General features: G+C 39.4%; 1 protein-coding gene and 1 long non-coding RNA gene across 4 annotated transcripts; one reads left to right on the top strand and one right to left on the bottom strand.

The window, feature by feature from the left end:
- Positions 1–51,469: 51,469 nt before the first annotated feature.
- KCNV1 (potassium voltage-gated channel modifier subfamily V member 1) lies at positions 51,470–70,526 on the top strand. Of its 2 annotated transcripts, XM_075213977.1 has the most exons (3): positions 51,470–52,787; positions 69,272–69,493; positions 70,231–70,526. In XM_075213977.1, exons 1-3 carry the CDS (start codon positions 51,764–51,766, stop codon positions 70,260–70,262), a joined length of 1,278 nt encoding a protein of 425 aa, XP_075070078.1. In that variant the 5' UTR covers positions 51,470–51,763; the 3' UTR covers positions 70,263–70,526. The 2 variants fall into 2 exon arrangements, with proteins under 2 accessions (XP_075070078.1, XP_075070077.1); XM_075213976.1 differs by having other exon boundaries at positions 69,272–70,526.
- Positions 59,694–65,609, bottom strand: LOC142159246 (uncharacterized). 2 transcript variants are annotated; one of them, XR_012692932.1, is made up of 5 exons: positions 65,489–65,609; positions 63,846–64,124; positions 62,406–62,491; positions 60,728–60,834; positions 59,694–60,368 (listed from the first exon to the last, which is right to left on the bottom strand). It is a non-coding gene; the product is annotated as an uncharacterized LOC142159246 (long non-coding RNA). The 2 variants fall into 2 exon arrangements; XR_012692931.1 differs by lacking the exon at positions 63,846–64,124 and having other exon boundaries at positions 65,489–65,596.
- Positions 70,527–72,089: the final 1,563 nt, after the last annotated feature.

Below are 72,089 nucleotides of genomic sequence, written 5' to 3'. Positions count from 1 at the left end.
ACTACTGCAAGATGAAGGCGTCTGTGGCGGAAAACCGCAACTGACCCACATCATTAAGGCTGATGGTCCAAAGAGCGCACATGGAGGTCCAGAAGCTCCACTCTTTGTCAGGGCCTTCAGAGAGGTAGTCATTTCATCATCAACAGCTATTTCTATAGCGCCACTAATTCCGCAGCGCTGTATAGAGAACTCACTCACATCAGTCCCTGCCCCATTGGAGCTTACAATCTAAATTCCCTAACATACACATACACACACAGACAGAGAGACTAAGGTCAATTTGATAGCAGCCAATTAACCTACTAGTATGTTTTTGGTGTGTGGGAGGAAACCAGAGCACCTGGAGGAAACCCATGCAAACACGGGGAGAACATACAAACTCCACACAGATAAGGCCATGTTCGGGACTCGAACTCATGACCCCAGTTCTGTGAGGCAGAAGTGCTAACTACTAAGCCACGATATGATATCCAGCAGAACGAGTTAATAATATATTTGGCAGAGATTAGTATGTGGCCTGGCTTGATGTAATCCCACCATTGAGTCTTGTTGCTCTATGCAGCTCAAAGGTCAAGGAGGAAAAGCCACATGCCACAACCCTATCTACTGAATGATTATAAAAATTCTTAAGACATTTTTTTTTAAAGTCACTCCCAAAACCCAATATCTCCATAACTAACCAAAGGTATTACCCTTCTGCAGAGACAAGGGCCCTGGTGTTATCTAAAAACAGGATCCCTCTTGATCCTACATTATTATGATTTATTTGAATATTGAATTTCCACTGATTCTGTACTCTGTAGTGTTTGCAGTCTGCTTATAACATCAACTTTTAACAGTGAACCAACTAAAGTAAAAACTAAAGTACTTGGCGTTATTAAATACTAAAAATTAGAGTGAGAGTCCTTTTATAAAGTCCTTCTTTGCTAAATTTCTTCTAGATAAAGTGAAAAAAATCTTCAGTATGTTAAAATATAGAAACAATGTGAATTAGTTCCTTATTACTTACTTCAAGGCAATTTATTCTTGAAATAATCCATGTAATTTAATCCCTAAAAGATGGGAATACATAATATGTATCAATGTATATCATAACACACCACAAGTGTCTAAAAAAAGGGGATCTATTGTGTAGATCTTCAAAGAACTTATAGGGAAATCTTATCTGAACTTCAACACAGTGAAATTATAACTGTAAAGGACAACTCACAAAGAGCTATTAAATGGACTTCCATGGAATAGAATCCTAATAGAAGAAAGGAAGAAAATCTAAAAAAGTCCTCTATATAGGTATTATATGAAAAGGGTTACAATTATAGTTAGAATGAGAGGCTATCAATAAATGTTCTTGAAAGCTGTAGATTGTTTGTATATCTTCTACATCTGATTCCATCTCAAACTTTCCTGAAGATATTAGTTTCATATAAAAAATAGAAACTACAATAGTGAAGTCCAATTTTCACTATTCATACATAGAAACCTCATCTGCTAAGATTACACTCACATGAAACAAAGGGAAGATAACAGCTTTTCTTCCAATATCCTATTTTTATGTCAAACTGTCATTTTCCAAATCTCAAAACAGATAACCCTTCATAGTTCATCACATTCATAAAGAGGAAAAGACTCACATAATGAAACACTGTCTATAAATGTATCGCATATAATAGGTAGCAAATACATTACATTGAGAAAGTTAGATTTTTAGCCAGATAACTTTCTTGTGGACTACAGACTGTTTATATATTTCATGAGTCTGACTCTTTCACCAAAATTTCCTCCAGATGGCAGTCTGGTCCACAAAAAAGAGAGACACTCCAAAAGCGAAAAACAATTTACTGTGCCTGTATAAATAAATCCACTTCAATGGCGCTTAGATCTACCAAAGAAGTGACAAGTTCCCCCTTTTTCTCTTTTCTTTCTTATGTCACAATCACATCAGTTTCCCAGTATCATGGTTGAAAGGTGGTGTTATCTTTTTCACCATGTCTATTCAATTTAAGGATATCACTTACAGCCACATAAAAACAACTACAAATGATAAAATATCTTCCAACTTTCCTACCCTCACATATGTTCAGTCCCGGGTATAAACTGTAAGATGATGTCCACTTATGTCCGAATGTGAAATCTGGAGCAGCTATACCATTGACCAGCGCCGTACCGACGGCGGTGCGGGCGGTGCGACCACCCCGGGCGCAAGCCCAAGGGGGCGCAGCTGCCCGATACCCAAGCAACAATCGATTCCTCAATACCTGGAATAGCTTGGCGCTTCTGCCTGAAGTAGAACGCATGTGCGTTCCACTGACAGGAAGTCCGGCTTTTGAATGCAGAACTTCCTGCTTGTTCCACTGCGGGTAGAAGCGCCAAGCTATTCCAGGAATGCTTTTGGCAAATTTTATATATGACACCGAGGATTTACCTCGTGAGCGCGGTCAGCACTGTGCAATAGAACGGGGATCCCTGCACTGTTAATTAGATTAAGGACACCGCTGGACTCCAATCATACTGCTGGACTCCAATCATACTGCTGGACTATTTGAGGTTGGTTTTTAGTCTGCTATTGGACCATATTTTTCCTCCAATATATAGCCACTTGTTTGGACCAAAAGGACATACTATCTTTACACAAGGTTATTTGCAGCAGCCTCTTATGCCCCGATACAATTGGACCCCCCGGACTTTGTTGTGTGGAATATAAGCACTGGTTGCTATGTTTATGTTTTTGCACTATATTGAATGATCATTCCTTTTATTTATTTATTTGGATGTATTTATAAATGTTATTGTTTTAATCCATGTTACAATCGCAACATCATTACCATTTGAAGTCTTCAATATTTTTATTTACTACAAGATAATTGAGCGCAATTGCTTTACCTTTTTGTTATATATGACACCTACAGGATTATTTCAGTATCTTTTTGATGGCATAGTTAATTTTAACAAAATGGCAATTGGTCTCAGTTTCTAGATTCACTTTTGATTTGACCAAAATATATAGAGCCCAGATAAGCAGAAGTGTGCCGTAAAACATCACAACTGCTGTGGAACAAGTCATGTAGCTTAGGTTGGTTGGTTAAAATAGCAGCAATAACTGCAATATCCCCTGATATAGTCATGTGTGTGACCCCAAAATGAGCTTGATTTCCCCCATAATCACATAAAAGTCAATCTGCTCATTGTGTACATGTTAGTTCTTTGCTCGGCTAGTACCACATGGAGAGGTTTTAGGCTGCCTGAATGTCTAACTTACTAAACTAAAGCTAACATTTGATTTGATGCCAAAAGCACTAGTTAAAGAGAGGTGAATGTAGTGACTTCCCCAAAAGTTGACTATCCTTTGAAATTTGCTGCACTAACTTACCTAGGTACAAAGTATTATCCCTAATTTACAGAGACAATTCCAGATCTTGAACAAGTTTGTCCCTTAAGCAGCAAACATTCTCCAAATTTACAGTACAATTGCTGTTATTCTGCAATGCTAACCACTGTGCCGCCCAGTAATGATAGTCTCTCTCTCTCTCTGTAAAGTGCTAGCCACACCCACACATTAGGTTGGCCACACCCACTTGTCAAATGCCACTCCCACTTAGATGGGGGGGGGGCGCCGGTGCCCTGTCTCGCCCAGGGCACCAAAATGTCTAGTTACGGCACTGCCATTGACACTTTTCAGTCCATGCCTTTGTCAATATTTGCGTATGAGTCTTTGGAGAATCCTATTAAAACATAAGACAGATACATTAACCAGAATTTTTGGGTTTGCATTAATCAGAGGAACAGGTCTATATGATCAACATTCTGCACACTCTTTGTCAGACTTGGGGAAGACCACAACAAGAGCTTTCAGCATAAAAGAATTCAGGGTGCCCCATTCAAATATCAGATTCACCTCTCCAGGTAATACTACTGCCTTCTTTGCTGGTAGCTATATTACAGGATTTAGTGGTTTATTTGTTTGACTATGTTGATATTTGGCGGTCAGACCGAAACAGCACAAGCTATACAGAGGTCTGTCAATTTTGATTTTTACAATGAATAGCAAAGGCGTGTCATGCTAGCAAAACAAATGCCAGCAAACAATTCTGTTTATGACATTTAATTTACAATTATGTTTGCCTAGGCTTATACCTAGGCATAATACGCTATTATTGCATTTGGCACAAACCTGGCACATACTGATGTGCAGTTCGACACATCTCGCAAATCATCGCAGAAGTCTTTGTCAATGGATTGGAGATTAAGCCTCAAGGGATTAATTCTACCCCCACTGGGCTGAGACGCAGCTTTAAAAAAGTGAAGGAATCATTAAAGGTTTGTGTCTGATATTCTTGTAGGTAGAAAGCCCATAAATACAGCAAGAGGACTATCGTGTAAAGTGCTGGGTCAATTCTCAAACAAATGCATCATGGATATTGGAATAGTCATCCCCCCACATATCCACCAGCTGCATACCGCCAATTGCTATTATAGTAATTAATTATTATTATTATAGTGTCACATCTACAGCATCAGGGAACAATTGAAATGGGCTGATAATTCAGAGCACTGGGTTAACACTTATGTACAAATGGTGGTATATATAGATTCCAAATAGCGTTACTCTTGGATTGCTGCAGCGCTATATATCATCCATTGTCATCTTGTAAGTTATGCAAAATTTGACATATTGCTAATTTCTTTGCAGGATAGAAACACATCATGAATCATTGGAGAAGAGGGAGAGAAAAGTATGGTTCACGCAAGGGCCGATGCCCGTCCATATTCAAGTTTGAATGCTGGCAATACATTCCTTGATGAATACGGGAGTAACTCATTTACGGGACATAAAACCTGGCGCATGTAGCATTGTTCTTTTATTGTGATTCACGTGCAGATTTACCTCTTTGCACTACATGCATCTTTACTCCTGATTGACAGGAACGTACAGACGCGCAATTCCTTCATTGCCCTCATTCACCTTATTACCTCTAAACTCTCATGTTTCCTGACATAACTGTCATGTTAACCTTGCATGTTAACCCTTAGTATGGTGCATTACCACATCAACCTGTGCTGTCGCAAGGTGTAATTGCCTGATATTGCATGAAAACAGAAAACCATTAGGAACAAAACTTAATCACATTAGTACACATTTGTTAATAAAAAAAAAACCACACACACATCAAGATTTATTTTAAATAACTAACTTTTTTTGTTGTTTCTATTAGAATGTGGGCAGGTGGTATTTCTTTGGCACCTGGAAAACAAGGAGAAAAATTATTTTAAAGTCACAATATTATAACATTTTGTAAACTTCTTTTCTTTATGGTAGTAGTGTAAGGCTTTATGGTTATGTAGCATAAGGCTGTTCTGGCTGCAAAATGGGATTTATAGGCCTGATTCATTAAGGAAAGTTAAACAAAAGTAAGTAAGGCAAAACCATGTTGCATTGGAGGGAGAGGTAAATTTAAAATGTTATGGAAGATTTATAGTTGGGGTAGGGCATGTCCTAGAATGATCAACTTTAAATTTCAGTGTACAAATAAGCTATGAGGTATTTGTGTGCTACATGAAAAAACAGACAGTATTTTCCTTATGTGTAAAATAATAAACAATTTTGCACCCCTTGCATTGCTACATGGTTTTGTCTAGAAAACTTGAGTAAGAAAACTTTTTAAATTTTTCGCTTAACTTTCCCTAATGAATCAGGCCCTAGGGAGTCTCTTGCTCTTTAAACTGACTCTTGGCAACTGTTACAGTGTGTTCCTGGTATATCCTCTCTTCCAATGTGTTACTGGTAATTCCATCTGTTCCAGTGTGTACCTGGTAATTCCATGGGTCCCATTGTGTTCCTGGTAATTCCATCTGTTTTAATGTGTCCCTGGTAATTCCATCTGTTCCAGTGTGTTCCTGGTAATTCCATCTGTTCCAGTGTGTTCCTGGTAATTCCATCTGTTCCATTGTGCTCCTGGTAATTCCATCTGTTCCAGTGTGTTCCTGGTAATTCCATCTGTTCCAGTGTGTTCCTGGTAATTCCATCTGTTCCAGTGTGCTCCTGGTAATTCCATCTGTTCCAGTGTGTTCCTGGTAATTCCATCTGTTCCAGTGTGTTCCTGCTAATTCCATCTGTTCCATTGTGCTCCTGGTAATTCCATCTGTTCCAGTGTGTTCCTCGTAATTCCGTCTGTTCCAGTGTATGCCTGGTAATTCCATCTGTTCCAGTGTATGCCTGGTAATTCCATCTGTTCCAGTGTGTTCCTGGTAATTCCATCTGTTCCAGTGTATGCCTGGTAATTCCATCTGTTCCATTGTATGCCTGGTAATTCCATCTGTTCCAGTGTGTTCCTGGTAATTCCATCTGTTCCAGTGTGTTCCTGGTAATTCCATCTGTTCCAGTGTATGCCTGGTAATTCCATCTGTTCTAGTGTGTTCCTGGTAATTCCGTCTGTTCCAGTGTATGCCTGGTAATTCCATCTGTTCCATTGTATGCCTGGTAATTCCATCTGTCCCAGTGTGTTCCTGGTAATTCCATCTGTTCCAGTGTGTTCCTGGTAATTCCATCTGTTCCAGTGTGTTCCTGGTAATTCCATACCTAGTAGAATGCCCAGTGCAAAGCAAATGCCTACTGAAGTCATACAATTTCTGTAACTCCTCATATCACCATCTAGCTCTAAGTATAGGTCTGTAATTTCCAGACCAGGAATATGAAATAATCAGAGTAACATTGAGATTGAAGAGGAACCAATTGGGCCTTCATTTAATCCAGAAGATATTACTTTGGAAGTTCCTCTTTTACTCAATGTCAGGATACCGGGATGTTAGAGCCAAAACTCACAGAGTAATCCTAGTACCGAGGGGTTTACAGATCACACAGGCAGGAAGAATAGAAGGACACAATGGTATCTTTATTACAGAATAAAGGATAAACTGCTAAATAGCTTAAATATGCAGAAAATAAGGAAAATAAATAACATGGTAGGTCACCAATTCCCTAAAACCCGCCACAGCATCCCAAAGTCCATATACTATCAACCTCTATTAGGATTTGATATAATAACTTAACTGTGCCAAGCTCTTCAAGTCCCAGACAAAGCTGTAGCTATTAAATGTGGTCCTGATTCAGTTGCCGCAACAATAGCACACCAGTATGTTGAATGTGTACCATTCCTTAGGCCAATCTGTCGTGGTTTATAGTATGCTGGGCCAGTTTGGGTCTCAGGCAGTTGCCAGTATAACCATGCCTAAAGGTCAACCTGTGGTACTGCAATGTCTCCAAATCTCCTGACAAGTTGAAGGGAAATCTCAGACCAAGCTGTTCAGTTGTGGTACAAAAGCACACTGAGTACCATCTAAGCTGTTGGGGTGACTCTGACTACACTGATACGGCAATTCCAGTCAAGCTGTTGGTGATACCCGGTTAAGCTATTATGCACATTCCTGCCAATCTGCTCACGAGGGTTTTGGTCTTGAGGCAGTTGTCGGAGCAATGGTGTCTTCGGCTCTTCTGGATCTTTACATTCACCCAGCCAAGCTGTTAGCCAAGTCTTGCAAAATGGTTGGTGCACTCCTGATTCTTGAGGATCCCGACTGCTCAGCCAACAGACTCTCTACCAGTGTAGTAGAGATCTTCCTACTACTTTAGGCTCCCTAGGCAGACAGATCCATGAGCTACTTCCAATGCAGTGAAGAATCCAGGAACAGAGGTTTATGTACAACTTAGATACAGGATTGCTAATGGTCTTCCTGACCTGAGTTGGCAACAGCCGAAACTCCACAACGAAGCTCTTCTTTTAAACAGTCCAAAATTCCCACAATTTCCACAAAAATCCTCTCCCATTCTCATGGTATAGGATTGACCATGATGTTCCCAGTGGTTGGATGGGGGAATTGATGAGATACAGTACCATATTGTCGTTCCTTCCTGCTGAGTAGGTGTCCACTTGTCTGGTTCAGTCCATGGGGAAACAATAACCCCTTCAGCATGGTGATGAATGGGTTTGCTTAACTTAATGTAGAGAAAACCCCTTCCATTACTTTGTGATGTGGAAGGGGTTCCAGCTAATGCTAGCTTCCTACTTTAGGGAAGGGAGGGGACAGGTAGCTGAGTTGGCAGATATGACAGTCAGCCCCGGATCCTGACATTCCCATCGGTCCCACCTGGTTATATTTAAGAATACAGTATCACGAAGTTACATCACCCTTATACCAACGGAAATATAATTTCCAAATGCTGTTCAAACAGGGTATATAACATACCAGGGGAACAAAATCCATACGTTCCTGGTGCAAAGAAAAAACTTTTTTTGTTTCTTATTCACATTAGTCAATAGCTTTTAAGGAGTGAAACATGTGAGCATTGATCCATACACATGTCCTTGTGGAATGTACACATCTGAAATGGTGTAAAAATCTGTCTGTTCTGTGGGAACTGAAGGGCTCTGCAGACTTCTGCTAAATCAGCAACAATAATATGTACTCTCCACCCATTGAAGTTTATTTTAATATCTTGTTGCACAAAATGAAATGTTGCTTTTTTATTTCTGCTCAAATTCATATGCATTGCTTTGGTAATCCCACATTCTGCATGGGCGATCTGATCTGCCTCCATCATGCCAAGCTATACCCCATCCATGTACATAAACATTCATATAAATGCACTCTGCAATACAACTTCACCTATTTCCTCATTTATTAAAGGTGATGGAGATGCTCAGCCATGTTGCAATATTTTACATGATTAGACAGGGAACTCAACAGCACTAGGATGTACCTGTTCAAAGAGGCCATTCTAGGACTGTATATGGGCATCATGTGACTGACTCACATCCAACTTTCGGACACCAAGTTCCCACCACTGCTTCTGAGTACATACTCTCATTTTACTGTATATGGTAGAGTACACAATAGTATATTGACTGAACAAAAGACATTGAATATAAAACATGTTAGGTGAACACAGACAAAGGACTCACCAGCCTTTTCCTGTTGTAATCTGTTCTGTCCGCTGTGAAACTATTCATCCTGTCCCATTGCACTTCATCAAATGCATTCTACAAATTCCTTCACTGGATCCCCATTCCCTCTGTGGTTCAGTTCAAGTTGCTCGTACTCACCTATAAAACCCTCACCAATGTCTTCCCTCCATAAATCGTTGACCCCGTCATGAGATAAATGACACAACCTTTGTGTTTGAGAACAAAAAAAAGGAAAAAAAGAGGGTATCTAACATGGGGCACTCCAGGATAGATGGTTGGAAAAATGATAAAATAAATACATTTTGTTCATATAACCTAGTGCGGTTATATCTTCTATCCTTTTTTGACAACCTTTGTGTTCCAATTCTGAACTGCGCCTCTCCTCTCCTCTAATCACCATCTCTCACTCCCACCTACAAGATTTCTCCTGTGCAGATCAACACTTTTGGAACTCCCTGAAGCGCTGAACCAAATTCTCCCCAATCTCCAATCTTTTCTTAATTCATTATTGCCTACCCCACCTATCTTCATGTCCTCGCCTTGTTTATTCCATCCAACAGCTCCTCCACGACCTCTCCCTTCACCTGCTCCTCCTGCCATATCCACCTCTGTTCATTGTATCCTACTCTCTCTGATTTCCTCTTTCTTCTAGATTGTAAGTTCCTATTAACAGGAATCTCTCTATCCAATGTCTCTTGTCCCACCTTCTTTGTCTACTTCCAATGTAGCTGCTATGTTTTAGTTTATTTTTGTGTCTTTTAAGTTTATTCAATTAAACTTGTACTTGTCCATTTGTAGTTTTACGATTTGTATCTCCATTCCCCTGTTTTGCTACTGTATTTATGTGTTTATTTGTTTATTTGTACCGAGGGGTGCTGAGAGGGGGGGGAACAATACAAAGTACTGGGCCCAAGTCTGCTTGTGTAGTGGGGGGAGCTACCAACCTGGTGTGGATACATGCACCCAGAGGTGGCCGTGGAAGGATCCCCAAAGAGTTGCTATACTGGGACTTGAAATTCCTCTTGGCTGCTCTAATTTTATGCATGATGACTGTGAGGCACTGCTGTATTTGTGGCGTCTGATAAATAAACAATGATGCAGATGATGAAAGGTGATTGTATTATGTGTTAATGGAGAAGCTCAGAGGTATTAGTCAGTGTAATGTTTTCTTGTTAGCCATTAAAAATAAAATCTATTTTACTTTTGGGGGTAAATTTATCAAGCTCCAGGTTTGAAAAAGTGGAGATGTTGCCTATAGCAACCAATCAGATTCTAGCTGTCATTTATTTAGTTAATTATCCAAAATGATAGCTAAATTCTGGTTGCTATAGGCAACATCTTTACTTTATCATGCCCGCAGCTTGATAAATTTACCCTTTGGTGTTTATATAGGTTTTGCTTCACCATTCCACAGAATGCCATTCTGCACTGTATTTGTAAATTTGCATTTGACATATTTTATAGTCTTTGAATAGAGCTGTGATGAAGATGGTCTATTCATTTTGCTTTTGGGTACATTTGGGGTAGGAATGGAAAATTTCACCAGAAAATTGAGCAAATCTTTGCAGACAAATACAAAAAAATTGTGCAGCCGAAAATTTTGCTCATTATTATACACAAGTATCATCACATATTTTCTGTGGACTAACTATATACATTTTTGCTTACAAAAGTTGCAATATTAAACTACTGACATCCAGTGGTAACAAAAAATATTACAATTATATTTTATTTTCCAATAACTCACATTAATGATCATAGAACAAAAGTAATTATTTGCGTGTTGTGCACCAAGATTAATTTACACATTTTTAAAAAAAGTGGAACCGCAATGCTTCATTGCGAGGGCACCTTTTGTCCAATTTGAGCATTTCAAAGTGCAATGCCAAGTTAGAAGGGGTAGACAGCTGCTATGGGCCCTTCAGATAAGGAGTCCAATTTGGGCTGCTCCAGGATCCGATATATTCAGCTTTATGTAATTGATGAGGTTTTTTTATCATCAATTAATTGATTCAGCAGAGGAAATTGTTATAGTACATTTCTGTGGGATGTTCAGGAGCTGAACATTTTGTAACAAGTGGAAAAAGTCATATTGAAGGATCTGCTTATAATAGCCACACTGACATATTGTTATCATTAGCACACCTGATCAAGCAGAATTAAGGTTTAAGTTCTACATCTCGGTGTCTCAGGCTCGAGTCTACTACTTCATGTTATTTTTTCAACTTCTTATCTCAACTTCTTGTTCTCAACTTCTGTGAACGTATTTTTGCTTTGTCTGCAGACTCCTATGTTCTCCTTTTCATATATTTCAACGTTACATCGATGATGTATCAGTAAATAAATGCAGTTTTATCACTGTATATTACATAAAACCATTAGTAAAAATATTTAAAAGGTTTTGGAATCCTAATCATTATTGTTCCAGTAATTCCTGGGGAACTCTTAATAATGCGGCATACAGACGGCAGTAATAGATGCCATGCCACCCATATACAATATCTTACAAATATAAAACAGTTAAATATTTATGAAGACATTGAAAATTACAGAGTAGTACCAATTAGTATCAGTTCACTAATAACAGGGTTGCTTTGAAGTTCTACTGAAATACCATCTCAGTTCAGCTGCTGATCCCAGAGGGTTGTCATTACTGTTGCCATCTCAGTTCCTCATTTGGTGATCTCTGTGGCCTCCTTGATGGCATCCGTTGCCGCCAAGTCTTCTGTGGACATGGGGAACAAGTATCCTGGCTCTGAGCCCAACCTTGAACTTGATGCCTAACAAATATATTGGAATGCCTCTGCAGCTACTCTGAACTGGTGACTTACCATAAGAGTGCCCATGCAGCAGAAAACCAAAGGGGTTTTCCACTACCACTATAGGAAGGAGATTCAGTTAACATAAATGATGGACAGTTACAGTTGCCAGCAGCTGACCGTCTTATAACTTCTACAATGATTGTCTTCCCTCATTCCAACCGCACCGCTGAAAGCTGCACAGAGATGCCGGTCACCATTAACAGCTTTGATATTAACAGCTGATCATGCTTCAGCCTTACTGTGGCCACACAAACTTTTCCCACCAACAGCTACAACAGGTATTCCGCTACATTGTGTCAGTTGTTCCTCACGCCTCTTAGATTGTAAGCTCATTTGGGCAGGACCACCTTTGCCTTCCTTTTCTTGTCATTATATGTCATTTGTTTGTATCAAAATCCCCTAAATATACAGTGCTGTGTATTATGTTGGTGCTTTATAAATAAAAATAACGATAGCAATAATAATAGTAGAGAAAATCAAGCCAGAACAGAATTGAAACTATTTTGCACTACATTGATTTTATGAATTTTGCTTATGTCCATTTCTAGAACAAACCAGGATATGAAAAGGTTACACTGCATCATTAAACTCACCATCTGTGACATACAATTCCTGGAATGAATCTCTAGAACCTGGCTGTTCATGGTCTTCACCATTGCTGCTCCCTTTACCTTAGACCCTGAAGGCAATCACCTATTTTTCGCTCTTAGGCACATAGTAATAAAAGCTTGTTCTGACCCTAGCACTGGATATAAATAACACTCCAATTAAATTATACTGCTAGGGCCCGATTCATTAAGGAAAGTAGAGCAAAGAAATTTGTAACTTTGAACCTTGGCAAAACCATGTTACAATGCAAGGGGTGCAAATGAGTTTATTATTTTGCACATAAGGAAAATACTGGCTGTTTCTTCATGTAGGACACAAATACTTGAGGTCACGATCGTCTGTATTTCTCGATCCGTTTCAGGACTCTTGGGGATAGCTGAAGCCGGACTGAAACGGAACCTGGAGGGTTTGATGATCTCTTTGCTCATCTATAGTACTCAGAGCAGGCCCGGCACTCCCATTAGGCAACCTTAGGCAGTTGCCTAGGGCGCCGGGACCTGCAGGGCGCCGCTGACTAGATTTTCTAATCTAGTCAGCGGTTCAGCGGCACGAGAGAGATGCACAGCAGCGGCGGCGGGGCGGCCGCCGCTGTTTTTTAATGTCCGCATGATCACTGACGTCAGTCAGTGATCATGTGATAGTCTGTCCGGCGCCTCTGAGGTATCACACTGTCTGTCACTGACAGACAGTGTGAATAAAGTTATTCCCCCCTCCTCTCCCCTCTCAGCATGCATCGCGAGGAGCAGCTAGAGGAAGATAAGGTAAGTGAAATCTATTTTTTTTTTAATTTAGTGTGTTCGGGGGGCGCGGGCGGGGGCGGCTTGCCTAGGGCGCCGAGAACCCTTGCACCGCCCCTGACTCAGAGTAGCACAGCCAGTATAGGAGTTTAGGACCAGAGTCTGTGCCCGAGTACTGAGCTAGAATCTGGTGTATTGCAGACTGGAACTGTTCGTAGGAACTCAATCTGACACCTGTGGCCAGACACACGGGACTATAACCCACTAATAAGAACATACTTGCCAACTCTCCCGGAATGTCCGGGAGACTCCCGCATTTTGCGAGAGTCTCCCGGACTCCTGGGCAAGTGTGGCAATCTCCCGAATTCTGCCCACTTCACTAGGAAGTGCCCCACTTCCTAGTGAAGTGGGCAGAATTAGGTCCCAAACGCAGCGATTCCCGGTGAATCGCGGCATTTGGCCCCGCCTCCGCTGTCAAATGACGCGTTTGCGTCATTATATCACAGGGGGCGGGGCCAACATGCCGTGATTTTTGGCGCCCTGCCCCCTCACGCCCACCTCCAGTGGCAGGCTCCCGGAAGAGAGCTGAAGAAAGTCGGTAAGTGTGAATAAGAAGTCAGATAGAAAACACACGGAAACAAAGAACAGAACAAACTGGAACTGAAAACAGGGAGTAGGAACTCAGAACCGTGACACGGAATGCCAAACTCAGGACTGCGCGGCAGCCACAGACCTGGAACCCACAGACAGACACACAGAACTGGAAATAAGCCCTAGAGACTCAGAACCAGCTGTAGCAACATAACTGATGATAACTGAGATAAGGACTCTTGCTGAACGCAGACTATTGCAGGAAGAGGAGCATCTTAGAGGTGCAGAGTACTTGCAGAAAGATGAATTCCGGGTAATGCAGAATACTTGAAGGAAGATACGCACTTGGAAATGCAGGTAATTGAAAAGAGATGTGAACTTTAATATGCAGGATACTTGCAAAGTGATGTTCAGTTGGTAATGCAGGTTGTTCACAGAAGATGATCACTTTGTAAATACAGAGTAATCAGGAACAGTGCAGGAACAACTGGAACCTGGAACCAAGCGCTATCCCCAGGAGAGAAGTGTGTTGTTCTGGCAATAAACAGATCTCACCAGCAGGTTTAAATAGGGTGTTCCAAACAACTATTGGCTGCACAGTTCATGTGATCACAGCTGCTGTGTCTGTTTGGTCTGGAATGATCACCTGACTGCATCCAAGATGGCCACACTCATGCAGCAGAACAAACAGTGTGTGTTTGTTTGCAAACGGAGAAGTGATGGGCAGGAATGCTGCAGGCGACCAGGAGGGACCCGGATAGCCGTGATGTGGTAAGTGCGGCTAAGACCCCGATGTGTGACATTTGATAGTTTTATTTTTGCATTAACATTTAAAGTTGATCTGGGACATGCCCTACCTCAACTACAAATCTGTCCCTAAATTTTAATTTTACCTCCCTCTCCAATGCAACATGATTTTTGCCAAGGTTCAAGTTACTCATTTCTTTTGCTTTACTTTTCTTAATGAATCAGGCCCATAGTGTGCAAAAAGTGCAAGTACTCACACAGGGCAGAAAAAAAGGAATTGTCCTGTCTGCACAGTAGTCAGGTGTTTTCTTACAGATGAATATATGTAGTCTTAAATGGATTGCTGTATGCTGTCAGAGGTCATGGTGGTCCATTAGTTAGAAAAAGCGTTGAGGTTTATGACCCCTCTACTAATGTATGGATGCAAGTTGCCGATATGAACATGTGCAGAAGGAATGCAGGTATGTGATATGATATTGTGGTATATGATGGACAATAGCCAATTTATGCATAACGTTTTGCACAAAAGTCTATTATTAAAGTTGCAACTATTCTTGCTTGGTCTCAATGGCATATTTAGTTCTAGACTTGTCTATAGCTTAAATACTCTGAGCCATGCTAATTCAGTGAAAGGAGCTACAGAGGTCGGTGGCTCAGTGGCTAGCCCTTCTGCCTTACAGCACTGGGGTCATGAGTTCAATTCCCGACCATGGGCCTGATTCATTAAGGATCTTAACTTAAGAAACTTCTTAATCAGTCTCCTGGACAAAACCATGTTACAATGCAAGGGGTGTTTTGCACATAAGTTAAATACTGACTGTTTTTTCATGTAGCACACAAATATCAACTTTAAATTTCAGTGTACAAATAAGCTATCAAGAATTTGTGTGCTACATGAAAAAAACAGTATTTAACTTATGTGCAAAACAGATGTTAATGTGCGTATCGTCGCTAACCAATAACGATTGTCGAACCTCGATTTGTGTTTCCAAAGCACAAAGATTTATTCGCAATAAGTGGAAAAATATGCTCAAGCGAAGTAATAGTAAATACAGCCGTTACTTATCGCAGGCGCTCTGGATCCAGTGCAGTCATTCAATCCTGAAGTCTGGGGACAAGATGTCTGCACTCTGGATCACAAGCTGCTGCTTATATACACAATCAAATACAGTAATACAATGAAGATGGTATGGCTTGCATCTATTGGTCCGGGTCTCAGGAATGTCCAAGGGGTCGTCAATCATTGGCTGGTTCATCCTAAGGAATCCAAAGGAGGGGGTCATCTCTGCAGGGGGTATGCTCTGCTCTTCCCGCCAGGATTCCTTAGTCTTAAGTAGTTCATAATTCCCTATCATTCATAACGTGCGTATGCACTCTGCGATTCCCTCGCAGAGTGAACCAAACAGTAGGATATGTAACAAGGTTCATTATGATACCACTCATGATGTTATTCCTTTAACCCGTTCCGTGTATTTCACTAATATGCATGTAACTCTGATATAACATATAAATACTACTATATTTCGACATAACTGACTATGTGTTGCAACTACCATTAATGTGTACTATTTTATAAGTATGCGTGTTAGTGCGAATGTATTATAAAAGACCAATTACTGTTGCTGCCACGTGTAGTGGATGCGTACGCCCTTTCACGCCGTAGCGTGCCCTTGTACGTTGATGCGTACCGTACGCATCTTTTCAAACAAAGACAACCAAGTTTGCTAGACTTTAATTGAAATGACTTTATCCAATTTACTGACTTCGACACAGAATACTAATTTGCACCCCTTGCACTGTAACATGGTTTTGTCCAGGAGACTGAAATAAGAAGTTTCTTAAGTTAAGATCCTTAATGAATCAGGCCCCATGGCCTTATCTGTGTGGAGTTTGTATGTTCTCCCTGTGTTTGCGTGGGTTTCCTCCAGGTGTTCCTGTTTCCTCCCACACTCCAAAAACATACTGGTAGGTTAATTGGCAGCTATCAAAATTGTCTCTAGTCTCTCTCTCTCTGTCTGTGTGTGTATGTTAGGGAATTTAGACTGTAAGCTCCAATGGGGCAGGGACTGATGTAAGTGAGTTCTCCGTACAGTGCTGCAGAATTAGTGGCGCTATATAAATAAATGGTAATGATAATAATGTACTGTTATGTATTATGGTTACCTTTGTTAGGTATACTAAGCGCCAACTCTTGCTAATTAATGTACTTGGACTATACCTGCAGATGGATCATCGATCAGAGGTGCCAGTGAGTCTGGAGCTCTTGATGACTTGTGTTAAGGTACTTCTTCTTTCAATTATCAACGTCCTTCAGCTTATCTGTGATTTATTATAAACCAGTTAACTGTGAGTCTAGTAATCAAGACACACACGCGTATATCCTTTTAAGATTCTGAACTGAGGTCATTTATTTTGAATAACCTTTTTATAGAGCTTATTGCGTCATTACATTAATTATTCCTCCCAAGTCTTTTAAGAATATAACATACGTTGCTACTAGCTACAGTATAACATATTCAACAATGCCCCCAGTCCTTATTTGGATATCAGTAGTTTTCTTTCTCCCATGAACAGTCATGAGTTGAATTTCTTTATCTGTATGCTTTAGTTCCCAGCTTGTGATGCTGTGGGGTGGGGGACAACCCCACTGATACTAGGAAGGCCACAGCTGTAAATTGGTTCTTAGAACATCAACTGATTTGTCTGTTAAGGTTACACAACTCAAAGTGGTTTTTTTTTATATATATTATTACCACCATTCTGCCTTGTAAGCCGCCTAAATCTCCACACTTGTATGTGCCTATTATCAGCGGATTTTGTGAAGTCACAATCAGCAGTGGTCTGTCAGGGTCCAGGGGATTATGTCTCTCAATTGCCTGATGTTTATCTTTGTGATATGCTCAACTTATAAAGACACAATAATTATATTAATGTAATGCATACTTACCTACTGTCTTCAGCTCCCTTCCGGGAGCCAGCCAGTGGAGGTGGGCACGAGGGGGCGGGGCGGCCGAAATCGCGTCATTTCGGCCCCGCCCCCTGTGATGTCATGACGCAAATCCGCCAAACGCCGCAATTTACCGGGAATCGCGGCGTTTGGGATCTAATTCTGCCCACTTCACAAGGAAGTGGGGCACTTCCTAGTGAAGTGGGCAGAATTCGGGAGATTGCCACACTCATCCGGGAGTCCGGGAGACTCTCGCAAAATGTGGGAGTCTCCCGGACATTCCGGGAGAGTTGGCAAGTATGATGTAATGTACATTTTAATTTATAAAAACAAATAATGGAAAACAAACCTATATGAATGTTGTTTGCTGGTTGCAGGTTGTAAATCACTTTTGATTAGCCACAGGTGTGAAGAGAAGCCGCAGACTACATGGCAGATCTCTCACCCGCTATTCTGGCAACTTACTATTAAGAAGTTAACAAACATTTTGGGTAGGATTTTTTTCAGACCTCAAATTTATCCCACCCATGTACCCTGAGAGCGTGATGTAAAAAGATCAAGGGAAGTTCATAGAACATTATCGCTTGAGGCAACATGGAAAAATGTTTGCATCTAATTGAATTGCCCCCTATGTCCTCCTAGTAACGCATTGCGGTTACCCCTAGCAACCTGAGAGCGGCAGTTCAGTATAAATGTATGATATTACATGGAAAAAGACTCAATCAAAATGCTGCACTAAAATTTCTGTACAGACGCTGCGGCATAGAATTGGCCTCTGTGCTCCCAATACTTGTGCGTTGATTTCTGCCACATAAGAAAAGGAAGTCTAGAAAAGCAAATGATGTGGTTCCTGATTGTTGTGGGACTGATTCATTAAGGAAAGTTAAGTAAACAAATTGAGTAGGTAGTCTCCTGGACAAAACCATGTTACAATACAAGGGGTGCAAATGAGTGTTCTGTTTTGCACATAAGTTAAATACTGTCTGTATTTTCATGTAGCACACAAATACTTGATAGCTTATTTGCACACTGAAATTTAAAGTTGATATTTGTGTGCTACATGAAAAACAGCCGGTATTTAACTTATGTGCAAAATAGAAAACTAATTTGCACCCCTTGCATTGTGACATGGTTTTGTCCAGGAGACTACTTACTCAATTTTTTTTACTTAACTTTTCTTAATGAATCAGGCCCAGTGTCATCATATCTTTTCCTTATGTAGATTTATGGGCATATTTAACAATAACCAGATTTTTTGGGCACAATCACATTCATTCCTTATTGCAATGATAAGGAATGAAATATCGTGATCATTTAGTAAAAGTGTTCTGTCGAAAAAGCAGTCCCTATAGATAACCATGGGGACTGCTATTGCTTACGATAACGGTGGGATCCCTGGTTATGAATAGAGGGGATACTTAAATTTGCGGTGATGATTAGGAGCTTGTTAAGTAGGCCCCTGGGTAGAGACTTATACAATGGAATCGGGTGCATGATTTTAGCAGCATTTATTTTACAAATAAAATACTAACTTTGTGCTCACTAAATCCCAGAAGATTTGGGCTTTAGATGCCTACCCCAAATGCTCCTATTATAGTTCACTCAGCATCACGCAGTAAGGTAGCTTTGATTAATCAGAGCTACATTGGAGGAATCCTCAATCAATATAGATTGCCTCCTCTAAAACATATCAAAAGATTTCTTTTACAATTTTTGTTGCACTTTACATGATAAGATCGCTGTGTTATTGTAATGATTAAAGCAACCAGTAGATGTCCTTGTTTGCCAAGGAATTGAGAGATTCAAAATTTGGGAATAACAATTGAGGAACTTTTTTTTTATCATTTAAAAGGGAAGTAATGTGATTTTTTTTCTATGTGCCCTCTTTATCCTTTTTCAAAACACTCTAAGGGCTAGATTTACTAAGCTGCGGGTTTGAAAAAGTGGGGATGTTGCCTATAGCAACCAATCAGATTCTAGCTGTCATTTTGTAGAAGGTACTAAGTAAATGAAAGCTAGAATCTGATTGGTTGCTATAGGCAACATCTCCACTTTTTCAAACCCGCAGCTTAGTAAATCTAGCCCTAAGAATGTAATAGGAAATATAGCATTTACCATAAACTGTACTTCGACTTGTACCTGACAGATGACCCCTAAAGATACTGAGGAACCACAACACAAGCATGTCAGACACTATTGCATCATTCCATACTTGCCAACTCTCCCTCAGGGAGACTCCCTGAAATAGGGGGGATCTCCCTCACTCCCTGAAGAGTCTGGCATTCTCCCTGATGCTGAGCCAGTACAAGACGTGGTTGGCTTTGCCATCAGTGGCATGATGACACAGTTCAGAAATTGTGTCATATGTCCATGTATTGATGCCTATGGAGGTGGCCATTTTCATGGAGACCAAAATTTAATCAAAGATTACCAGGTAAGACAACAAGACTTCAGTAATAGAGACAGAAATGTAAAAGACACTTCAGTATCTAGAGATAAATTAGCTGCTTTTCTTTAAGCCATAATTGCCTACTCTCCTGGAATGTCCGGGAGACTCCCGCATTTTTGGGAGACCTCCCGGGCTCCCGGGAGAGCAAGGCAACCTGTTGGTTCTCGACCCCGCAATAGATAGGTGGTGGGGGTAGGGCTTAATGACGCAAATGTTGTGTCATCTTAGCCCCGGCCCCCGCCAAAATGATGTGTCGAAGTCAGCAAATTGGATAAAGTCATTTCAATTGATATACATATGGTTCAGGTTAAAGGAAATGTGTAATGTCTGATATCATATTAATCCCCCTTACATCAGCAGCTGTCCGGTGCATTCGGCGAAGAGATCGCACATTGCATACTCTAGTTATTGATGCTAGGGAATAAACCTTTAATACGATACTGACTGTAAAATGCTAATGGACTGGTTGTAATTGGAGTTTTGGCGGAAAGATCAGAGCACATCCCCTGGAGAGATGACCCCCAACTTGGGATTCCTTAGATTGAACCAGCCTATGATCTGCAGCCCCCTGGACCTTCCTGAAGCCTGGACCAATAGAAGCAAACCATACCATCTGCATTGTTTCACTGTATTTCTGTTTGCATATAAGCAGTAGCTCTCATCTAGTGTTCAGTCAAAAGTATAAAAGCTGGTGTGAGCCTTGTATCATGCTTCTGCTAGGTTGCAGTGCACAATGTATGATTTTTTTTTTTAGATATTTTATATGAAAATAAAGTTGTTTTTTTTTCAGCAAAACAGATATATTTATTTTTTACCTTCAGCTGATTATACTTTATTGTTTGTACATTCCCATGTATAGTTTTTATTACTTTTTTTTTCTATCTAACTTCCTTTTGTGCTTGTCACGCAGTTCTTAGTTTTTATTGCCCTGTGATAAAGTATAAAGCTTATAACTATACGATTGTATCCAATGCAAAGCAGAGCTCTGACACAGCCCAGAGCCGCATACATCAACAAATCCAATTATTGTAAAATAGTTGGCTGAAAAAGCTGGATTTAAATGCAAATGTTGCAGGAAAATATTTGCAAGCCAATAACATAATACCATCAGGAAGGGGAAACCCCCTTTAAAAGCACCAGATGTTGTTTCTCCTGTACACTATGGGCCTGAATTATTAAGGAGAGCAAGGCAAATAAAAGGAGTAAATGTGATCATGAACAAACCATGTTACAATGCAAGGGGTGCAAATTAGTTTATTATTTTGCACATAAGATAAATACTGTCTGCTGTTTCATGTAGCACACTGTCAGGGATAAGCCCCTCTAGCTACTCCCTGATTAGATATCTTATCCTATATTCCAACAATCATACAATATATTCCCTCTATTTTGTCACGAAACCGCTCCTGAACCCATTTATCGGTCACAAACCGCCCTCTGCGCACTTGTGACTTGGAAACTTACTGTAAGGGAACAGACAGGATTCCAGCCCAAATCTCACACTCACCTCTTCCTCTAAGGCTACAGATTTTGCTGGTCCCTTCCCAACACATACGCAAGTTTCACACCTCTCAACAATTGCCATCAGCTACGAATAAGGCCCGTAGCAAACCTATGACTTAATCACCCAATTGCGCACAATCTGTGCTCCGGTAGCTAAATAGTTAACCCTTCACACACTGGTTTCTAAAGAGTTAATCCAGCCAAGCAATCTGTCTTTTCTAAACAGGCAATGAATTTGTTTTAGAGCAATAAGGACAGAACTATTAAATTGTTAGATTTAATATACAAAAAGTACAATGCTTACAGAGAATAACAAAAACAATTAGATAATGATTTGATATAAGTAAAAAATTGCAAACAGTTATAGAAACAAATGGGATGAAAGTACAGAGCATAACTTACTTATCATAATCTGTATGCCTGGGGGTAGGCAGAAAAGATGGACAGTCCTTCAATTAGATTGATCTCCTAGAAGCTGACACCAGCCCCTTCCCAACACAGGGTTTTTTAAGCAAAATGAAATGGGACGTTCTTCACAGGGGGGTGTTAATGCTAATAGGGGAGCAGGGATGTCCCCTGGGTGTCACTATAGTTTTCTCACAAATATCCCCAATGTTTTGACTTTTGTGTAATTCTTCACAGATATATCCCAGAGACATAACTCCCCCTTCAATCAACCGGTCATAATATCCCGCACATTTAAATACCAAACATGATGGAATTATGAAACTGTGACATACCTTTTTCAAAGATATGTGATTATAGTTGTTCCCAGATGCCGCCAGTACCTGTCATTCACAACCCTGGTGTGATTTCTGCTTCTCAGTATGGAGTCACCCATATTTCCCAAAATATGAACTATGAAGACATTTTCCTTTGAAGTCCATATTTCTTTATACCTGTATAGGCAGTCTTCAAATGCTATCTTTGTCTACAAGGATCTTACCTAGGCATATGGCTCTGTCATTTACATTTAGTGGTTCCTTGTGTATACACTATCTGTTGAAAGGAAGTAAATTCGGAAGTGGAATACATGATCAAAACAATGGATGTCTGTGATCTGCATATCTTAAGCAGGTCTCCTCAACCTAATTACCTCCTACTGGGCTAATTGTTTCCTTTTTAAAAACATTTGGTCAAACATTTATCTGAGTTGAAAATCAGGTTCATTTATATATCAATGCAATATTTTATTTGTGCCCTGACATTCAATATTCTATTTCATCATATCAGATTTATGCTCTCATCCTGACACACACAAATACTTGATAGCTTTATTTTTGCACTGAAATTTAAAGTTGATCTAGGACAGTGTTGGCTAACCTGTGACACTCCAGGTGTTGTGAAACTACAAGTCCCAGCATGCTTTGCCAATATATAGCAACTTATTGCTGGAAGGGTATGCTGGGACTTGTAGTTTCACAACACCTGGAGTGTCACAGGTTAGCCAACACTGATCTAGGACATGCCCTACCCAACTATACATCTGCCATCACATTTTAAATTTGCCTCCTCTTCCAATGCAACAACTGTATTCAGCTACAAACCTTTCTTCAGATCCGCTTGTACTTGAGTATAGACGTACTTGCATGCAATTCTGTCCAACTGCGTTCACTTTGTGTTTCTTGATGAATCAGGCCCAGAATGTTCTTAAATCGTCATCTTTGTCAGCCAGATCAACTATTGTATAAGGTGATAGCTTGTGTCATATTCATTGTGCCCAGTCTATATCACATAGGTTTATGGATTATTTAATTCTCTCCTTTCACCAAATATTTTGTTTTGCACATGGAAAACACCAAAACAATATGTTGCTCATTTTCAATACCATTCATGGTATCATAATATTAGTCACTTTATTTACTGACTCCCTTCAACCAATTACAGTATATTTCTCATTCTGTACAGTATATATCTCTCTGGAAAGACTAGACGCAGAGGGAAGTATGACTTCATATATGAGTTTACTAAGATAGCTGCCACAGCCCATGTTGGAGTTATCGTATTATGGGTACTTAAACAACTTTTTTATTTTTAACCAGAAGGGTTATAAACTGCTTTAAACTATTGTATGTCAGCCCGGTGATCAAGCCAACAGCCAGAGCGACCTTCTTTTAATCACTGCTCTCTGAAACTTCCTACATATTAATGTGTTTCTTTTATAGAAGGACAATAAGCAGCTTGTTTAAAACATGTCATATGAACAATGAAGCCTAATGTGCCAGATACACAGCAAACAGGACCATTAATTGAAAGAATACTGAAACTTTCACAGTAAAAATCCTGAATATTTTTGCAACACATTTCATATCAAAGTTTAATTAATCAATCAATCAATCAACCAGTCAATCAATCAGTAAATCAATCAAATTGTTTATTCAGGCAAACTCCACTGAGAGAACATTACCAGGTGGTCGTTAATTAAGTCAAGTAACAAGTGATAATACCTTTATAAACAGACAAATACACAGTACATGTAAGAGTGCAATAGTACATGTAAACCTGCAATAGCTAGGATACATAATAATACAGTTAGATTCAGGTAAAACACAGTTGGTAGTAAGTCATTAAGTTTTAGTAAAGCATTATGGTCCAACAAGGAGATTAGATAAAGTGAATGGTACAAACGTGGATTAAAGATGGGTACTACAAAGTAGGTGCTACAAATAGTCTGTCTCTCAGGCCCATCAAACATGCCAGGAACCTAAGCAGATACAGGCATTGTTCATGGTGTTTCATCAGTGAAGGAACATCATTGGTTGTTTAAAAGGAAGTGACGTATCCAGTCAGTTTATAAGGAACCCAGGATATCATGTGGGAGACGTGTGTCTGAAGAGCTGGGCAACCAGTTGAGAAGGTCTGAATTTGGAATAATAATAGGTGCTAAGAAAAGGAGATGCTGGAATAGGATGGTGCAATTTAGGCAGAAGATAAGTTGGAGACTCAGTAGGTGACTCAGGGACAAGTTATACACTAACCCAAGAAGGAAGATAGGAAAAACAGGAAAGTTGTAAACTGGGTGTGAAATAGGCTAAGATCATTGAAAGCAGCTGTAGGCTTCTGGAATGTATATTAAGTTCAGTTTCATTGGTTTCTGTGGTTTATGTCAGTAATGACTCCTATGGCAGCTCTCCCAAAATGCGTTAGTTCTTTGGGTACTCTAAGAGAAATCAGTGAGCAGCTCCTGAAGTCATAGGTTCCAGGCATATTTTTGAGACAGACAATAGAGAGCGGAAGCCAGTGATGTCCGTATGTCCTGAAAGCTGCATTTTTATTTCATGTGTAGTGTAGGGAGATCCAACCTTTGGCCACATATTAAGAGCAGTGATGGGTGAAGAAGGGGATAACAGGTGTGAACTTCCACGTGTGAAGGTGTCAGTACTATCACTTTTTGGATGTCCAAATGGAGGATAAGATTTCCAAACTCTTTTAATGAGGCATGAGAGAATGAATAAAGACTGCATCTAGATTGGGAAGGTTGCATAGTAAACTGAGAGTATGAGTAGTGTGCAAGTGAATTATCAAAAGCTAGCCCTGCACCAGCAGAGTGGTTACTGAGGCTTGTAACATTTATTACTGCGCTTAACATAGATGGCTACACCACTCCGTCGGGTTAGTCTATCAGCTGGAAATAACAGATAGTTGGAGATATTGACCTCTGTGTCCGGTGTGGATGGACGAAGCCAGGATTAAGATATGGTTAGTGCATCTGGCTCCAGGTGGATAGCCCAAGACACAGCTGCAGCACAGTATAGGGTTTGTCTCCATTGCAACGGTGCAGCCAACATTATGATACTCACTTTGGATATCAGTGCGCCTTGTAAAAATGTGAGTTGTGTTCACACTGCATGAGCACATATTGTGCCTGTATTGGACACTGAGCGTATCTTCTACTTACATCTAGTTATGCTTCTGGGAGGCATATCTTGGTGCATCCCATAAGTCTGGTGCAAGTTTACAGTTTGATCATTTTCATGGACGCATTTTTGTGCTGCAAGCTTCTATACACTAGAATTAAAGTTGCGTGTATCGGAAGATACATGCAACTCAAAATACAGACACTTTTTGCATATATGCAAAAGTCGCAATTTTATGTTTAGCTCTAAAAGATGCTCTTAGTGGGTCTGATTCCTCAAGGAACGCAAAGTGAACACATTTTTTTTATTTTTTTAATTGTACGGAAATTGTACTTTCCCCGCGTATTCAAGTACAAGGGGATCTCAAGAGACATTTCGAGTTGAATGCGGTTGTAAGTACGTTAATCCTATAGGGCACTTGTCATATGCAGACAGACACAACACACTGCAGGATACATACAACGCATATGTGATATGTGTACATATATATATATATATATACATATATATATATCAAGTCCCATCAGGACACACAGAAAAAAAAAATATTAAGCACATTTTACTGTGAATAATATAATCATTAATAAAAATATATTGAAAACAAATAAATACATTTATCAGGATGTTATTAATTTCTACAGTACATTAAATCATTTATACAGTTGCTCTGAATTGCAAACACATGTTCTAGCATTCGTACGCGACCATCATCGCTACCAGTCAGCACTTACACCTGCCCTGGTGCACCCAGGTGCAATTGATACAGCTAAAAATCATGTACCTGAAAGACGCCTGAAGCTTGAATTGGATGGATGTGTGCCTGCTCGACCTTGGCTCGCTCTTACTGTACATTGCCTGCGTGCATAAGCCCCTTCCCTCCCAATTCCACCCTTGAAATCGCAGGCAGTCAGACGTGTCCTTTGCACTCGAAATTGAATTGCGTGCACTTTCGTGCACTGGCGTGTAGTCTGTTTCTGAGCATGCGCAGAGCAATTTTACGTAAAATTTGGCGCGTAACAGGATTTATGTTCCTTAATAAATCAGGCCCAGTGTGTTTACCATACAGAAGCACGCTTACAGTTTAACATGATCTTGTATTAGTCTGTAGCTTTGTTTAGTGTTCATGCAGAGAAGCTCCAAAAGGGATTTCTCATCTCCAGTACCTTCTGATAATATGAGCGATATACCATGTGCTTAACTTCGGAATTAAGTGTCATGATTAAAACTAAATAATTGTTTTGTTTGTTCTTTAGCTTCTTGTACAGTTTTCACAAAGGTTAAATCATCGCTTTGTTTTCACAGTAGAAGATAAAATTCCAGTCCCTGTGGTTTGGGTGCATTATCTTACATTTGTTTGTGGGTTGAAGTTTAGTATTTAGTGCATTCAGAATGAAGAGTAATAAAATGAGGACAAAGGCTCAACAGTAACAATCTCAACTGCTATTGGGCCAAGGACACCGAGGTGGCTTGGGCTAAGACCCTTATATTTGCTAGACACCATTGGCCTGATTCATGTTCGGGCAGTACACCAATAAGCACATTGCATGTAATCAACATGTGCCTTGTTGGGATAGATTGTTGGTTTAAATGAAAGCATTTATGTTATACATAGTTCTGTGGTTCAGTATTGGTTTCATGACTTGTAATAATGTTGCAATGCTGTGATTCCTGTAGTGCTGTACAATTCTTGGAATTCCTGTTGTGTTTGGGATAGATTGTTAAATATAATGTTTTGTTGGCTGTGTTGGTTTATGCATAGAAAGTGATGGATTATTCAGGAAGTGGTCAGATTGTTAAATATAACATTTTGTTTGATTGTTGGTTTAAAGGGAAAAGTAGAGCAGATGGATGTGGTTGAAATACCATGTGTTTAAAAATGGCCGTTGGACTTGAGTGAGATGTGTGCATGCCTGTCTGTATGGATTCTCCCCTCCCCCTTCACTACACAATGCATACACATACACATAGCTTAAAACATACACACACACACACACACACACACACACCTTTAGTCAATAGTTAGTCAAAACACATACACAATTACTTATACATTTATAGAACAGGAAATTAATGATATGGCACCAAAATATATATTTTGTGTAAAATATTGTTACGCTGTTTATTGTTCTATAATATAATGCAACACACATTTGCCAGAATATTAAGGAGATTAAAACCCATAAAAAGGAGGTAAAAATCCTTTAACAAACCCATTCTTCCAAAAATTACACCCTTGATATCGAAAAAAACAATGAGCATTGCTTTGAATTTTGACTTGCTTTGACAAGCTTTTTTATTATTCTCTGTGTTTTCCAGTGCATTGACTGTCTTATCGGTGCTGTTAAGGGGGTAATATAAGTATGCGGGCATGGACAATGTACAACGCTTTGAGAAGAATGCGGGCATGGACAATGTACAACGCTTTGTAAAGTACATTGTCCATGCCCACATACTTACATTACCCCCTTAACAGCGTCGCGGTTGCAAGTGAAATCGTGAAGTCGCTCCGACTTCTTCAGTCATCGTGATTGCTTTCAGTCGGTTGCCACATCAGTCGTCCTGGAGCCTGGTCAGGAAGGAGCCCTTTGGTGTGAAGACATCGGGATAAGTCTTGTCGGGGTAGTCAGCATCGATATGCTGACTACCACCTCAGCCAGGGTTTGTGTACAGTGTGTATGTTCTACTCATGTTTGCTTGGGTTTCCTCCTGGTGCTTCGGTTTCATCCACACTCCAAAGACATAGGTTACTTTCTGACTAAAATGAACACTAGTGTGTGTTTGTGTGTAGTAGGGAATATAGATAGTAATCTTCTCTGGGGCAGGGACAAATATGAATGATTAAAAATTCTATGTACAGCACTTTGTAAGATGCAGGCGCTGTATAACTGTTAACAAAAATAATGCCATTCATGCAGCTAAAATGTGTATTCAGCAAGGAACATCCCTCATCTGCCCACTCGTTCATTTAATAGGTCATCTTGAATCACAAATATGTGTAAAACAGGACACAATTGCACGAAAGTAGTCCCATGAAATCACAACAGAGCTCTTGATTTGTTGTTATGCATTTTTCTAGATCAATACATAATATTGTACAGTCACACTTAATACTTGATAAGTTCTATTAGATACAACTGCCCAAACAAATTACATTGAAAGATATATGCACAGATTATGAGACATTTGCTTTCATTATCCTCATTTGCACTAGATTAATCAAAAGTTAGGCTGGGTACACACTACGGGCCTTATTCATTAAAGAAAGTTAAGCAAAAGCAAGTAAGTAAAACAAAACCATGTTGCATTGGAAGGGGGTGTAAATTTAAAATGTGATGGCTAATTTATATTTGGGGTAGGGCATGTCCTAGATAAACTTTAAATTTTAGTGTACAAATAAGCTATCAACTATTTGTGTGCTACATGAAAAAACAGATATTTTCCTTATGTGCAAAATAGTAAAGTAATTTGCACCCCTTGCATTGTAACATGGTTTTGTCCAGAAAACTTGAGTAAGAAAACGTACTCAATTTGTTGCTTAACTTTCCTTAATGAATCAGGCCCTTCATGTTTTTCAGATGATTACCAGGCCAATCACACTATAAACGACAGTTCGGCCAGATATCGCATTAGTGTTTACAGTGCAACAACGAGCGATTATCGTTCCAAAGCACATCTTATCGTTTGGTTTAGTTAGTTCATTTATAAATTAACTAAAAATCTCATTCAAGGATGGAACAATGTTATTCCAATCCTGCAGTGTGTATGTACTCACGACCGGCAGTGTCCATAGATCTCTATGGAGTGTGCAGAGTCACGGTCTTTTCAACCGATGGTTATGACGGATGAAGAGCACAGATCTGAAGGTAAATCATGTAAAACATATATAATGTGTACATATGAATCCACATACTGATTGGGACTTTTTTTCTTTTTCATTCGTTGGCAAAATCATTAACGATATCGCATAAAAGGAAATTTTCTATAGTGTGTATTCAGCTTAATCCTTTATTGGTTGATATGGGTTACTACGCATGTACATTTTTGCTCTTAAGTTAGTAAATATCCCTTACCCTCATGTTTATACCAATTCATATTGAGGTTGTTTTTTATATATTGTGAATGGTTTTAATAAAAATTACACTTGTATAGCAAGCTAGGAGCTCTGTTTGTTTGTTTTTTGGCCATAATCTACAGAATTTTAATTATTAATATTTTTATTTTGAATTTTGTTGTCTGGTGCTCCTCTCATTTATGTGTTTTATTGTGATCCTCCAGAAAAGACATACTTTAAGGCATATACAGGCACTATTTTCTCACCAAATAAAGGTTACATGTTACATTTCTCTTATCAATGTTCACCCCATCCCCTGATTGAACGTCGTGAGATGTTTCAGTCATTATAATCAGAGATCTCTTGAATAAAAGTGATCAATTTTATCCTCCTCAAGGCTCCGTCTGCTATCAGAGCAGAAATTGCAGTTCTATATTTAGTGCAATACTGTGAAATTGCCAACTACAAACCTCACCTTTCTGAAAACTCTTCAGAGACCTCTTGTTGCTTCCTATAATCCAAATAAGAAATGATAAGTATAATTGCGGAAATGTGGCCAGTAATTCATTGTCACTACTGCATCTTAAACAGTTAAGGGTACATGACATAATGCATTCTCTGCTGTAAGTTTGATATTAGTCGTCTTCAAGCAGTTCTGTGACCATATAAATATACAAGACTGTCAGTAGAGTGCTTTTATACAGTTCACAGAAATCCTAGATGACTTCTAATGTCTGTAATAATGTACAGTAGGGGGCACATAATTACTTATCTATAATATAAATGCTTAGTGGCGTGTGTTAGTCTGTCTGTGTGTGTGTGTGTGTGTGTGTGTGGAAAAAATAAAACCAAGCTGCAGCGCCACCTGCTGGGCGGAGTTATACACTGACCTATTAAATTCTTAGTGTGTGTGGAAAAAAAAATTCAGAAAGGGCTGAAATTTGGTATACGAAGATGTTTTTAATTTGTTAATTTAATTTGTTAATTGTTAAAAGTGTTTATAAAGATTTAAAAAAAATATATATATATTTCTTGAAGGAGAAGTGACAGTTGGGAGTGGTTGGTGGTTGCCGGGGGTGACAGTGGGGAGTGGTTGGTGGTTGCCGGGGGTGACAGAGTGAGAGGAGTGTGATACTCAGGACCGCTGAGAGAGATCCCTGTGTCTGGATAGACATCTGGCTAGAATGCATGAGTATCATGCACGGGTTAACTTGTATTACACATTTTCTAATTAAACACTGGAGCCGATGACTTTCTGTTTACACAGGTGGGGTACGAATTAGCCACTAGCAGAATTCCGAAGGGAGAAATTTAGACACTAAAATGCCGATAGCTGTTATGGCGACATGTAGCAAATGTAGACTTACAGTGAACGCAAAATTTGCGTCAGGAGTGAATGCCGGAACTTTAATTCTCATCACTTAAGTTTCCGACAGTGAGATTGCTGGTCTTAAGGGGGCGATGCGACCGCCCGGCTCCAGGATAAGGTACAACTGTTAATACTAAACCATAGTTTTTGCGGTGGTAATCGTGTTAACGGGGACAAGAACCCCGAAACGATTTACACCTGCACGATGTGGAGGACCCCGCAGGCTTACTGTTTAAACAGTTAGCCTGCGGGGTCCAAACATTGCTACCTTAAATTAACATGAATGAAAGGCGCACTGACGCCCAAGTGAAGTGCCGGACAGCTGCCTCATCGGAATGACTGGCTGTCTGCAGGCGCTGCCGGCGGAGAGCTGGATCTTCGGTTTTAAGGTAAGTCTGTTTAAATTGTTTTCCTTTTTTTCAGCTATCGGAATTTTCGTGGAGGTGTAAATCGTGTCGGGGTTCTCGTCCCCGTTAACACGTACTCAACCCAGTTTTTGTATTAACAAAAAAATACAAAGACGTAAAATAAAAAGCGCAGGGGTGGCTTTTATAAATGCTATTAACTTTGGCTGCGCTACAATTAATAGTGTTTATAAGGCAGACCGCAACGCTTTTTATTTTAGTTTTTGTATTGACAGTTGTATCTCTTCCTGGAGCCTGGTGGTCGCATCGCCCTCTAAATGCCCGGCAACCTCACTGTCGGAAACACTTAAGTGATGAGAATTAAAGTTCCGGCATTCACTCCTGTCTCAAATGTTTGCTTTCACTTTCTCTGTAAGTCTACATTGACTACATGTCACCATAACAGCTACCGGCATTTTAGTGTCTAAATCTATCTTGTCGGAATTCTGCTCATCGGCAAGATGACTAGCACCGGCTTGTACAGATATTATTTACAGAAGTTTATATATATATATATATATATATATATATATATATATATATATATATATTATCCCCTCAACTTTATCACCCCTGTGTTGCGACTTTTGGGCTCAACACATTCCGTCTTCAGTATCAGTAATTGTGTTCTACGTGGTACGCAGACACATTAATACATACCTACCAACCATCCTGATTTAGGTGGGACAGTCACAACTTGAGGGCTCTGTCCAAACATCCTTATTGGGACAGTTTTGACCCACCAGTCAGAGTGAAGGAGGGGCGGGGCTATGTTAAATTGGTAAATTGCCCCCCTCCCCTAAAGAAAAGCTTAGGTCTGACCGTGATTGAAGCAAGAAAAAATGTACACTATGCAGCTCTGCTGAATGTATTGGTATAGTACAGTACTTTCTATAATTATCCCCAAAAAACTTTTGGTGGATAATTAGAACTGGAAAAGGGTAATATTTCACTGCGGTCGTAAGTTGTGGCCATCTCCAATGACATTTCCAAACATGCCCAACTATGATCCTACAGATTTCAATCATCTTGGGTCACAAATGTGGCAATATCCATCCAACTGCTCATTATCTCTGCAGATATGACAATGCGAGTGGCCAGATTTAATATAACTTACAACATTGGCATTTTGTCCAGTGTCCTCAACAATTCGGCATTACAAAAAATAATGAATTCACGTATCTTATTTTTGGCCTCATGTTTTACTAAATGCTTCTTTTGCAGATACACAATGGCTGTACAATATATCGTAGGTCAGAGTGAATGATAAATGATGATGAGAAATGTTATCAACATGTATTTAAGTTCACTAAAAACTCAACAAAAAAATAACTATATATTTCGAAGCTCTTTACCCACAGAAGAAGCTGAATGAAAGCAGTCTGAGGAAGTGGATATGGTTAATTACCACAAATACTGCTATACATTAAGGACAGTGGTGTCAGGGGAGGGCTGGCAGACATTGGCCTAGGGGCAAGCACACAGCACTGGCCCATAAGTAGTGGCCCATCCTTAAAGGGTGGTTTTTGGTATAATATATATTTATCTATATAAAAAGAGGCTATTTTATTGTTGCTTAATCCATATATATATTTCTATGCCCAGACCCAGAACTGGATTAAGGCTCTGGGGGGGGCCTGGGTACTTTAGACGGGGTAACCCCTATGATGTAGCATGGTTATCATTTTAGACAAATACAGAGGCAATACTGTGTGCACTACTGTTAGGTGCACACAGTTCTGCCTTCACGAGCAGTACAGAGTGAACCGGGACATACCTCCCAACTGTCCTGAGCAAAACAGTCACCCAAATTTGTGACTGTCCCACTAGATTCAGGACAGTTTGCAGATTGTCCTGCTCTCTCCTACCTGTTCTTTTCACTGTCACCACTTGTGGCTGCTGGTTTCTTTAGATCAGTTGCTGCTTGTCTGGATCCTGGAATATTGTAGGCCCTATTTGGAAGAAAAAATGGATACATAAAATTTAGAAAACTCCAAATAGTCCTGGTGTTAAATCAATAGCACCCACATTTTATAATCAGGCCTCCCTCCAGCCACAACATTAAAATAATAATATTCACATTTGCTAAATAGATCTCCTTCCCTCCAACCAACCCTGACATTAGATAGCAAACACATTTAATATATAAACCTATTTCCCTCCCTCCAAAAAGCCCCACCAATAAATTAAATTGCCCCCCACCACCTCAAAAACAAAATAGCACCCATTAAATAACTAGCCGCCTCCTGCACTCCACCATTAAATAGCCTACCTCCCACACTAAATTAAGACCCCCCTTCCCCTTCCCTCACACATTATATTGACAAGCTCCATACACACACACACACACTTTGCTGACATCTCACACACACATTATACTGACATGCTGCCCATCACACACACACACTATACTGACATGCTGCCCATCACACACACACATTTTACTGACATGCTGCCCATCACACACACACTTTTACTGACATGTGTCTATCAGCACACACACTATATCAACACACACACTATATTAACGTTTTCAGCAAAACTTACCTTATTCCCTCCGCGCGCACTGTCTTCAGCACTTTTCACAGGGGACGGCACCTGTCATGTGGTGCACGTCCCATGTGACAGCTAGGGCCTAGAAAGAAAAAGTGGTTCCATTCCGCTCTAAGGCTGGGACTATCCTCAATGGTTCTGCCTCATGAAACAATTAAGAGGTATAATATGAGGGGGTGCTCTCCCAAATAAGAAATGTAACTAAAGGACATAGGTGGTGATAAATATCAACTGAAAAGGGTTGGTTAATGAGGCTCTCCAGTCCAATTTATAAAAACAATCTTTATTAGAAATTTATATTAAAATCAAATAACCAGGTATCAGAGAAATCGGCGACTTGATTTTGAAGGTAAAGAAAAGTGATAAAGATTGAAAAATAAGTGATAAAGATATAAAAATATAAAAATAAATAAAAGGAACCCTTCCAGCATGCTGGTCACATAAATTAATGTTGTTGATAGTCTTAGTAAATGAAGACAATTGAATATAATATGTCTGATATTGGTTCTGTATCATATCAATCAAAAAACAAAACCTTCATTTCACATATTCATTAATATATTGTGTTTTTCTCATACATTATCCTAGTGCATCCACTCCAATGAAATAGTCACAGTATCTGTAGTTATAGGCGCTATAAGTAAAATTACTAGAGTCCAAAGCAATAATCCCACTAAATACTGACCAAAAGGTCTAAGTATAAGGATAAAGTGTCCCCTAGTTGTTATACATATTTATATGGTACTCTAGGATGTCACACTCAATTCCTATTAGGCATAGGTATTACACATAGAACACCCTAAGTAATTAGAGAGGAAAAGGAAAATAGTCAGTGCCATGGAAACAATCCCTTTTGAAACATAACGCTAGTATCATTAGTCATTATTTATTAGCACAAACTATTCCTATAAATCCTCTAGAGTAGCGTCATACTATATATTCTTGTAATATCACATCATTCTGAACTATTATTGAAAACTGCACTAACTTGGAGCACAGCACGATCGTAGCTATGTCCCGCAGACCGGCTTCTCTCATTCGGGTGTGTGACGTCATACGTCACACGTAACCCAACGTACGTTTCGCCGCATAGGCTTATTCATGGGGAATTCATTAGCCAACCCTTTTTAGGTGATATTTATCAGGACCTATGTCCTTTAGTGACAGCTAGGCTCTCACAGATATTCGTGGGAATGGACAGATCAGGAGGATCCACAGCCAATAGAAAAGGTGGCTGGTCCCGGAGGAGGGGCCAGCCACCGCTCAGTCCACCGTGGCAAAACAGATTATTTCTGTTCGGCAGGGGGGCATATGCCCCCCCATCCCATGGGCCAGCCCGCCCCTGGGTGGTGTGGAATCAGGCTATACCAGGTGCAGGACTAGAATCAAAAATATCCCTGCCATAAAAGCCCATCAGATTTGTCCAAAATAGAATTGTTGAGCTCAGAGGTCTCCGTATTTGTTTGGCCAGCTTGCGGCTGTGTAGCAGATGGCTGACCTCGGTTTGTGTAGGAGGCTGAGTACAGAATATATAGTGCCCGCAAGTCATGACTATTTTATTAAAAGCATGAGTGAGACACTGTCAGGTAACACAGGTACTTAATGAGACCAGCTAAGCCAGGGAAGTGGTGAACAGAGAAGTCAGTGAGGTAAGTCATTCAATCGGAGGATAGGAGAGAGGGACGGACTCAAGTAGACAGATGCATGATCAGGTCAGTCATAAACAAGATGCAGGTGAATGAACAGAACACAATATTCTGGAAGCAAGAGCCTGTGATACATCAGCCTTTTCTAGCCTTAGACACTTCCTCCTGGTAAAGTCTTGTGAACGTTAACCTCTTCTCATCTGTGGCAGCAAGCAGTAGTTCTATAACCTGACTGATTCTGGATAGATCTCATCAGTTGATAATAACAAGATTGGCTGTCCAGAGCAGTTGACTAATACACTCAATTCTAGAGGCCCTTCTGGCAAATGTCAGGTTGCCAATCTACCCGTTAACTTGCCCCCACCCTTTTATACAGATGGCAGCCTCTGAGGCTGTATACGTGTTGATCTTACACAGCAGTATACGTACATGCACAACATACAGAACACTTTAACCTCTCAACTTCTTTAGCAGTTTAGATAAAATATAGGGTTGCTTGCCTCAGAGGCGGAACTAGCAAGCTGTGGGGCCTGGTGCAAGGAGGCGTTGAGGAGAGAATGTGCTTTTACATTTGAATGTGCAGCTTACCAATTTTTTGTCGACCTGCACTCACCAAGAATTGGGGGAGGGAAGGGGCGTGTAAGTATAGGCCAAGTTCAGTAAAGACTTTTACATAATTGCAATCTACTTAGAGTGGGACACAGCTGCAGATATGCCTGTCTGTAGAGGTGGAGGAAGCAAACACTAGCTCTTCTCCCAACACATGTGGCTGGTGGGTGGACGGGTAATATGTAGTTATTAGCAAGAAATCAGCATTTTTTTCTGTGGCACTACAGTTCCCAGCAAGTTCTGGCAGCCATAAACTGCTTGTGTATGTTTATACTTCTAGATCCACACATGCCAGCATAACTGATTGCCTATAGCATCCAATCAGATTCTAGTTAGCATTTATTTAGTACATTCTACAAAATGACAGCTAGAATCTGATTGGTTGCTATAGGCAACATCTCCACTTTTTCAAACCCACAGTTTAGTAAATATACCCCCAGGCAACCTCAATAGGCCACCGGCCTGCCAGGAAAATTCTCGGTATGGCCTATGACCAATCCACCTCTGCCCACCGACAAACAGACTCGTTAGCTTATAATGGCATTTTAAGGGTTATAAATGATCCTCTTTTTGGTTGTTGACCAAATACACAAACATTTGTGTTGGGGAGATGTGTAAACCTATCCACAAATAAAGGTGTTCTTTACCGGGAGAACGGAGATGTTTATTACAACTTTTCCAAGAAAAGCAATCTGATCCAGACCCATAAACATATTCCTGTTGTTTGTTGACATGAAGTAATAGTGACATGGTTGAGAGAGATGTCCAATTTTAATTTTCACCTAATATCAAGACGAATCAAAATCTACATTAATCTTATCAGCCTTGAAATAGCAAAGTATGTAATAATGGCCTTTCTTCATGCTCAGACACCTCATCAATGTGATGTGTGCAGGTATGTTTCCATCAGAGAAAGACAACATCATTTACATAAATAAAGGCCACCTATGACACTTAATGTGATTACAAAACAAGCAGTGTGTCTTCATAGCTGGAATAAATTCTACAATGAAAATGAGAATAAAAAAAATTATCTTTTTAGTCAACAAAGAAAAAAATATTTCTAACTGCATTGGAAAATGTCCCATCCTGAAAAATGGATTCTATTATATTATACTGCTAATATAGATAACAAAAGCATGTTTTTCAAAGCTCCTATAAATATTCATGCTATACACAGATGAAATTATCATGATTAGAGAAATCTACATATTTTCTGAGCCGTAACCTTTCCACAGCCATAGCAATCATCATCATCTATTTATATAGCGCCACTAATTCCGCAGCGCTGTACAGAGAACTCATTCACATCAGTCCCTGCCCCATTGGAGTTTACAATCTAAATCTCCTAACATACACACACACAAATTGAGAGAGACTAAGGGCAATTTAATAGCAGCCAATTAACATATAAGTATGTTTTTGGAGTGTGGGAGGAAACCGGAGCACCCCTTGGAAACCACGCAAACACGGGGAGAACATACAAACTCCACACAGATAAGGTGTCACGGCTAGGAATAATTATGGATCCCCAGCCTCTACTTAAGTGGTAATAGTAGAGGGTGGTGGAGACAGAACACAGTGGAATTGAAGTTCTTAACTTGAGAGCATCATAGAGAACAATAACACAAACGATGGTGGTAGTGTTGCAACTTGATATATTGATAGAAGATACAACAGCAGAAATAATAAAAGGTATGTACAACTCAGCACACGGCAGTTCAAAAATACAATCGTTATCACAAATGTACTTCAGTTGGTAACCAATGGCAACAGCATGCGAAAAGACAATATAACAGTTCACCGCTAAGATGGAATAAGAACACTTGGATCCCACACGAAACACACAGCAGATGAAGGTGAACCACTGACACAGCTAGAAGTCCGATGAGAATAGTATGTAGACTTGGCTGATCCAAACGTATAATATGATTCACTTTAGCAGGTGGTTATAGGTATCACAATAGTTCATATAGCGGAATAGAGAACGTTATATGTTATCCAGGAACTTGGATATAACTGGTAACATGCAATAAGGTGTTGCCTAGAAGTACAGTGTGATAACGAAATCCAAACTGAGCGTAGAACTACAGGTCACAGAAGATCCGGTTGACAGGTAAGCGAGAGTTCATCACAATTAGACAACAGCTGATAATGCACAGAACTTGAATTGAAGTAGAGGCTCCTGACTTAGCAGTATATTCATATTAACAGTCCAGCAATAATAATCAGCAGAGTAATAATAGCCGTGCCAGACTTAGAACCATAGATGACAAGAGAACATGATTGTAGTTCAATATAGAATACCGCAACATAGACAGCCGAGTAGAATAGTACTGGAGCCAATCAACATGAGCGCAGGTGTAGCAGACAACTCACGAATAGTTCTGTGTGCAGATGAACAAGTAACTTCAGCTTGTAGATGAACCACGAACTGGCATACAGCGGAGCCGATGGAGAGCAATGATGACAGGTAACTTCGGCAACCGATAGTATCCAGAGGATAGGCAAAAGATCAGATATGCAGCCAGAACCCACGGCAGTGTGAGTAACACGAAGATCAGGCAATGAGTCCATGATTACGGGAACTTGAAATAGTCCTCTAGGACCAATGGGCTTCAGAAGGAGGTCCCAATCAATATAACGAGAAACACCTATGGACAGGTAGAGACTCTGAAGCGAAAGCAAGCACCAACATAGTTCTTAAAGGGCAAGTCACAACGCCAGCACCTAGCTATGGGACCGGCGTGTGACATAATGCCATGGTCGGGAATCGAACTCATGACACCAGTGCTGTAAGGCAGAAGTGCTAACCACTAAGCCACCGTGCTGCCCATAGCAATGACAATAGCTGTCACCTGGTCACTGCCGGTATGAGAATGAGCACTGCAATGGCACTACCATTGGGTCCCCACAGTATTGGTACCTTATTGGTACGCTTGATACGCTCAATCACATGCGTCACATGAAGTGATGTGCGGAATGTTCTATAGATTCAAATTCTAGAATGCGGTGACAGACACCCCAATGTCATGTGACAGCGAGCGATACGTAGGAAAAGAAGGAGAAGGGGGTTGTAGCGACAGAAGCAATACAAAGAGGCTTGCACAATTACTGATGCAGCAAATGCTGCCGGATATAAGGATACGGGGCTTGTTGTACATTTGTTGGTATAACTGCCTAGAAACTCTACAGGAGATGCCTAGACGTTGGCAGGTGAGCTTTTCCCAATAGAGCTATATTGTGCACAAAATTCTCCTATTTATGTACATGCTGACACATAGTGATTTATATATTGTTTGTTGTACAGCGCCAGACTATACTTTCATTTGATTTCATATACACTGTGATTTTAATTTTCCTGGCTGCACTTTTTCAAATGATTTTATTCACTTGTACACATTTCAATAATTTAAAAAAGTGCAACTTGTTTTCACTAATTTCTCTTATGTGTAGTTGTTTTTGCCCCCTCAGCCTAGCTTGTCCCCCTGAGGCAGCCTTATGTGATAGCTGAGGGTACCCCGTACTTCTGTGAGTTTGCAAGTAATTAGGTAAAATAACTGGAAAGATACTAGTGTACCTTGATATCAGGATATAGATATATGAACATGTGACGATACCGGGTTTAATGTATCGCTCTGTGCCGCACTGCTGGCCTACCTGGTACCCATCCAAGGTTCAAAATCACCCAGGCAAAAATCCAAAATAAAATAAATAGGTTTATTTAACAAAATGGTAGCACCAAACAGCAATAATAATATTTAAAAATGAACCTGCAACAAATAACACTACAGTCTGGTACAGACAGCATGCAGGGTATAATGAAAACAACTCACCAGTATCCTATATCTTAGCCACTCTCAGGGAGTGCTGTCTATCCAAACTTCTCCTGGGACTCAGATCCTCTCTCCTTCGAGGCTACCAACAAGGCAGCGGTCCTGAGTCACTGTCACTCTGCTTTTGGCAGACACACAGCTCCCCAAGACCTGGAGAGGTAGATCAGGGCAACGTCAGTACTCCAGGGACTGATTGTCCCTTTCCTGTCTCCTGGTAGAGACCTAAATCTCAACGCCAGTCTGAATACAGCTATAACTGTGCAGTGAATGCCACTCTGCTGTCCTCTGAAGCTGGTATTTAAAGGAGGAAATCACTTTCTCAGGAGTTTCAGGACCTGCCTGATTGGTCCTTTTCTGTGTTTACCTTTTAACAGATAGTGATTTGCTCTTAATACAATTAGGTATAGACATTGTTCTATGGCCAGACAGTAGAGTTTGTTTAAACAGGAGAGATGACAATCCAGATACATTACATTTAAATACACAATGTAGTCCTCTTTAATTAAACAAAGAGCTCTATTTGTTGACATTTTCCCTATCTTAACACATGAGACCCCCTGGTGTGATGTACATTCATACAGGAATCGTGAACAATAATCCTTTTGCTTAGACCAGTGTTTCCCAAATCCAGTCCTCAAGTACCCCTAACAGTGCTTGTTTTCCATATCTCTTTGCTGGAGCACAGGTGTATTCATTACTGACTGACACATTTTGATAGATCCACAGGTGGTTCTAATTATATCACTTGTGACCAGGAAAACCTGCACTGTTAAGGGAACTTGAGGACTGAATTTGGAAAACACTGGCCATTGGGTACTTCTCAACCCTTCTCTAAAGGTACTGTATTAACCGCCTTCCCTGGAGCGCTGTCCCAGTCACCAAACTACTCCGTTCACCTCCCTTTCAGCAGGTCAGGGAACAAGCCCAATGTCCTCCTGCTCTCAGCAGGTACACAAAGTAGAAAGTGTTTACAAGATCTGATTGCTAGGCACAATCCTGGATCATTCCAACAGGTATTGTAACCCCTAGTCAGTAATGTCCTTAAGCAAGAGAGAGAGCATGGCCGCGCGTGCTCTTTATATATAATAAGAACCCTTGCCATAAATTCAAATAACTAGTTAAAAACTCCACCATTCCTGGTGGAGGTTTGAGCAGGGTAGCCAGACTAGCAGAGGGTGTAGACTGCACTGAGCCCACCAATCAGCACTAAATTAACAAAGTCCCTTTAGCTTTCATACAGTGTCCCTGGATATTGTACTGAAAAGTTGGTAGCTGTGGAAATGTAGTGCAATTTATTATTTCATTTTTTTGTAATAAATCCTACTATCTAACTACACACTCTGTTTCTCTGTTTATTAAATACACTCGAGTATTCGTTTATGCAGCAACTGAGAACTGTATGTACAGCCTGTTAATGTAAATGTGATTATCACAATGGTGATTATGAAGATGAATGTTGGTATATTAGCACATGGGTGATTTACTTGTACTTTTTCCCCAGGCCAGAGCTGTTGGCCAAACACTGATAGATATCACATTTACAGGAACTATTACAATAACAATTATTTTGACCAGGGAGGTAATTTTTGTAGTTAGTAAGCAGTACATTGTACATTTAGATAAGGTAAAATTTTAGGTTTATTTCTGCAGAACTGTTGTTTTACCATGTGAAAATGGTGACAGAGGCACCGATTATTTCAGAGTAGTCCTTGCAGGGTATGGATTAGTCATATAACTGTGATTACCTTTGTAACAACATACAAGCAAAGAGCTGGCAGTTTCTTACTGGTCTACACATCGCACCCACTAGGCATGTTACACCAAAAAAGTCAACATTTTAAATTAAAGTGTTAAAAAACAATATAAAATCAATGTAAACAATATAAAAAAAAAAGGAATCAACAAATAAGTAAAAGGACACAAAATCATTTTTTCTCTCTATAATGTCAAAATATTTAAAAAGAAATGTAATCGACTAGAGTACTAAAAGAAAGACTTTTCTGTCCCAAAAAGTTATTTAAACTTGCTAGTGTAGAGAAAATAAGGCAGGTATTCACAACAAAACTAATCCAATGAAAACCAGTGGAAAATGGTGTGACATCCTCTCAGGTAAATGTGGCAATAATCCCTGGCAACAAAAGGATTAAAACCCAATGTAAGAGATGGCGATTTTGACTTTTCAGCATTCATCCTTCCTGTATGTCTTATATGACAGTAAGGGTTGCTTCTTACAGTTCAATTGTCAAAATGTAACATTTTACATTGGTTCATCTGTTTAAATGAATTTGGTTAGGTTATGCAATGTGCAAAGATGGCCTGTGAATATTAATGGTCGAGTTACTGCTACCTCTGAGGAAGTGTAAATGTGCTAATTTTTTGTATCTAAAAAGGACTCTGCAGAAACCTTCTAAATGACTTATTGAATGCACGCCCGCAGATTCACAGTATGAAATCTAATTTCTGTCTTCATGTATAGAATTATGCAAATGACTGCGGATATCCCACATTCTACAGGGAATGCACTGATTCTGCCATCATGGGGTGTAAAGCAGCTGTTTTTGCTGAGCACTTCATTTATTTAAAAATATATAATAATTATGTGAACGGCAATTGTAGAAACCTCCCTTTAGAGTTCCAAAGCTTGCCCCTCACTCACTATGTCTATATACCCATGTATGGGATCTGTAAGTGTTGTGAGATTTAGTGATACACCATCAACATGCCTTGGTAAAATTAGGCAAATTATGTCAAGCCCTTAACTACTGTTTTAGTTTTATACTGCACTATATTCTATTTGTTTAAATGACTCAAATTGCAGATATCATCATCAGTTATTTGTATAGCACCAATAATTCTGCAGCGCTGTACAGAGAACTCACTCACATCAGTCCCTGTCCCATTGGAGCTTACAGTGCAAGATTTACTAAGCTGCGGGTTTGAAAAAGTGGGGATGTTTCCTATAGCAACCAATCAGATTCTAGCTTTCATTTATTTAGTACATTCTACAAAATGACAGCTAGAATCTGATTGGTTGCTATAGGCAACATCCCCACTTTTTCAAACCCGCAGCTTAGTGAATCTAGCCCACAGTCTAAATTTCCTAACATACACAGACCAAGAGAGATTAAAGTCAATTTTAATAGCAGCCAATTAACCTTCTAGTATGTTTTTGGGAGTGTGGGAGGAAACCGTAACACCGGGAGGAAACCCACAGAGAAAATATAAACAACACACAGATAAGGCCATGGTCTGGAATCAAACCTCAGTGCACTGAGGCAGAAGTGCTAACCACTGAGCCACCGTGCTGCTCTATATATGAAGCATGAAGATATTGTACATAGTTCAGTGTTTAATTGGTATTCCTTTACAGTTCTGTTGAAAAGTAAATATCAATAGAGAATTACCTCCCCACACCAATATAGCTGCAGCTATATTCCATTTATTTAGGAAATAGCAAGTTTATTGCATATTGTGAGATTAACAAACCCAACACTGCAAACTTCTGTTAATCTAACAAAATTGTGCATACACAATATAACTTGATCGCGTTATCCACACCGCATAAATCCATGGGAATTGTAGCAAGGAATATCCACTATTTATTGGATGAAATACCAAAGTAGTACTCTACCGTAAGCCTTGTTCATTCTAAAAGGGGCTGGATCCCCTAGGGGTTTGAGGCTGCAAAACTTGTGAAATTGGTGGCTCAATATATATAAATAAATGATGATGATGAATATTAATAATTTATAAAGAGAGAGGGATAGTGAGATCTAAATGTTGAGCAGTCTCTTACACCACTCAGCCAATCAGATAAGAGACCGCTCTTGATTGGCTGTAATAACAGTGACAGCATACCCTGGGCTCCAAGGGCATGCTGGCATTTAGGGAACCACAGGACCGGCTAGGACTTGTAGGGTAACACTTCACCCTCTTTATTTTGTCACCACTGACATCTTGCTGTAAAATAAAATTAGATTAATATACAGAAATAGCCTAACAGATCAATGCTTGGTTCACATATACATCATACTGTATACATTACCTTCTAATAATAAATATAGAGTCCATACAACTCATTAAAGGTGTCTATAAGGATCTAACAAATAAGTACTGGAATGGTTTGGCTCTATATCACCACTGGCTGGTCAGAAGTGGTACTGCAGGATTTATTAAGCACAACTTCCAACATGGACAGTTCTCTGGGGAACATCTGACACTTCTTAAATAACTGGCTTTCACAATAAGAGCAACTACACCTTATGCTAATATAATTCACATGTCACATTGATCCACTTAAAGTTCCTACATAAGCATCACCACCATCTGTAAGCCAGTAAATAGCCTCTCCATTTTGCAAATATTGAGTTAATTTCAATACGTTTTGCAGCAAAAGACAGCACATGTGGTGGAAATCCACAGGGCGTCTCTGGATATTGAATATCATTAGCCATTCTCTGTCTTGCTATGGGGAGTTCTTGATGAATGGATCTGAATGATCATCATGTTCGCTTAAGAAATACTGCGATTTAACCAATTAAATTTGCCCCCGGTGTGCTGGAGCTTCAGTTAATTTCAGTGACTTTATAATGAAAAATATATGATATGAAAATATATAAGAAACGCTTCTAAACATGAAATTACATTCTCCCATCTGCAGAGAGGATCTTAAACTGGTAGATGCATTGCTAGACTGTCGTATGGCATAAATAACTCTCTGTTATATTATTATTATAATTATTGTTATTATTAATTGTTATGTGTAAGGCGTCCCAAAGTCTCTGCAGCGCCGTACAGGAACAAACAATAGAACAGTACAAGGTATAAGATTACGGTACAATAAACAATATGCACCATAACTCAGGTAGCGCAAAGCACAACTAATAGTGAAGGGTGAGGGTGAGGGAAAGTCAGAACAAGAGTGTGGGGGCGGCAACAGGTTAAAAGCTACCGACAAGGTGCAGAGACAAGCGGAAGCTGAGTCAGTGAGCAGGAGGCTCAAGCAGGAGGTGGGCAGAGTAGCTGTAGAGCAGAGTTTAAAGTGGTGGAAACAGGAGGAGAGAGGACCCTCCTCAGAGGAGCTGACAATCTAAAGGGAATGGTGGCCAAACCAAAGACACAAGGAAAGTGAAAATGGGACAGGGTAGAACGGAGAAAGAAGGAGGAAGGGGAGAGGGAGAGGGAGCCGACAGGTGGATAGTTAGGCAGATAACTGAAAGGCTTTTAAGAAGAGGTGGGTTTTTAATGTCCGTTGGAGGTTGGGGGAGGTTCTGATTACACGAGAAAGATCGTTCCCACGGAGGGGACAAAACTCCACAAATTCAAAACTCCGCAAGTTTCCCAAACTCTTAAAGTACATTATAACCTACAGTCAGTGTTGAATATTCATTCTATCACTTCTCTAGAAACTAATGAGTATTTGATAATATGATGTCACCAGTAACATCACATTAGTAGACTTATGACTACTGAACCCCCCCCGGCAAAATCCATTGCCTGTACATGAGAGTGAATGAGATACTCTTCCACACAAAAAAGAATTGGCAAGTATTTGAAATGCAAATGGTACCCTATATGAAGCCAACGGGGCCTATTTATTAAGGTTCCCTGTGCTGAAAATCCCCTTAAAACGTTGCCTAGTCCAATCATGATTCAATTGAGAAGATTCCCACACAATCACATTATACTTGGACTATATTTGTTAAACAACAGTTACTGGTTACCCTTATATATAATACTTCTCATATATGTGTAATGTCTGTTTTCATGGTACTGACTTTAAAAGCTGGGCTGATTCTGTATATACCGTTATGCACTTTTAAATCTATGTTTTTACATATCAGGACATAATTAACAACTATTTTGCTTCCAGCAAAGTCCTAAAATTTATAAAATAGAATCTTATGTAACAAATAATCTATAACAGATTTTGCTTTGTCATTTTGTATACATAAAAAAATAAGCCAACCGGAAGAAGTCATATGTCAAAAGGTAAGTGAGAAAAATCTGTTGTGTCACTTGTAACAGGAGATTAAATTTAGGACTCGGTGAGGACTAGATGATTGTTAATTAGTTCCTGATGTGTAAAAACATAGATTTGTTTTTCACAGGACTGTTTATCTGACTATTCACATTCCCGAAAAGAAGGAACAAAGAGAAGGAGATTAAACCGTTGAGGGTAATTGTTGTGGTTTTGTTCTCAGAAATGTAACTAAAATCAAGTTCTCCCAAAGGGCATCTGCTGGTTAAAAAAAATAATGGAAGGAAGAAGTGCAATCAGAGGACAAACATTACCACTGACAAACCCTGCTCCACAGTGGTAACAGAATGTGCAGCGCAATATAGCACAGTTACTTCAATTTTACAAGCAACAGATGATGGATCAAGTCTTAAAGTAACTTCACCTGTACATGGATAACATACAATAATACAAACCATAGTTTATACGTATTAAACATATAATACATTTCCAGATCAAATTCATCTTGAATTAAAATATGATACTTTATAGCTACAAGCAGATGAACATTTAATTTTTCCCCCCAATTAGCTGATATTGCGGGCTGTTTTCTCTTTTAATGTTGCAGAGTGTCCTTGTCTAAACTCTTCTATATTCGATCTATATAAAATAAACACATGCATCATACCGGTAATTTAAATGTGCATAGATTTTTTTTATAATGGGATTCAGCACCAGAAGTCACTGAGTCATGGTTTGAAATTCACAGAGATCGGCATAGGTGTATACTGAATGCAGCACCTGAGTGTAAAGGGGCCAGAGCTATCCAATCAGCTAGCACATTCTGGACTGAGCAGACACGCCCTGCTGAGCTCTCCACTGGTTCCAGAATTTCACCATCATCTGTGGGTCATAATCATTAGAGCAGACCAGGTTCTACTATGCAGCGCTCAAACCTGGCACTCCCACTGAGCCTGTTCAGCGATGGTTCTGGTGCTGTTAGGGGGTCTTTTCAGGGCTCCTCTATTTTCTAACCTCCAGGGCTTCTACCTTTTAGGCCTCCATCAATCCATCGTCCCAGTGCCCCTGGATTGCCTCATTGGCCAGGATTACCTCGAACATAGGCCATGGGTTTGGCTTAATCCTCCTGTAGGCCTTATTGGATACCCAGCTGCTACGGTCTGCCAGCTGCCAGCTTCTGCCAGCTGTCGGCTCCCTTTACTGGTCAGTTGCATCCCATGGGCCCCTGTTCCATTGTGGCCCCTGATCCATTGTGGCACCTGATCCATTGTGGCCTTTGCACCGTGTAGGACTCTGCAACACCACTACCAGACACCATCTTGGCCTCTGCATTTTTGTTGGCCATCTGAACCTTTTCAGGACTCTGTACCATCTAGGCCCACATCATCTTGCCTGTGCTCCATTTTTCACGCCTGCTATCCAGACAAAGTCACCAAGGTGCTTCCTACACCCAGGCTATCTATACACCATATAACTTGGACTTCTATACTGTGTCAGCCTGGACCTACCACTACCAGGTTCCACCATATTCTCGACCACAGTACTACAAGATCCTCATGTGTGAATCCTCCTTCCCTGTAAATTGTAAGCTTGCAATAGCAGGGCCAGGTCTAACCTCTGTCTCACGCTTCGTGCCTCGTCCATTTTGTATGTTATCTCTTAATTACATATCCTGAGTGCACCCAAACTGGCTGCCTAACCACTAACCTCTGCCTCGCCCAATTTTGTATGTAATTTGCCCCTTAACCTGAGTGTGCCCAAGATGACTGCCTTCTGTATGCTTGACCTGTTCTTAATACTATATTTATTCATCTTATGTCCTTGTGTTATTATTATTATTATTATTATTATTATTATTATTATTATTATTATTATCTTTATATTATTATTATTTTTATTATTATTATTATTATCTTTATATTATTATTATTATCTCTATATTATTATTATTATTATTATTATTATTATTATTATCTTTATATTATTATTATTATCTCTATATTATTATTATTATCATTATTATTATTATTATTATTTTTATTATTATTATCTCTATATTATTATTATTATTATTATTATTATTATTATTATTATTATTATCTTTATATTATTATTATGATTGTTATCATCATAGATTTGTAAGGCACCAGATTTGTATCATATATTCTTCAATATTTATTCTATCATGTATTCTTTTTATGTTAAGTGTAAAGCACTTTGGGGGAATTCAATTGGCCGTATTACTGTAAAAAGTAATGCGACCTTCGCACTATTACCGATATTATAGTAATAGTGTGCACAATTACCGTTAGTACGGCAATTTCAACGCTGTCTTTGTGCTTGAGGCTCCCTGAGCCGCGAGCAGAAATCTGTGTTAAAATTACCGTATTGACGGTAATAGGTTTACTGCAGCAGTATTCTGGGGGGAATTCAATGCCCCCCAGAATAATACCGTGCTAAGGAAGGAATTCATTTGGCCGCGTTATGGGTAAAAGTAATGCGGCCTACGCATTATTACCGTTATTACGGTAATAATGCGCTTTATTAATGTTATTACGGTAGTTTCAACTCAGGCTTTTGCTGCGAGCAGAAAGCCGGGTTAAAACTACCATAATAACGGTAATAGATTTAACGCTGCGGAAATTCTGGAGGAATTGAATTCCCCCCTTAGTGTATACGGTAATTTTAACACAGAGCCACAAGCGAAAAGTTGGCAATGAAATTACCGTATTAACGGTAATTATACACACTGTTGAAATCATTTTCAGAATAAATCAATATTGTCCAGTCCAATTGTAGATTTTGCAATAAAAAGAGATTTACTTAATATTTGATCCTAAGTTACAAAAGAGATAGCACAGTAGTTCATATATACGACCTGTCATGATCCCGGCCGTCAAGAGAGCCCCATGAATGGACTACAGGCTAATTGAAAAACTTTTACAATGGTGGGTGTGTTTCATCACAGAGGTTTACAATGGTTTACAATGAATCAGCATTCACCTCACGGATCTACTTTCTTAGAAGAGATATTTGCACAAGATATAGTTCCTAGCCTTTTCCCAGTATTTTACCAGCAATTCCTCAAACAAACAAATATGTATAATATCGATAACATATAATAATATTGCAAATCAGATTGCTCACAATAAATTATATTATTATTATAAATACAACTTTAAGGGGCATATTCAATTCCGATCCCGATTCGCGGGATCGCGCCGAAACGGTACCGCAATAACGTGGATTTTCGTTCACAGCCCATAGGGCTGCGTACGAAAATCCGCGTTATTGCGATAACGTATTACCGGCAGTAGTGCGCATTTTACGCGGTAACGCGCGTTACCGCGGATCGGATCGGAATTGAATATGCCCCTAAGTATACTATATTGGTAATAGTGTGCAGGCCTCGTTACTTTTTACAGTAACGCGGCCAATTGAATTCCCCCTTTGAGTCCCAATTCATAGAAAATTGCTATATAAATAAAATAACTATTATTATTGTTTTTATTATTCTTATTATTCTTATTCTTATTCTTATTATTATTATTATTATTATTATTATTATTATTATTACCAACACACCTGCTTCCCCCACCTTAGCATGATTATAGATAAATATAAAATAAGAATTTTTTTTGTATGTTTTTAAAAGATAGAACATTGAAAGCAGCCTACAGAATCTTTGGCCCTGACCTATGTGGCCTTTTCATAAAGCCAGGTCTACTGTGTCTGCAAGGGTGTAACAAATAATCATTGGAGTAATTGTTTTGCTCTATATTACCACCTATTGGTCACAAGTGGTACTGAGGCACCTGTTCCTAAGCATATATTGGACTTAGTGGGGATCCAGAAACGTTACACCCACTCCAAACTATCATATGGAACAGACAATATGAGGCAGTGATAGTAGATGTATGAGTACTGCAAAAGCAGAGTGATTCTAGTGAATCACTAATGTTAGCCATAAAGGGAGCGATGTTACAGCTGATATCATGCATTTAACTGGTTATTGCAGCTTCTGCCACCAAAAAATAGTTGTAAAGTCCACTAATAATCTATTGCCTTATTAAAAGGCTTTATGGATCACATGGTCTGAAGATAGTCGCTGTGTGTGTGTGTGTGTGTGTGTGTGTGTGTGTGTGTGTGCAGCCATCTTCCAACCTCACTGAAAGGTCTAGCTGCGAGATGAAATTCAGTGAGTAAACTACCGTATTAATGTTTTTTACGCACAAGTTTACCGTATAAACGGTAATAGTTTAAATGCGCTCGTTCCGGCGGCGCCCGGAGGAACAATTGAATACCCCCTTTAGGGCCTGATTTTGAGTTAGGCACAAAACAAAGAAAAGAAGCAACTTTGCACCTGGACAAACCATGTTACAATGCAAGCGGTACAAATTGACTTATATTTTTGCTCACAAGGGAAATACTGGCACACTAATACTTGATAGCTTTTTTTTTACACTGAAATTAAAGTTAATCTATGACTTGCCGTATTCCAACAATAAATCTGTCCCTACATTTTAAAATTTACCTTCCCCTCTAATGCAACATGGTTTTACCGAGATGCAAAGTTGCTCCTTTTCTTTGTTTTGCTCCTAACTCAAAATCCAGTTTTAAATGGTCAGTTTACATCTTTGATTCATGTGAAAAGAAACCAATTTAAGTACAGAAATGAACCAAACCCTGAATCAGATCATAATGGTTTCACTCATCTCTAGTCTCTCCTTTTGATGACAAGCACCTTGTCGTTTATATATTACACATGAGATATTTCATTTATTTGCAAATTGAACAGTATTTGTCTTACTAGTTCTGCAATGCATATATTCAATCTCACATCCATGTATTCAGGAAGATTCAAATAGCCACTGTATATTGAGAAGAACAGAATAAACACAAGACCAGAGCTGTAACTTAGAATTCTAGCGCCTGGGGCGAGAAAGACTAATGCCACCCCCCTAGCCCTCAATTTTAACCAAATGAACCTAAATATTCCTAAATTGCGCCCCCCTTCAGCGTTGCGCCCTGGGCGGTCACCCCTGACGCACAGCCCTAGTTACGGCCCTGCACAACACCATAAATGTTTCATTTGATCAAAGGACACTTAATTAAACCATATTTTCTGCATTTTGTTTTTTCATGCATGGTATGTTCCCTTAATTAGTAGAACCTTTGATGATTCGATGCTAAGTATTCAACTTTGCTACATTTTTTATTCTAAAACTACATCTTAAAATAGCTAACAGGCAAGCAGGAGAGAATTTAAAGTGTTTTGCCAGCACCATCTAGACATGTTTCCCCCCCCCCCCCCCCCCCAAAATATTTACACCTGTCAGAAATTTTACCTTTATAAGTGCAGACTATATCCCTTATTGTTACAGCATCATCTGTAGATTGAATAAAAACCATATAGACCTGGTTCCCTTTTCCACAAAGTTTTATTTACAAAAACTCTACCTATTGTACGTCATTTAAGTAACAGGATTACCAATGTAGCGTAATATTTCTTACACACCTTCTTGCACTTTGTCATTTACACTGTATCACAAACAGTCTATGATAGAAACGCACCGATCACTTTTTCTTACCTGAAAAGTAACTAAGTAGTGTACAATAACCATAGAGAGGTTTATACACAAAAGGAAAAATGTGTGTATTATAAGAAGACAAACAATACGTGTATTTACAGTGAATGGTTGGAACGTTTTTATATGTGCGTCCACTATCCATGGTGCTGAAACGTGCGAGGACGCACTTGGTCCAATCCTGTGCACTGGGCGCTGTCCACACTGAGGTGCTGAACGCTCAGAGAAGCTTAATTCCACATTACTGTAACCTGCGATCAGACAGCGATACGTGAGCCCTCTTCTCACCTGCTACAGATAACTTTTCAACACCAAAGGGAGGGAATAGCCAAGACAAAGGAAACAATTGCCACCTCTGCATGTGCTATCCAAGCCGGAGAAGCAGAATACACTCTTTACAGGTAGTCACGACCAGGGAGAGAGAGAGTGAGAGAGCAGCAGCAGCAGATTGCAAGTAAGAAAACATCTGCTGATCGCGCTGGGGTTCCAGCACACATATATAGTCCTCATGCTCCCTCATCTGTTTTGCTCGGATGTCCCATCTCCACCTGATGATCAAGGGAGCCTCAGGGTGCACTCACATTCCGATAGCAGCAATGTGAAGCGTAAAACACCCTTTACTGCCTGCGATCATGGGGACACAGACTCTGCTCTATCATTGGACTCCAGCGTCTTTTGCAGCAACTATTCTGCAGCACCTCGGGATCATTTCACCATCAATGTCGGGGGCAGTCGGTTCATTATATCGCAGAAAACCTTGTCCAGCCACCCGCAGACGCGCCTGGGCAGGTTGGCAAACTCAGGAGGCGACGACGTGTATGACCTGTGCGATGATGCCAACTTGCTGGACAACGAGTATTTCTTTGATCGCAGCTCTCAGATGTTTGAGTATATCATGAACTACTACAAAACGGGGCGTCTGCACGTTATGGACCAGCTGTGCGCAGTGTCATTCCTGCAAGAGATTGAGTACTGGGGCATAGATGAGCTGAGCCTTGATCACTGTTGTAGGGATAGGTACTTTAGGAAGAAGCTTAGAATTGAGACACTAGACATCAAGAAGGATGAGGAGGAGATAGACTCTGAAGAGGAAGACTTCTCTGGGGTTGTATTCGAGCAAGTGAGACAGAAGCTATGGGACGTTCTGGAAAAACCTGGATCATCAGTAGCTGCTAAGACCTTTGGCACCGTCTCCATGACCTTCGTGGTTGTCTCCATAGCCAATATGGTTCTAATCTCATCTGATATCAACACCGTAGACCCCCCTCTTTTAAATGTTTTGGAATACATCTGCATATCCTGGTTTACAGTGGAGTTGGCTCTTAGGTTCCTCTGTGTAAGAGACAAGTGCCGTTTCATGAGAAGTATTGCAAACATCATAGACATTATTTCAGTCTTACCCTTCTACATCACTCTTATAGTGGAGACCTGGTTTGGAGAGAGTACCGACCTTGAGAACGTCGGGAGGATTGTCCAAGTTCTGAGGCTACTGAGATCATTAAGGATGTTAAAACTCGGCAGACATTCAACAGGTAATGTATTAGTTATTCATACCCACCAGAATAGAGTATTAATTATGCATGCAGCACTGTAGGTCAGGTTCAATTATATACTTTGAAGTTTTGGAAATACACACCATCATTAGCGTATTGGTCAGCAAAGAACTAACCATTACATTACTGTGAGCTAACCATGACTGTGAGCTTTGCTTACAGTAAGGTACAATCTCATGTATCAACTAACATACCAGGATTTACCAGGTTTTGTTTTCAAGAATTGTAGCGTAAAATCATAATGAAAGAGTTGTCAAAATTGAAACTTGTATTATCATAAAGAGGTTCTGGAAGGAAATGATATATTTCATTTAAAGCTAGGGTTATTATTTCTTCTGCACTGGAACTAAATATACTGTAGACATACACTACTTGCTGTGTGCATATTCTCAGCATACTGACATTAATACATATGTATACTGTAGGTTAAATATAAAGCACTTCTAGGAAATGAGGATAAAAAGATATTGCTTCCTGGAGATATTTATGATTGTGCTATGAGTGCAAAGGCTGGAGGCTACTGGGTGGCATTGGGCGGGGTTGTCCACTCTCTGCCCTCCGTCTGCCCTGGGTTGCCCTCCCTCTGCAGGGGCAAATGCAGGATTTGTAGAGGGGGGGTTTCCACACCACACCACCAGTGGGCATGGACAGCATGCACGGGGGCGTGGCTATAATATTAGATTGTGCTTGGCTGCTCTCCAACTCTTCCTATCCCATTAATATAGATGGGCAATGCTGCGTGCACTACTGTTAGGTGCATGCAGCTCTCCCTTTTCAAGCAGAACCGTGTGAAGTGGGAGCAGGGTCCAGCCACCTCAATTATACAGTGCTCCAGGCTTGGAGGGGGGATTCCAGGCACTAGCAACCCCCTTGATTTGCCTATGTTCTGCTCTATGTCTCCCTTCTCTTATCTCCCTTTGTGCCTCTCCTGTATATACTTATCAGATGAGTGACATACTGCATGGTCTTCTGGGAATGCACCCAGGGTTTGCCCTAAAAGTAAGGCAAGAAAATTCTGAGTGATGGTCCCTCTCAAAACTGTACTGCTGCTTCCTGCAAGCTTGAAGCTATTAAACTTCAACTATAGACAGTGGTTTTGTGAGCCCCACCATCCTTAATTGTTTTATTTAATAATAATAATAATGATTTATTTAGATGTATTTACAATTTAGATAAAACCTACCAGAATTTACACAATTTATACAGTAATCCCAAATCTCCATGAATTGAACCTTATTGGATTATTATTTTCAGTGGGATTTTCTATGCCCAATTCCAATTCAATTCAGTGTTGCAACAATCAGGTTCGGAGCTTGTTTTCACACCTCCTAGAAATGACCAATCTTTATGAAGTGGCCCACACTTTGTCATTATGTTTCTATTGGTGCAAATTATTCTGTGTAACGTTTCCTTATTATTAGTTTGGGGGATAGAAATATCAGAGTTTTGTTTCTAAACTTGATCTAGGTTTACCATTAGGACTGTTTTTATTATGGATAAATTATTCTATTATAATTAGGTGATCAATATCACTATACTTACGAAATTTGCTACATTCCAATAAGCTGCAAGGAGGGGAAATGGATGGAAACTATTTGTAAGAACCCCGTTCCATTTTAGACCTGTAGGTTCATTTTCTGACAAATATTATTATTATTATTATTATTATTATTATTCATTTTTATTTATAGGGCGCCACTAGGTATCCGTAGCGCCGTACAGGGACAGACAGAAACACGATACAGGGTGAGACAGCACAGTACAGTTAACAGAAATCACAGTAACTCAGAAGCTCAATGAACAGCTAGATTAGAGGTGAGCGCCCCCAGCGGGGTAGAGACAGGGGCCGGAGGACCTCACGGAGGAGACAAGGAGCTGGAGAGCAGAGTTAAGGTGGTGGAGAACAGAAGGAGAGGAGGCCCTGCTCGGAGGAGCGTACAATCTAAGGGGAGGGTAGGACGGACAGAGACACAATGGTAGGAGGAGGGAATGGGGAGAACGGAGGCAGAGACGGAGAGGGGGGGGAGAGGAGAATGAAAAGGAGGGAAGTAGGAGGGGGACAGGAGAGGGAGGGGGGTAGGGGGAGACTGGGAGGAGGTCAATGGGTGGGGGACGGAAGGGCTTTAATATACTAATATATATCTGAAAAGAGGAAGCTGGCATAGGGCAATCTCTAGAGATTGCTACAGAGGTTTAATATTCTACAATATATTACTGCAAAAAATCTTAAGTGCATTTGTCAGGAGAGGAACTATGGATGATAACACATATTAGGTTAATACTGTACATATAGTACCTATGATGACAATCCAATTAAATTGTATAGTCACAACCATTTAACCCTTTTACTGTCATAAACGTAGCCATTTTTGTTTTAATTACATCATCACCCCTTCTTAAATGCAAGTGCTCCTGAAAAAATGTTTGTTTTTTGCCTAATTGTGTCCAGTAAAGAATAGTGCAAATGATCGACATTGTTTTATGTTACCACTCTAAGAAAGCAATAATCCAACACAGGGAGCTGTAATCCCTTTGACTTTTCTCTGTCATATGTTTGGTCTCTGGAATCTGACCATGCCCCAAATAACATCACAGTGTACAACACCCTCAAGCATGTCATTAATATTCCTTGACATTTCTCCACACCCCTGAGTTAATTTATTGTGATAGGACTATCATACTGAATAAGATTGACAGGAGGGCTCAGAGATGATAATGGCATTATATGGAAGAGAAAGCAACTATGGCAGCTGCTCAAGGGGGGTTTCTTCAAGAAAACTACATAAAAACTACATCAATTCCTATAAAAATAATATTTTAATCACTTGTCCCTTAACATATACATTAGAAAAGTAAGAAGGAAAAATAAAAGCACGGCTAGAGCACATTTTAACTTGCACCTCCACCAGAAAGATAGTTCAAGTATTTTCTGCAATGTGCCTTGTTCATTGATAGAGTTAAATGTCCGTGAATGTCCACCCATAGGAAACAGCTTCAAATAACAATCAAGCAACAACAATACACATATTTCTAATTTAATCAAATCATGAATTAATCCCTGTTTATTGAATTCATGGGACGACCTTCACTAAAACCTTTCTCCTGTCCTGTCCTGGTCGGTTGCACCTTGTCCGTTTTAGATTTTAACAAAGTGCTCCCAAAACGTAGGTTGTCTACTGACAGACAGCTCCAACAGCAATGATTGGAAGTGTTACAACAAGTGTATGAGTTGCCATGTCATCACAGAGCTTAAAGACGGACAAACATGCAGACAGGAGTCAGTGCTGATAGTTATCTTGAATTTTCTAAAAGGTATATGATGGCGACATTGTATTATAATGATGTGTGTTATTATGACTATTTACTGAATAGTCATAATTAACTATTAATTAAAATGGACTTGTAATATAAATAGAGATGTAATATTATTAAATGAAAATATTAAATAATAAGAACAGAAAATTAAAAAATATAAAAAATGTAAAGCAGATGAATCTATTTCTCTCTGTTATAAAGTGCATGTGATCAATGAGTAGCCACAGCTGAGTATTTATAACTATTGTGCGATCACAACCTGACGGGAAATGTGAAGTGATTTTGTAGGTGTGATATTTTTTCCTGATGTTTGGTAATCTGACTTCCTTGGCAGACTGAATGCAATGGTAAAATAAGATCAAAGGTTGGAAATCACCATGATATGAATCAGGTTTACATTTTTAACAGAAAAAAGAGGGAGATAAAATAAGCCTACCTGTAACAATTTCAAAATATATTATACAATTTAAATTATGGCAGAGTTTATGTGTATAGGCAGACTGTGTTTTAGAAAATAGGCTTTATTATAACATTAAAAACAACTTAAGGAATCAGTACATAGCACATTGCAATAGTGAATATTAAAGGACGAGTAACCACATATATGAAAATAGCTTATATGATGATAGGAAAACCAAGGGGGTTTCCTAATGCCTGGAAACCCCCCTTAAAGCCTGGGGCACTGTATAATTAAGGTGGCTAGACCCTGCTCCCGCTTCACACAGCTCTGCTTGAAAAGGGAGAGCTGCGTGCACATAACAATAGTGCATGCAGCATTGTCCATGTATATTATGGGGATAGGGAGAGTTGGAGAGCAGCCAAGCACTGTCTAAAATTATAACCACGCCCCCATGCATGCTGGTCACGCCCACTGGTGGCATGGTGTGGAAACCCCTCTCTACAAATCCTGCATTTTCCCCTGATGATATAATTTGATAAGATGCTAGGAGACTTCTCTCATGGATATTGGACAACAATCCCAAATAGAAATAATGGTTCAGAGAGAGAGAAAGAGAGAGAGATCCTATATGCTACTACAAGACTTATCTTCATCTCTCACCGCCCAACATCTGCTGGACCCTCCCGCCCTCTTAGTTCTACCTCTGTCCTGCACCTTGTCTCGTCTCTGGTAACCACCTCTCACTCTGGCCTACAAGACATCTCCCGTGCTGCTCCCCACTTATGGAATTCCCTAATCTAGCTATTCATTGAGCTTCTGAGTTACTGTGATTTCTGTTAACTGTACTGTGCTGTCTCACCCTGTATCGTGTTTCTGTCTGTCCCTGTACGGCGCTACGGATACCTAGTGGCGCCCTATAAATAAAAATTAATAATAATAATAATATCAGTTGAAGTATCAAAAGCCTCAGTCCTTTGCCCTTTGTTATTTTTCTATGTCTATAATACTTCCCTTAGAAAACAAGTATCATCTCTATGCATATAATAACCAAATATATCTAACCTATCTGGTCCTTTCACAATCTTCATATGCTGATGTTACTGAATGTCTTTCTGCCATTTCTTCTTGGATATCCTCTCACTACCACAAGCTCAATCTTTTAAAAACTGCGCTAATGATATATCCAAGAGCCCACAAAGCTAACTACTTGATATCTTTATTTATGTTGAGAAAACAACGATAAACCTTTCAGGCTTGTGGCTTAGGTCTGATCCTTAACTGAGAACTGTCTTTTGTTCCCCATATCCAATCTGTATCCACATTCCGTTACATGCATCTAAGAAACATTTCCAGAATACAAACATATCTCATAAAAGACACTGCAAAAAAATTGACCCATACATTGTTCTTCTGCTTTAACTATTGCTAATACTTTCTCACAGGTCTTCCCCTAACCAAACTTTGAATTCAGCCTTGTAACATCGTCTTCTACTGTTTCTCTGCTGCGTCAGTCACTACATTGGTCAACTGCATTTTTACCAAATCCAAAATAAAATACTTCTACTAACATACAAGACGATAAACAAAACTACACCAACATATATGTCTTCATTTGTTTCAAAATATCGCCTAATTTGACCTCTCTACTCCTACCAAGATCTGCACTGCTCATTTACACTTATTACCTTATAAAACTTTACTCAGAATGTACCCAATCCTTCATACAATAAGACTTTCCCCAAGCCTTCAAACCTTCAAGCATTCTCTAAAAATCCCCCTCTAAAGACAAAGGGCCTGATTCATTAAGGATCTTAACTTGAGAAACTTCTTATTTCAGTCTCCTGGACAAAACCATGTTACAATGCAAGGGATGCAAATTAGTATTCTGTTTTGCACATAAGTTAAATACTGCCTGTTTTTTCATGTAGTACACAAATACTTGATAGCTTATTTGTACACTGAAATTTAAAGTTGATATTTGTGTGCTACATGAAAAAACAGTCAGTATTTAACTTATGTGCAAAACAGAATACTAATTGGCACCCCTTGCATTGTACCATGGTTTTGTCCAGGAGACTGAAATAAGAAGCTTCTCAAGTTAAGATCCTTAATGAATCAGGCCCAAAGTTATCAAATTCCCAAACCACCCCCTTTGTGCTCATTTTACTCAAACCACCCCATATGCGCTTTTCAACACCTCTCCTTCCCCCAGTAACCATGAAGTTTCCCTGTGTGCCTCAGACTCCAAACTAATATGCAATACCTTGCATTAAATGTATGGATGAAGAGAAGAGACCACATGGTGCTGACTTCTACTAGTGCTGCGTGACCTGCTGATCTTTCCCTGAGGTCCCAGCTGTTATTAAATAAGTAAAGTTCGGTGGGGTAAAAAACAGAGAATAAAAGCTAGGGCCAAACGCCAGAAAGGGACCACGAAGAAGGCTGGGGGTCGGCATGTCTCTGGTGGTCTGAAGGTCTACTTTTGCCCATCACTACCATAGACGCATCAGCCATGTGCTTACCATCCTGGTGCTGGTTCCACTATGACAGGGGAATCCTAAGCTCTTGGGGCTAGATTTACTAAACTGCCGGTTTGAAAAAGTGGAGATGTTGCCTATAGCAACCAATCAGATTCTAGATGTCATTTATTTAGTACATTCTGCAAAATGACAGCTAGAGTCTGATTGGTTGCTATAGGCAACATCTCCACTTTTTCAAACCCGCAGTTTAGTAAATATACCCCTTGGTCTCTCTGGTATACTGGGAGCCAGCACTGGTTCTTTAGCACAGGTGCTGCTTGAGGATTTTTGGGTAGGAAAGAGGCACTCTGAACATTTTTTTGCTTATTTATTAGCTTTTACAAAAACCACACACTAAGGCTAGATGTTTAATTCACATATGGTTTTAACATACTGTGTGGCTTTTTAAAACCACCTTACATTGCCTGGAAGTTGGTAAATCCTAGCCTTTGGGTCTATAAAACCTGGAATCAAGACTGATGACTAACAGATACAATTTCCTTCTTGCACAAAGTGTCAAGATCTCATCTGCACCAATTCTGACATCGTCCTCAAGAAGAATAAAAGACGAACAAATTCATTTCTCTTTTTAACTCTCTTTGAAAAGATGCTCTTCAACGCCGACAAAATACAGATCAGCACTGTACACAGTTTAAATAAAAGTACCTTTTTATTTTCATGTCACTAATGTCAAAAACAGCCATTTCATAAGGGGCATCTTGACCCACTTATCATTTCTATTTCCTATTTCACACTACATAAAGGAAAGAAAAGACTGCAGAATACAGGAGTAAGAAGGGAGATGAATTGGTTCTATTGAGCCTGTAACCAGGGGACTGTGTTTTTTTGGGGTAAGACGCTATTTGGTATTTGTGCTAGCATTTTAGTAGGATAATTTCTCCAAAGATCATTATTCTTCACGGATTTGTCTGGAATATGTTCAATGACAATATACATCTGAACTCCAGAATGGAACTATATATTTCACTTAACTAACCTAATTGGGCATATAGTGCAAATAATACAATTTGGGTTCCCACAATTCACTTACTGATAATAAGACAACATTTTGACTACATTTTAGTCGCTAAGAAAAGTGACAAGCAAGTTAAAGAGCCACAATTTCAGGTAAATTTGACCTTTTTAGTAGTTATAGATAACAACGTACTTCTAAGGCAAAAAAACTAAAAGCAGAATTCATCCAGGAGTTCAGACATATCTCTGTTGAACATGTTGGTTGTAACAGATTTCTGGTTTAAAAGTTTTGTTGATGATTCATAATCCAGGTAGACATGGAAGTATTCACTCTTGGCACAGAGAGTACCTCTGAAGGAGAAAGAGAAAGATAGTGAAAGAAAGAAAGACATATTTCTTTCTTCTTCACACTGATTTGCCATATTTGTACAGATGACTAAGGCGGGCTGTAATGCCCTACAAAAAGTCATAAACACATGTTTCATGAAAATAGTTTGATTAACTCCATTGTCTGTTTTAACAACAGGGATGTACATAACAATAATATATCTAAGGCATCGGTATATCAATCTGTATGAAAAATAATAAACAGTGGTGTCTATAGGACATATTGGTTTTGGGGTGGACAAGGGAAATGTCGGTTTGCCTTTGAAGGCTGTTGCAGGCCGCTAGCGGTTAATGTAGTAGGAAAGAAGACTGACTGTCCATACCGGATTCGGTGAGACGTGTCCTACTTGATGGAGTGAACCTTCAGCAACACCTCTGTCTCCAGCCACTAACAGAAGGGATACACAAGCAGGGGAATTCCCCTGTACACCTTGCAGAGACGAGACAAGAGACATTAGAAAGAAGAACGAGGGGAAGACAAACGAAGTTAGAGCCAGAGCTGGAGGCTGACAGATGAGGAACATCAACAGAAGAAAAAGAGGAGCTGCTGATAGAGGAATTTACATGGAAGTAAGGGCAGGAGGTGAAGACTGAGATAAGAGGAAAAATAAGGGGGGCCATTTAGTGAGACTAACAGATGAAGATAGAACAAGAAAAAGAGAGAGACTGACAGGAAAAATAAGAGAAGCTGTTTAGAAAGATGGACAGGAAAAGTTTTAAGTGGAGGGAGAAAAATGAAGTAACAGAGTCATAAAGAGAAACAGTAAAAGAATAAGGACATAAACAGTAGGAAGCAGAATAAAACAGACTAGAATAAATGTAACAGACTTAGGGGTATATTTACTAAACTGCTGTTTTGAAAAAGTGGAGATGTTGCCTATAGCAACCAATCGGATCCTAGTTATCATTTATTTAGTACATTCTACAAAATGACAGCTAGAATCTGATTGGTTGATATAGGCATCATCTCCACTTTTTCAATATCACAATTTAGTAAATATACTTAGAGAGAGATCACAGAGAATAAGAGTATAGACATAATGCACAGTGTGTAATAGAGAATAGGGGTCGCTATTCAGGTACTGTATCAGGTAGATTTAGATGAATGAGGAAACTTATTTTTGGAGAAAGAAAACCTGTAGGTACTAAATATACTTAAAAGGACTGATTTAGTAAAAGACTAATTTCAATAAGAGTAAGACAAATGACAGGTAGAGTAGCATAAAAAGTTCTTCAAGTAAAGATAGTGACAGGCAGGAAGATGTCCTTAGAGGGAATTTAGAGGGAAGTTAACCTGAGCTGACAGAGACAGAGACAAATAACAGACAGAGAGCAACACAGGGGAGACATTTCAAGGATTCAGGGTAGACAAGGAAAGCATCAGAGGGAGAGAGACAGTGACTTAGAAAGTGATAAGAAGAAGCAGAGAGTGAAAGGCAGGTGAGTGAGAAGAGTACAGCAGTGAGATCAAGGACTGAGACCAGAAACCAGAAAGTCTACTCAAACAACAGGAGAGCTTCCAGTGCAACCTAGAAAACATCAAAATGGAGGACCAGGTTTCCAATATACAACCCTTTCATAGGCAAACCAAGGGGGATTTTCCTAGTGCCTGGGAACCCCCCTCCAAGCCTGGGACACTGTATAACTGAGGTGGCTTGACACTGCCCCCACTTCACACGGCTCTGCTCGAAAAGAGAGAGCTGCATGCACCTAACAGTTGCCCATGTACATTATGGGGATAGGTAGAGTTGGAGAGCAGCCAAGCACTGTGTAAAATTATAGCCACGCCCCCATGCATGCTGGTCACGCCCACTGGTGGCGTGGTGTGGAAACCCCCCCTCTACAAATCCTGCATTTGCCCCTGCCTTTAGAAACAGGGTCAACCAGAAGGACAACACTAGGGGATCCCTCCAAGAAGGCAAGCCTGCATCCTGGATTAGAGTCAATTATCCCATGCAAGACATTGCTAATAGATCAACGCTGACATGGATCTAATACTACCTGCTGTTTCAGTCGCTGTGAGATCCATTTAGCGATAGAAATAAGTAAAACCTACTTCAGTCTCTAGTATCTCCTAGAGGTACCTCCTAGTTGGAAAACACAAAAACAAAAAAACTTTAAGAAAAATAGTTTTTAAATCAATAAAGAAAAGTAAAAAAAAAAAATAAGAACATACAGACCCTTGAGTCCTGCGCTTTAAACTAGACAAATAAATATCAAAGTTATTTTTTTGGACTTTTCATTATGCATAAAAGTAACTATGGGAAAGTTTAAGGAAAAGTATGGGATTTGTACAATTTTATCTATCTCCCCCTATATGATGCCTGAAAAATGAAGAGCTGTGTAAATCAATGTGCTACGAAAACAAACTCATATACTGTATGTATGTCTTCATTTGGGAAGATAACAAACTTAATAAGTTATCTGTCTAAAATAGAGCAGAGAAAACTATGAAAATGGGCGCGGTCATGAAAGTATAAACCAATTCCCGTCTCAAAGGGGTTAAAATAAATTCTAGTGAATTTTTTTTACACTTTTACATTATACGTACAATGACAATGATTAAAATACCAGTTATGTGTCGTGAAGGCCAGGATATCTACAGCCAAACGGTATAGCAGTACTACAGAAAAACTAATTTGATACCAGGAGTACATCAGATGGCAGATAGATACTAGGAATACAATGGATAGCTGACAGATACCAGGAATACAACGAATAGCTGCATATAATAAGACTAAAGAGAATGACTGTCAGACACCCGGATACAGCGGATGACTGATAGATACCAGGAGTACAGCAGATCGCTGATAGATAACAGGAGTACAGCGGATGGCAGACAGATACTAGGAATACAACGGATAGCTGACAGATACTAGGAATACAACGAATAGCTGCAGATAATAAGACTAAAGAGAATGACTGTCAGACACCCGGAATACAGCGGATGACTGAAAGATACCAGGAGTACAGCAGGTCGCTGATAGATAACAGGAGTACAGCAGATGGCAGACAGATACTAGGAATACAACGGATAGCTGACAGATACTAGGAATACAACGAATAGCTGCAGATAATAAGACTAAAGAGAATGACTGTCAGACACCTGGAATACAGCGGATGACTGATAGATACCAGGAGTACAGCGGATGGCTGACATATACCAGGAGTACAGCGGATGGCTGACATATACCAGGAGTACAGCGAATGGCTGATAGATATCAGGAGTACAGCGGATGGCATGCAGATACCAGGAGTACAGCAGATGGCTGCAGATACCAGGAATACAGCAGAGAGATGACAGATACCAGGAATACAGCATAGAGATGAGAGATACCAGGAATAGAGCTGATGGCTGACAGATACCAGGAGTACAGCAGATGGCTGCAGATACCAGAAATACAGCAGAGAGATGACAGATACCAGAGAAAATAGAATTACCAGAAACACACTGGAATGGATGAAATAAGCAGGAATACACTGGAACAGATGTAATAATCAGGAACACAGGAGCCGGAAGCCAACTTAACAGGGCAAGAGACTCCATAAACCGGCCCCATCTTGCAGCCAGAGCTCCATTATATAGTAGGACGTAAATAGAGAGCGTGGAGGTAGGAGCCAATGAGAGGGGAAAAGAGTCTTTACATAGAACGGACATGTGCGCACGCCGGAGGATCCGAGATGGTGACCACCAGGAAATAGGAGAACCCGCAGCACTGCCTGGGAGAACCAAGAGAGTGTATTGGACCCTGGGAAGCGCACAAGAAGGCTCAGCCTGTGACAGCAGACTGAAAAGTATATCAGAAATGATATGTGGGGTCTCATTTCTGTGCACAGTAATAGGGTCTGCAGTGTTGAACTTAATATAAGTGCTCACTTAAAAAACATGAGTGATTCTATCTAGAACAGACACTGACGGCCCCTGTTACACTGCACAGCAATGACCTTAGACATATGATTTCTTATGTACTCAGTACGCTGCCTACTGAGAGAAGTGACTTATACAGTACATCAATACCAACAAGTAACTGAGAGCAAGAGTTGGGTCTTCTTAGATGATAACATCCTTTTTTATAGCTGTTCTGTCATTATGGAAAAATAAAAATATGTAGTTGGGTATTTTCCAATATATAATAGTGTTACAATCTAACAAATATTATTGTTTAACAAAGATATTTATGGAGTGGATAAAACCTATTAAATTGGATTTCACATCCCAAATAATATCCAACAATAGGGAATGTAATGCCAGGGTTATTAAAAATAAATGTATGACAAAGTTCAAGACTCTTTTATATCACATATTCTTCATAGCCCCAAACATAAATAATTAACATTCCATGCTACTTGTGAACTCGTGAGACATTAATATATGACTAAAATAATTATTATTAAATAGAGTTGTTCATCCTTTAACCTTCTCTGTTATTGCAGAGCTGACGCTACAGGCACTCGGTTATTAAAATTCTCAGCAGCTTCCCGGAGGAGCAGGTCTGTGGTGGAACACGGTCAAAAAGTCATACATATGTATCAATATTCAGCCGAGCATGATAGAAAAATGCAAAGTATTTGACGTAAGACATCCTGTAGGTTACACGTTTATCTCATTCAACACAGCAGGAACAGAGATAATGTACTATAACATGCTTTATTTCCTGGATTTAATATCTAATGCACACATCAAATAGGATTCTCTACTATATTGTGTTATTATTACTTATAGGTCCAATATTTTCACTGCGCAGTGTATAATGTGCAATACACGTAACGATACAACAGTAAGATATAATGCCCGGTTGAAGGTCCCACTCTGCACCAGTCTACAATCAGTCTTCAGTAGGCTGTGGTACACCTACCATATAGAGAATCTAACTTGCTTTGCTAAAAGCTTAACAAAAACAGTCTGTAAAATCTTGACTTGATTACAGACTGTTTTTGTTGAGCTTATTCTGTAGTAAGTTATAATCTCAATGAGATTATAATTTACTACAGAATAAGTTCCTCATTCTCACCTCTATTTTTAGAGACAGAAGATCCACCTTAACCAAACCCCCCATCCATTGCCCCTCCTTTCCCATTTTTACTTGTCAGGCGCCGTCCCTGCATCTCCTCTCTTATCGGGGACAGACGCCGCTCTCCTGTTCCAGAGCGCCCGTTGCTAGGCAACAGGATGCTCCCTCCGGCCGGAATTCGGACGCATGCACGTCGGTTGCCATGGCAACGGGATGCACTCCCTGGCTTCCTGTCGGCGGTCAGCCAGACTGTCCACTGTCCACCAATGAGTGAGCACTTACCTGTATATATGAGAGACTCTGGCACCACTAGGGTGCCAGAGTAACTAGGTCTCCTATCATCATCATCATCATCATCATCATCTATTTATATAGCGCCACTAATTCCGCAGTACCTCTGCAGTTCTTTCTGTATCCTGACTGACTTTCTGTGCACCAACCAGGCTTGTCCTAACCCCGCTTTGGATTCTCCTCTGGTCTGTTCCGTGCACTCTGGTTTAGACCCTTGGCCTGCTGACCCTTGGCTTCGTCTACTGCCTGGTACCTCGCTTGTCCATATGGTTTTGGGTGCCTCTGTGTTAACCTGGCAGTGACTAAAATTACTTAAAGCTATCTTAACTGGAAAAAGACATAAAGGAGAAAACTTACTAATGAGCAGTTTTGTGCGTGATTTGCAAACGCCATTCGTTGGTTGTAGTTCTCATATCCAAACTACAAGAATTACTATCCTGCATTTTGGAGTCAAACCACATCCAGTGTGATGCCGTTTGCAAACCCGTAAACCAATAAAATGAGTTCAGGCCGAAACGCTTGCAGCTAAAAGGAATGTAAACTATACGGTTTTACCCCTAATATTTTCTACAAGCCCAGTCCATTAAACTCTGCCGCTACCAGGCCTGGTTATGTTAGCATTGAACTGACAGGCTATTATTTAATACTAGACCTGTCAATTGTTTCCTTACCCGTGTATGACCTCCTACCTCTTTCTTGTTGCTTTTAAAGAAAATATTTTGTGATTGTTACGGTTATTTTAGCAACCACTTAAAGTGGATGTGGAGTGGGATTGTTTATTCCCCAAAAATAAATTAGTATAAAAAAAAACACAATAAAGTATTTTGTGTATGCTAAAATATTGACCTTCTTTTTGAGAAATTTTATATTGTATTTTACAATATTTTAAAAAAAAGATCCACAGTTGTGACCAGGACAGGTTCCGTATATGTATGTATGAATTCAGTATACTATACTGTATGTATTAAGTGCATTATTTTATGCAGAGTCTTTTCTACTTGCAATAAACAATACAAAATGGGAATAGTAAGTACAGGATAAGAACATTAGTGCAGAGGTCTTTGCTCAGAGGAACTTACAATTTATAAATCAATAATGCCAGATATATACATCTAATGGTGCTACATACAAGTGGTATATATAATATCAGTGCTTTTTTTGTCATAGAACTCACCGGAACTGAGTTCTGGCACTTTTATTCGACAGATTTTCGAAGTTTTAAAAGTAACTTTTGAACATTTGATGTTTGGTCCACGTGGACTTAAGTCGCCCTGTCAAGCGTAGCAGGTCGGCGGCAAAATCATTATAACGGTGCATGCGGGCTGCTTGTGTATCAAGTCCGATGCATGCGTGCTTCGTCCGCGCTGGTTGTCATGGCACTGCTTGGCTTGTGGCGCTGCTCAGCTTGTGATTGGTCGTGCAGTAGCGCGCTGAGTGCTTACTGTGGGCGGCGCCCGTTATGTTTCGTTACACAACTGACGTGTGTGGGTGTGTGTACAGTGATTGACTACGTGATGTGAGTTCCGTCACCTGACATCAGAGGCAACCACAACTATAGAAAAACACTCTTAGCTACATACACAACTATTGATGAAAATATATCTGTGTTGTTATTATGTAATTTTATGATTACTCAGCTTTGAAAATCTGAACTGTTTTGCATATTGTATATTGCACATCTAAATAGATATCCAATTCTGCATTAAAATTTGACTTGCACATTTTAACAAGACTAAATGTAAGTATTTATTTGAACTAGGAACACAATCTTTATGATGGATATTACTGTACGTTTCATGTTATAACATTTAGGAATGTATTAAAATATTAACATGAAATAAAATTTAGTTTTGCAAATTTATGTTTTTGAATTGTAGAAAACATGCAAAGAAATAAAATGAATCAATTTCCATAAATATTAAATGTGTCACGATACCTAGTTGAGTGTATATTTATTTAAATACATTTCTTTAATTGTAAATTACCTCAAATTATATAATTATTGTTGATTGAATAAAATTGTATTTTACAGAAAGTCTATTATACAGTATAAATAGCTACACTTCTTTTTACACTAAATATTATTTAAATAAGGAACTAAACTTGCAAAGGAGGGTTTAGTGTTCTTCGTATACTCAATAAAAACTATAAATTACATTTCAGTTTTTCACACAAAAGATCATTTACAGAAGTGATAAAATGAGACTTTGGCTTAAGTTGGTCTTCTCAACATGTATTCCAATATATGAAACTAACATCCCCTATTTTTAATACAGAGTACAGCTTGAATAGCATTATTTGTGTCTTTGGTCAGTGTAAAGGATCCTATTCTTCATCTGTTTAATGTGCTCACGCCCCTCTTACACCCAAGTTATTAGCTCTTTAAAATAATTACTAATTTAGTATTTGTGGTAGAGCACAATACTATGTAGTGCTGCATATATATATATATATATATATATATATATACACACACACACATATATATATCTATATCTATATATATATATATATATATATATACACATATGTATGTATGTATACAGACAGATAGTTAGATAGGTAGATAGATACACCGCATGGATAGATATATAGATAGATAGACATGAGATAGATAGATAAATAGATAGCTAGATAGATAGATAGATGTAGCTATATATATTCAAAGGGACTGCACTCACATCCAAATATTCCATATTCCTCCATAAACTTGGTAGACCACCACAATAGAATTGAGAAAGACAGGACACTCACCAGTTCAGGCAAATAGGTGCATTTATTTATTTGTATATGACTTCAGAGAATTTTATTTGCAGTTAGACTGATAGTGAGGACTGCTGTATTTGTTCTGAAATGTTAAAATGACATTAGTGTTTCCTGGTAAGCAGCTCACTTAACTGTGACACTAAGCTTGGTAAAGATTTTTAAAAGTAGATGAGTGTTGTTGTACAGAGAAAGCATAATAATAGTGCTTGTAATTTGTTAGTTATATAGCACTTTTCTCACAATAAGACTCCAAGCACTTTACATTGTTGCAGAGGTTGAGGCAGCCATCTTGGATGCGTTCAGTTGCTCTTCTATGGAATCATTCATATAAGTCTTCGTCCCATTGGATCTTACAGCCTAAATTCTCTAGCACCCATACACTAGGGTCCAATTTTTTCTGAAGTTAAGGTAACTTACCAGAGTACCCTGAGGAAACACACGCAAACACAAGGAAAAGATACAGGTTGGTTCAGGGTAGGAATCGGACCCATGACCGCTGCACTGTGGGTCAGCAATGTTAACCATTGCGCTACAGGGCTAGCAAGTACAATAGACTACAAAAGGAGAGATTCAGTTCAGCGCAATGTGTCTTCAGAATGTCAATGGAGACCCATGAACGTAGATCGCGGTAGCGGTGATGTCAAGCAGCACATTGCTGGCAATTGAATTTCCACCCAAATATAAAAAAAAACCAACAGACTCATATTTATGATGAATACGATTGAAATAAGTTTTCATTATAATTCCATTTGCTGTAAATACTGTACAGTCAATAACCATTTTATGTCATTATCACAGGTTTAAAGTCTTTAGCAATGACAATTGCTCAGTGTTATGAAGAAGTCGGCCTCTTGCTTCTCTTCTTGTCGGTGGGTATTTCCATATTCTCCGCCCTGGAATATGCCGTTGAATTCAACGTCCCCGACACGCCGTTCACAAGTGTTCCAAGTGCCTGGTGGTGGGCCACAACCTCCATGACAACAGTAGGCTACGGAGATATCAGACCGGACACCACGTTTGGTAAAATTGTTGCCTTTTTGTGCATTTTGTCAGGAATCTTGGTTTTGGCATTACCGATTGCCATCATAAACGACCGATTTGCTGCTTGTTACTTTACATTAAAAATGAAGGAAGTGGCTTTGAGGCATAGAGAGGCTTTAAAGAAACTAATGAAAAACCTAAGTACAGAATCAGACATAAATGTTAACTTAAGAGACGTCTACGCTAAAAGTGTGATGGAAATGTTACGGCTGAAATCAAGAGAACGGGCGAGTACAAGAAGCAGCGGAGGGGATGACTTCTGGTAACTCCTGTTTTTGTTTTTTCCCAAAAAGATTTTTTTTGGTTTCTGTTTTTGGTTGTTTTTTAGGGTTCCTATGTCTAAGTAAATTACACTGTTATTTATTTTGGTTTACTGGATGTGGAGTTTCATTATAATTATCGTTCACTTATCAATGTAAAATAGTTTATTGTAGTTTTATACTTTAGGAAAATTGTTTATTTCCATATCTGTTTGCTTTGCATTGATCACTAATATGAGATTAATATAGATTCAATATCAAGGACAACTAAATTAGGATATGAGACATGAGAAAATATGAGAAATATGGGAGATATGTAAAAAATGTGTTCATTTTGTATTATAATGTAATGACTTGGCACAATTTGGATGCTTCAACATTTATCTTGACAAACTCTTAATTACTTGGTTTAAATCTACTATTGGAATCTTTCTAAAACTCATTTCTTTAAACTAGTGTTAGCCAGTGATCACAGAATCAGGCATTAAAGGCTGATTATAAATGAGCCACCACGTGATTGGTTTTCGTCTTACACTGTGTTATCCTCTTCGTCCAGGTACGTCCCCGCTGGCCCACCACGATAAATATTCCAATACCACCATAGGGTTACATCCCCCTTAAGCAACTTCATCTGTAAGAGTTTTATAAATGTTAACTTTAAGTATTGTTACATTAGCAGCAGATTCATAAAGTAATGTACTATTGATATATTTTATATACAATCAAAAGATTAAATTAAATATTAGTCAACTAAGATTAAGCCATATCGTTATTTCATTTAATGTAATTAAAACGTATATAATAAATAGATAGAATTTAAAACCATATTTAAAATATATATTTTACAAATTCTTTAGTGCACATTTTTAAGGTAACATATCTTGAATTCCAAAAACAATCAATTTCATGAAACACCAGTTTTACATACTTAAGGTTCCATTTATTAAGGCAAAACTTGAAGATAGAGAAACGCATTTCCATTCTTTCCCACACATTCGTCTCCTATTGGCTGCTTTGTTCGTGCCTGAAGGATGAGTCGAGGCGGAGTAAGAGCACGCATGGTAATGAGATTATTCATTGTGGTGCTCTCTCCCCTTCAGGTGTCAGATTTTAACTTTGCACTATTTTGGAGCAGGGTCACATTATATGTAATAACTAAATACTACGTATGGCTATGGTCTTCTCCAAATATTGAGCCCTGGGGCTCTATGTATGTTAGTGCGATATATATATAGTATATATCGGGACATATTTACTAAACTGCGTGTTTGAAAAAGTGGAGATGTTGCCTATAGCAGCCAATCAGATTCTAGTTAGCACTTATTTAGTACATTCTACAAAATGACAGCTAGAATCTGATTGGTTGCTATAGGCAACATCTCCACTTTTTCAAACCTGCGGTTTAGCAAATATACCCCATGGTCTTTAGTGTAATATGCGAAAGCAAGATTCCCACTACTCCACAGACACACCATTTACTATACACGAGACATGGTTTTCTAGGAATAGTCAGATTTCTGAGGACACTAGAGGGTGTGGCCATCTGAAAAAGTGGTATGATTCAATCCATAATTGGAACAGTTTAGACAGATTGGGTCGTAGCTAGGGTGGATTAAGGGCATAGACCAATTTGTCCTAATTTTCTAGTTGGGAATATTGACAGGTATGACATAAAACCACCTACACTATTTTGACTATTTAAAAAAGCTTTTGAGATATTTTCCAAATAATCAATTTAAATAGTTAAAAAAGTGTGACTTGTATAATATAGTCAAGTTACATCATTGTTCTTAAAACAGGAAAGAAATCAAAAGTGAAGAGGGAATTAAATAATTGGGCAAAAAGTAACCAATCACAGCATTGCCATTAAATGAGAATGATCTAATAACAAAATGTATAGAGTACAGAGCCATAGGAATGGGAGTTTTACCCTTTCTCTACTGATAATTGCTCCAATGACTCCACCATTAGTTTTACGTCCATTGTATTCAGTGATTGTACTTTCCATACATAAATGAATATGGACTGGTCGGTGCGGCCAAAACATTTAATTGCTTTCTGCATTAATGCTGAGTTTTAAACTCTCTGCTCTTTCTTAAATAGGCAAAGGTTCCTCTACAATTGATTTTGCCCCACGTTACGGTAAAAAACAAAGAACTCTGCCAAACTTTTATAAATTGGCGAAAAATTACAATATCTTTTTCAAAGTGTAAAGTATACGAAAACCCGACTTTGGACCTTAGGTAATAGGTAATTTTATGTCTTGTAAAGATGCTCAGGGACCCTTCACCTGAACAGCTAAAGGAACCTCAGAC

The sequence above is a fragment of the Mixophyes fleayi genome, chromosome 5 (genome assembly GCF_038048845.1).
Source record: "Mixophyes fleayi isolate aMixFle1 chromosome 5, aMixFle1.hap1, whole genome shotgun sequence".
Lineage (NCBI taxonomy): Eukaryota > Metazoa > Chordata > Amphibia > Anura > Limnodynastidae > Mixophyes > Mixophyes fleayi.
The sequence above is the reverse complement of the archived record's forward strand: the minus strand, read 5'-3'. Positions and strand labels throughout refer to the sequence as shown.

Coding starts and splice junctions, on each gene's coding strand:
- KCNV1 (XM_075213976.1), top strand. CDS start 51,764: ATGCTCCCTCATCTGTTTTGCTCGGATGTCCCATCTCCACCTGATGAT. Junction 52,788..69,271: donor ACTCGGCAGACATTCAACAG/GTAATGTATTAG, acceptor TCATTATCACAG/GTTTAAAGTCTTTAGCAATG.